Raw genomic sequence first — 72,089 nt, forward strand, 5'->3', positions numbered from 1 at the left:
TCAGTTTCACTCTCCCTTCAGCACTGACCACCACTCCCATGCCAATTTAGCAAAAATAAATGGTACAAATTAAATGCAAAAATGAGAATGCACATAACTTGCATAGTGAAAAAACAAATAACCTCAGGACCTCATATAGGGTATACCTCCCCTCCCCATCACAATTCTTTGGCTGCTGCCATATCTCCATGTCATGTCATGTCTGATCTTACTATCTTACGCTTCAGGGCAGCGACCTTTTTATTTTCTTTATTAAGAACTATGCACAACAACAGCATGGTAGAAATAAAAAAGATACAAAATGAGGATCAGATTCTGATTCTCTTACTCATACTGAATATCACCTGATGCCACAAGTAGTTCCATTGAAGTTAATAGCATTTTTTTTTTTTGCAGGGGGTAGGAGTAATAGCTATTCAAGGTGAGCAAGGTTACTAAACTCTGGCCCTAAAATGATAATAAAAAAAAAATAATAATGCTGAAGCCAGCAACAGTCTAACTGGAAATAAAATGCAAATTTTTTACTGCGGGTAACCAACTATTGTGACAGAATACCAACAGATCTGGTAAATTCTCCTTCATTTGGAGTCCTTAAGTCAAAGCCTGGTCTACACCTACAACTTAGGTCAACCTAGCTACATTGCTCAGGGCTGTGAAAAATGTATCTGCCAGCATGCCACAGTTAGGTCGATCTAAACCCCATTGTAGATGCAGCTAGGGCAGTGTTTTTCAAATGCAACCACTGTGGCTATATGTGGCCACCAGGGGATTTTCCTGTGGCCACGACAGGCTCCTGGGAAGAGATGGGGGAGGGTCCATGCAGCGGCCCCTCCCCCTATCCGGTTTCGGTCATAGGACTCCAGGGCAGCACGGCTTCAGTTTGGCTGACCTTGCCAGGTCAAGAGTCAAGGAGCGAGGTGAGCCTGGGGTGCGAGGCTGTTGAAGGGAGCTCTGGGCAATGGGGGGAAGCAGCAGAGCTCAGGTGGTGCTGAAGGGCCTGGGGAGGCAGTGGGGGCCAGTGGGATTGAGTAGGGTGCTGGGGGAGGCAGTGGGGGCTGGAGCACCTGAATACAACTGTACATTGTTTTTATTGAGTCTGCAAAAAAAAAAACGCAAAAAAAAAAAAAAAAAAAAAAATTACAGACCCTATCATATAGCGCATTTAACTCAAGCAAGGAGATTACTGAAAACCTCATCAAAAGCAGTCAACATCCTACTCATCCCTCATCCCAAAGCCAAAGTCAAAACAGGTAGAATGGAAACAGAGAAATGCCAAAGATTTTCATGTATGCAGTGTAGTTGTAGCCATGTTGGTCCCAGGATATTGGGGACGCAAGATTGGTGAGGTAATATCTTTTATTGGACCTACCTCTGTTGGTGAGAGAGACACGTTTCTGAGCAACACAGAGCTCTTCTTGAGGTCTGACCCAAAAGAATAGCTTGGTGTGGCTGGAAAGCTTCTCTTTCTCACCCACAGAAGTTAGTTCAATAAAAGATATTACTTCAACCACCTTGTCTCTCTAAAAATTTCCGTGTTCAGTGAGTGCTTTCTGAGCAAAGAAAAAACCCAATAACTGGTATTAAAAACACAACTAATATCTTATTTTATGTTGGATATTGTTTGTGTAGTAGATGTTCCACTAGGATTTGGGGGTGTGAGGCACTATTTTAAATCTTTACTATTTACAGAATATTTTAAAATAAATGGTTGGATTGTACACATATGAGGGCAAAGGCAATTAGACACACCATACTCTAGGTAAATATTAGGTAACATTAAATATGTGACATCTATCATTCTATTCTATATAGGTTTTTATACAGAGCTCATCACCATAGCATTTGAGTACCTTCCAGTAGTGCATTAAGCAACATGACTGTACATCTATCATGTGTTTGTCCTCTCATCCTGTGTGCAGTTTTGTTTTATTAGGGTATGTCTTTTTTAAAAATATATAAATCTATCTGTTGCTATGTATGTATGTTAAAGAAAACAAGGTAACTTGCACTTCGAATGGAAAGCTGTGAAGTTTGTGATGATCCTTAGTTCCTGGGGGAGTTCTTTTCATAGTTTTGGACCATCCCTGGAGAAAGTTCTGTATCCTGGACAGAAGAGCCTTATTCTTATTGTAAAGTCATAGCAAAGCAGTAACTAATATGCCACTTGGTTGTAAGCATAGGGCATTTTGGCTAGGATTTTCAGAAGCACTCATCATTGTCTGAAATCAGTGGGAACACAGAGTGCTTTTGAAAATTGACTTCAGTGAGCATAGAGTGAAACTGACAATAAGTGCTTGGAAAATATCATCTTTTGTGTATGCTGACACAAGACTTTTCAAGTCAGATGGCATAATACTAGATGACTATCCTCTATTCTGTAGCTTTCACTGAGGGTAGTTCTACACTGCCAGCAAAATTTGGCGACAGTTGACAGGAGTTATGCAAGCTACTCTGCATAGCTTGCATAACTCTCAATGACTTTGTAACTTTCCTTTAGTGCGCTGTCTCCACTGTACTGCACCGATGGGAAATGCATTCCCGTCAATGCAGTGCTATGTTTTCTGAGGACGTGGTTTTATTACATCGACTTCCAGATCGATTGAGTGAGTCTTCACTGCTGCTCAAGCGAACTGGAAAAATTGATCCGCTGTCGTCAGTGTGTATGTAGCCTGAGACGATTAGTTTAAATTCTGACCATTCATTCCAATACAGAGGATTTTTCCTAATTCCCTAGTTCATGTGTTCATTTTGATCTATATAAAAATCTTCATACAAGTACAAACTAAAATATAAACACATAGCTAGCCAATCCAAAGAGATATATGGCATCAGAAGAGTAATCTATTTAACATACAATATATCTGAAATCAAAACAGACAAAAATTGGAAAGTGAGAACTTTAACATAGGTTCCACAGCATTCTATATCATTTATCACAATCCTCTGATATCCTAGATCTGCTATTACAAGAACTATGAATTATTATTTGTATTGCAGAAACGCCTAGTGGCCGTAGCCAAGATGGGTCCCCATTGTGCTACATGCTGTACATACACAGTGCGACACAGTCCCTGCCCCAAAATCTTATCATCCAAGAAGACCAGATAGTACAAGTTCCTTTTCCCCATTCTTTGGCTATTCCCATTTTACAGGCACAGAGAGATAAAAGGTATATCTATACTGCAAAATGATTGCATGTAGAGGTACCAGAGCTAGTTTTAATCTAGCTAGCTCAGGTACCACAGCAATGAAGCATGGCAAGCTTATGCGCAGGATATACAAATCCTCCTGGAACCATGGATTCCCGATGCAGATTCAGATGGCTAGCTTGCACTGAAGCCTATGCTGCTGCAGCTTCACTGCTCCAGACCTCAAGCTAGCTAGATTCAGGAATGTCTAGACAAGCTGCAATTACACCTTTTGACTACAGTATAGACATTTCCTAAGTGATTTGCGGACGATCACACAATTATTATGTATTATCTGTGTTGAGGTTTTGCCTAGGAGCGCTCAGGAGTACAATCATCGACCAGGATGCCATTGTTCTTGGCACTGTACACAAAGACACCAACAAGATGGTCTCTGCCCCCAAAGAGTTTACAATTTAGGTCAATACACAAGAAATCTATGTTAAAGCTGGAAATGGAACCCAGATATCCTGAGTGCCACTCCAGTACCTTGCCTTAACCATAAGGCCATCCTTCCTCTCATATTGCAATATTTATAAAGAATTATGCTTTTTTTTTAAATTTTGTAACTGTTAGAACTAGATCAAGAACCCGCAAGATACTAGAGCCATTAGTTAGCTCAAGAGATTAGATTTTCATTGTATACATCTTCTGCGAATCAGGTTGCACATTCTGTCCCTTGAGCCGTATGAATGGGAATAATAATTGCCACCTCATGACAATACATTCTCATGAGTTGCACAGTTAAAACATCATACAGAGAGCATTGGTCTCAAGTAATTTTTTTACACTTCATGATTCAAACTAAGAAACAGCCACACCTCATTTATACATTACAAGGATGTTTACAAGAGAATCAGTTGTAGTTGCAAACAATGAAGGAATTTTAAGAAAAAGAAGCTTGCAAAAATTATTGCACCTACAGAATAACAAGCTGCACCTTTCCATTTGCCATTGATATAAAAAAGTACAGCATTATGTTTAAGCATTATGACTACTAAATCCATACTGGGTGGGAGGGCTAAGAAGGAAGGAAGCTATTCCTCCTCATGCTTATAGGTAGAGAAGATCCTGTCATAACGCACAGAGGTGTACCAGGAGCTGTGCCTGGAGATCATGCCAAGTACAGCTCTGATTAAAATAAAACAAGTCTTACTAGCTTTTTAAAATTATGTGTCTCAAATATATGTATTATCCTTCCAAGTGACTACGTAATCTCATTGGCCTTACTTTCATCCTACCTTTTTCCTATCCTGTCTCTGTGTTGTTTCCACCTGTTCCTAACTTTGGGTCATACAGCACCTAGCACAATGGACCAATGGTCCATGACTGGGACTGCAAGATGCTACCACAGTACAAATAACATTTACTACCGGGCCTTGCGCTCACTACAATAAGCAGTCCCAGCCAAGTTACAGAGATTGCCTTCTACAATGAGTAGCTACAATGCAGTCAATGACACTCTTCACAATAGTAACACCACACCCTGTTAGAGTGTTTATAGTACCTGGCATTTAAATTATAAGCTGCTCGGAGCAGGGAATCTGCTTTATGTGTTCTGTTTAGCATTGTGCATGACTACGGTGCTATCTAAATTGTTAAGTGAATACTGAAAAAAAAGGGTTCTCTAAAATAATATTTATTCACAACTGTAAATGCATTTTCTTCCGTTGTATTTGCTCCCCTTTCATGTTTGTTTCATTGATATATTAAATATTCTGGAAACAAATTTATGGCAGGCATCTTCTCCAAAACAGCACATTTTAAGTAAGTGATTACTGCAGAGTATGTGTGGAAAGCAATTTTCAGATGCATAATTACAAGTATTCACACCACAAGCCTGATTCTAAGTGTTATGTTCATCTGATCAGGAAACAGAAACTTAGCATCCCACTTAAAACATGGGTCCAATCAAAGGAACTTCAGTAACAAACAGCTTCTTATAAATGACCAATTCTTGAAGATCAATCACAGCAACTACTCCAAAAAGACTTCTTTATTATAAATACATAAGAGACAATTATTTGTGTTTGGGGACAATCTGTAAACAGAGAGACAAAAATAACCAAATAAAATATTTATTACACATCATTTGCCCAGCTCTTATGCTGGGACATACATGGATTGCCAAAAGGTCATGGATCTGTGACTTATCATCCTAAATGGTTCTAGGGTGCCCTATAGACCTGTCATTAGACCGGGTGATTTTTTTGGTCAGAAGCTCCCCCCCCCACGTAAAACAAATGCAGAATTGGCAGCTCCAAAATGTTTCACAAATTTGTTTCAATTTCAATAAATTGTTCATTTAAAATAAAGCAAAAACTTCACCATAGGTAGAAATGTTGTGTTTTGATGTTTTCTAAATGAAACAATGTTTTCAATTTGAAATGATTTTTTTGCTTAAAAATTTCCTTCAATATTATATAATAATGTAAAAAACAGAAAAACCCACTGAACTGAAATTAAGCATTTTGTTGTGCATCAGATAAAATACTTTGTGTAACCCACAACAATTTTTTAAAATGTTTTGGTTCACCTAAAAATTTTGAAAAAAAATGGGGTAAACTGGAAATAATTTATTATTATTTTGTGATTTTTCAGAAGTATCAAGGAACAGAAAAAACAATTATTCACCCAGTTCTACTCATGGCACATTTTTGCATTATTTGCATGGGGATCCACTGACATTTCCAGTGCAAGGGGCAAATACAATGTATCCCCTTGCAACCTTGCAGCTTTAAAGGGAAGAGAAGAGAAAAGAATGTGGCCAGTCAGTTGATTGCCCAGGATTCTATAGTTGACAGTCAGTGGAAAGTCTAATTCAAGAGCTAAGTCATGCTGTTCATTCTAAATGTGACCAGGTTTGAGTTTAAGATATTTGGAGGTAGCAAAGGCCTCCTGACTTCTGTCTCCCAAGAACTTTCCTGTGAGACAGTTAACTGAAGCAGTAGGGAATGCACAATTTAGGAGGCATATCTGGACCTTAGGCCAGCTGGAATATACTTTTGTATCAGCAGCACACTAACACAGCCCACATACAGACTGCTTCCAAAGCAAAAGAGCAGAAATACTTTTCAACTTCTTGCAACAGCTCCCCTAAACCATTATTCCTAGCAAAGATAGATGCCCCATGTATGGAATGCATGTCTGGCAACATGCCACTATTCCCCTCCACTTCTGATAGATGACTCAGATAGTCTTTAAGCAGACAAACAACAAATATGGCATACACCTTACCTCACTGGGGAGCAACAAAATAGGCCCTGAATTACAATTTAATATACCACTGGCTTTTGCTGTCTAGGAATGCTGGGCAACAGAAGGTGGTTGTAGCTCAGATACATTATGCTTCTGCAGCATGGCAGTTGCTTTGAGGTTCATTTGCAGTTTCCCCCCTGCCCCAGTAACCAGTCTCCTCTCAGCTAGGCAGTGTGAATGGAAGGGACACACATCTAAAAATCAACAAAACCTCAAACTCCTTGAGTTTCTCCCATTCCTGACTTGAATATTGTTTTCTTTCTTTGACATATTGGTATGATTTAAAGGGACAGTCAACTTGAAATAATTTCTTTAACTACAGTACCAATAACAGTTACTCAGGTAAAACAGAGATCAACGGCATATAAGTACGTAGATGGATGCAGTGTTATGAGCCTAGAAAGATGATTGATGACTAATGTCACTGTTTTCAGAAAATGAAATGTCTGTTACATTAAGAAATTCAAGGTGTAGATACACACACGCCTTGAATTTCTTAACATAACAAACATCATTATTCTCTTAACTATTATGCCCATGTAAGACATTTAAAATACACATCTAACTGGGAAAAAAACAGACTTATTAATTTGATAGAAAAGGAAGAGGACAGTGGAAAATTTGTACATGTGAGAGGGAGAATGGATCTGTCTTCTAGATTGTGTCATTCTTCCAGGTCAGAGTGACAACAAGTTAGCTATAAACCCTGGTTTAAACAATGCTCAGTTTAAATTTCGGATGCTAATTTTGTGACCGAAATCTACATTAGCACCCACAAAATATAGTTTCTTTCCAAAGACTTTACTGGATTTTTGTGGAAAAAATCCATCCTTGCCTAAGGGCTACCTAATGTGCCAAAAATATGTGTGCCTATGTAATTATGACATTTTTGTGCATCTCTCATGAAATCCATGACTTAATTCTCCTGTTTAAAAGGAAAGAACTAAAAAGTCCTGATCACAGAAAGAATTTTTGTTATTAAGATCATTTGTCCCATATAAATATTGCAACACGGAATATGGCAGCATACCTGTTGCTTTATTTCTGAAAGGAAAAAAGTTCTTAAATTTCAGAGACAAGAGAACATGCTAATATTTTTGTAAGGAACGTTTTCAGAAGAAGGAACTGTTTTTGAAAGAAACAATAGCGTCTAATTAAGTTCTGACCAAAACCCAAATAGAACATTCACTGAGGAATTTACTAATTTACCTGTCCTCTTGAAAAATATGTGCATCTCCTTAAAAAAAAAAAAGTTTTGCAACGGTAGTTTCAATCTTGTCAGCTAATGGTAGGAAACTCTGTCTGGCATTTCATTAATTTATTTAAGATGAGTGTACAGTCATATTATGGACATTACAAATCTCTTCTCTAGAGACAGATGATTACTTTAAAATGTAGATGTACCATCCCATAAAACTTAATATTGAGTGAGTACAACATATGCATGATGGAAAACAATAGAATCTAAGTATTAAGAGAAAATTGAAAACAGTTCTCCATTGCAGACTTATTCAAGAGAATACATTTAAAAACTGATCATTTGATATTCTACTCTTATAACAAGCTTTTCCTACTACAGATACTTTCTCGCATTGTCATTCTACTAATGTCACCTTCTTATAATCCCTGGGGAGCATTTTCCTCTCTCTTGAAAACATTTTGGGGTTTAAAAAAAAACAAAAACGGTTGACTGTTTCACTGGATTGAACCTCAAAAGCTTCTTTTGACACAAATGTTATTTTGACCACGTGAACATGCTTTCAATTTAAAAAAAACTAGATTAAAACATGCATGAACAAACTGCCCATTGAACTTGAATGTTTCTTTGTTGCTTTGATGGTTTGCAGATTTCTGCTTCACAGATTGCCTCCTCCCCATACATTCTAAAAGTGAAATGATACATTGTAATTTGAATGATAAATTTGTTTTGATGATTTAATTGATAACAGATACAGGGATAAAATCCCAGCTTTTTTTCTGCACTGCAGATGATATAGCTACATTTTTTTGGCAAACATCTGTATAGAATTAAGGGATGTTGCATTAAAACTGTATTTCCTTTACCTTCACCCAGGGTTTTCTTGAGGAACTGTAGGATAATCCTGGTTCAGGAAAAGAGAAGCTTCCTCTGTCATTCAGAGATTTTTTTATCCTTACTTTTCGTGGGCTAGGTGACAATTAAAAGACGTTATCTGCCCCTATTAATTTTATTGACGTCAATGATAATCCTTCCACACAGCCTCAGTATTGTATCAAAGACCAAAAAAGAAATCAGCAGGATTGCTTCTAACCTAATTGCTTTATTTTGCAGCAATATTACATGTTAAAGGAGTTGCACATCTTTGCATAGACATGTAAATCAAAAGCAAACCAAGGACTGTTGAAACCTGCTCCACCTATGCTGCACACAAGCAGTTATTCATTCAGTTTGTGAGACATAAAAATAATTGCATTACACTCCAGACAGACTCAGATCTTAAGAATTTTTAATATGAAAATGCTCTGATAAAAAGGAATTATGGCTTTCTACAATAATATTTCCAAATACTGCAAAAATCACAATTCTAATTTATAGTGTGTACATAATAGAACATTGTAAAGAATTACTATAGGATACTGCGTAGGTTTTTTTTTCCAAGGGTATGTTATGATTTTGTCTTTCTTCCGTCCCACAAAGTTTGGATAACTTGCCATCCATCAACCCCATTCCCAATAGCAGAGAAAAGAGCTAGTTGAAATTCTTCAAATTTCAAAATGTTGATGAAATTTTGAGTTTAGATGTGTTAAAAAGAGAAAAAAGTCAATAGTTTCAGGACTTTCCTGTCAAAAATGTGTCCAACAAAATTTTTATTCTGTTGCTTCAAGGCACATGGCTGAGTATGAAATAAGTATCATATTAATACCACATTTTAAAGGATATCTTCTGATATTGTTTCCTGAAAAAAAATTCGGTTTAAAATTTTTCTGTAGTGACTATGCCTGCAGTGTCTAAGTTTCCTATAAACTGCTGGGTCACATATATTAGAATTTTTGTGCTGAAAAGCAAAAGTCATTAGAACACAGAATTACATATGATTCTTAAGAAAAGAGTCTGGTTGTCAATGCCCATCATAGGGTCTGTTGCACAAATCCCATATATTTCATCTCAGGTTGATAACACTGTCTGTGTCTGCTCAGAAAAGGCCTCACCACTTAACACTGTTATCCCTTCACTCTGAATGTGCAATTACTGACAGATCTGCACTGTGCCGACTTATCACCATGTCTAACTTATGAATAAACAGAGGACTTCAGTTTCCAGCACTGACCGTCCCTTATTCCTTGTAAAGCGCATTTATTCATCACCTCATTAAACTAAAGAAAATGAACAAAATAAACAGGTCAGGGGTTAAGATACTACAAAGGTGGTCTGCTATTTTAACATACAGCAAGTACCGGGGAGGAAGACTGACTCAATGATACTGTAGGTGAAAATCACTGGTCATTCTGATTTACCTCTTTATTATTATTAATTAATTTAATTATTATCATCAGAGCTTATAAATTGTGGAGTTGACTTTAGCTACACATATTTCTTTAGTTTCATTATAATCATAGGGCTGGAAGGGACCTTGAGAGGCAGGACTAAGTAATATCTAGACCATCCCTGACAGGTGTTTGTCTCCAATGATGGAGATTCCACAACCTCTCTAGGCAATTTATTCCAGTGCTTAACTATCCTGATGGTTAGGAAGTTTTTTCCTAATGTTTAATGTAAACCTCCCTTGCTGCAGTTTAAGCCCATTACTTCTTGTCCAGTCCTCAGAGGTTAACAAGAACAATTTTTCTCCCTCCTCCTTACGACAACCTTTTATGTACTTGAAAGTTGTTATCATGTCCCCTCTCAGTCTTCTCTTCTCCAGACTAAGCAAACCCAGTTCTTTCAGTCTTGCCTCATAGGTCATGTTTTCTAGACTTTTAATCATTTTTGTTGCTCTTCTCTGGACTTTCTCCAATTTGCCCACATCTTTCCTGAAATGTGGTGCCCAGAAATGGACACAATACTCCAGTTGAGGCCAAATCAGCGCTGAGTAGAGCAGAATTACTACTTGTGTATTACTTATAACACTCCTGCTAATACATCACAGAATCATGTTCAATTTTTTTTGCAACAGTGTTACGTTGACTTATATTTAGCTTGTGATCCACTATGACCCCCAGATCCCTTTCCTCAGTACTTCTTCCTAGACAGTCATTTCCCATTTTGTATGTGTGCAACTGATTGTTCCTTCCTAAGAGGAGTTCTTTGCATTTATCCTTATTGAATTTCATCCTATTTACCTCAGACCAATTCTCCAGTTTGTCCAGATCATTCTGAATTATAATCCTATCCTCCAAAGCACTTGCAACCCCTCCCAGCTTGGTATCATCCACAAATTTAAGTTTACTCTCTATGCCATTATCTAAATCACTGATGAAAATATTGAACAGATCCAGACCCAGAACTGATCCCTGTGGAACCCTATTCATTATGCCATTTCAGCATGACTGTGAACCATTGATAACTACTCTCTGGGAATGGTTTTCCAACCAGTTTTGCACCCACCTTATAGTAGCTCCATCAAGGTTGTATTTTCCTAGTTTAAGAGAAGGTCATGTGCAACAGTATCAAAAGCCTTACTAAAGTCAAGATATACCTCATCTATCGCCTTCCCCCTGTCCACAAGTCTTGTTACCCTGTCAAAGAAAACTATCAGGTTGGTTTGACATGATCTGTTCTTGACAAATTCATGCTGACTGTTACTTATTACCTTATCATCTTCTTGATGTTTGAAATCTGATTGCTTAATTATGTGCTCCATTATCTTTCCGGGTACAGAAGTTAAGCTGACTGGTCTGTAATTCCCTGGGTTGTCCTTATTTCCCTTTTTGCAGATGGGCACTATATTTGCCCCTTTTCCGGTCTTCTGGAATCTCTGTCTTCCAAGACTTTTCAATGATAATTGTTAATGGATCAGATATCTCCTCAGTCAGCTCCTTGAGTATTCTAGGATGCATTTCATCAGACCCTGGTGACTTCAAAACATCTAACTTGTTTAAGTAATTTTTAACTTGTTCTTTCTCTATTTTAGCTTCTGATCCTTCCTCATTTTCACTGGCATTCACTATGTTAGAGGTCCAATTGCCATCAACCTTCTTGGTGAAAACCAAAACAAAGAAGTCATTTAGCACCCCTGCCATTTCTGCATTTTCTGTTATTGTTTTCCCCCCCTCCCCTTCATTGAGTAACGGGCCTACCCCATCCTTGGTCTTCCTCGTGCTTCTAATGTATTTGTAGAATATTTTCTCTTACCCTTTATCTCTCTAGCTAGTTTAATCTTGTTTTGTGCCTTGGCCTTTCTAATTTTGTCCCTTCATACTTGTGTTATTTGTTTATTTTATTCATCCTTTGTAATTTGACCTAGTTTCCACTTTTTGTATGACTCTTTTTTGACTTTTAGATCACTTAATATCTCCTGATTAAGCCAGGGTGGTCTCTTGCCATACTTATCTTTCTTATGCAATGGAATAGTTTACTATTATGTCCTTAATAATGTCTCTTTGAAAAACTGCCAACTGTCTTCAATGTTTTTCCTCTTAGACTTGCTTCCCATGGGATCTCACCTACCAACTCCCTGAGTTAGCTAAAGTCAGCCTTCTTGAAATCCATTGTCTTTATTTTGCTGTTCTCCCTTCCACATAAATAATCTTTCACATAATTAAAAAAAAAGTGGGTAGTCACCACCATGTGAACCGAATTACACTACGTATTGCATGGCACTTAAATAATGATAAAACATTTTATAGGTTATAAGAGATCATTTAGTGACACCATGATTTTTTCATTTGGCGTGCATAGATGATAGACTCTTTAAGGGTGTATTTGGATAAATTATACTCCAATCCACAGGGCGCGTCACAGCTTCTTGAAATACTGCTTTTGGTAGAGTACCTTTTGATGATCTTTATCTGAGTCAATTGATTCTATTTCCAAGCCAGTCTAAAGAAAAGCAGGTTTGTTAATGCAGCTAATGTTAATGGAGGCCAAAATGGATGTCCCAAACACCTCTTCCAACGCCAGACTAATATGTAATTATGAAGTAGTAGTAGCAACTCCACAGGTAATGCCAAAACTAGCCTGATTTTCAATCCCCACATGCTTCCTCAAAACGAAATCAATATCCCTGAAATTTCACATGCCAAATCTCATTCTATATATAGTAATTTTTGGGGAAGTCTGGGCTGGAGGGCAAACAGAAAAGGAAGTGATGCTGTTTAAGAAAAAAAGTCCCTGTCATTCACTTTTTGAAAAATGTGCTAAATCCTCAAAAATGACATGTTCTATGTACTCCACATTTGTGTGGGTGAAAAATGTATTGCAAGAAAACTAAAAAAGAAGAATGAGTATTGTATTTAGTTCTGAAAGTGAAGAGGCCTGTCTCTTACAACAAGTTTTGTAGTCAAGATCCAGTTCCAAGTGAGATTTCTGTCTCCTGAACTCACAAATCTGTCCTTCCTGACTGGCAGTTTCATTGTTCCAGGGACGGAGTTATGAAGGGAGAGATGATATTTCAGGTAGCATAGCTAGTCAAAATCTCCATGAGGTTTTCCCTATCAGGACAAAGACGTGAACCGAAGTGGAGAACTAGTGCAGAGAGCAGAGCACTAGGTAATATGCTCTGGAGGATCTCTGTTTATTAAGCAGATGGGTAGTTGCATTTTGCGCCATTTGACATTTGTTCAGAATATACAGCTTCATTCCTAGACATCAATTGCAATAACCAGGACTGGAAGTAACAAATTGTGGTTCACTGTAGTCACATCATTTTCCCATAGGATAAGTAGCAATCTTCCGGCCAGTCACAGATGGATGAGGGAATTTTCATGTTATTTCAGTATCCAGTAGCACTCAGGAGTTCAAAAGAACCCCATGACTGTGGGTAGATGCTTTTGATAGCGGGGTGGTACCAAAGAAACAAAAACAATCTCTTTGAAGCACATCTGTATTCCTATCTATATAACTTCAGTCTTGTATTTCAAATGTAGTCTGCTGTTCATAAATACAGCTAGTTGAAAAAACAGTTTAAAAAATTCACAACAAAATAAAAAAATATTTCAGCAGCTCTATTTCTGGTCAATAAAAATATACTTTACAAAAATTTTCAGGATATTTTGTCAATATTCAATTTTGTGTGTGTTGAGTTTAATGAAAAAATTAAATTCAGAATATTTTGGCCAGTTATACTTTTTATTAAGGTGTTGATTTTAGCTTAATGTTGTTTACATCTGACAAAGGAAATGCAGAATTGGGTTTGTTCTGCATACTGCTGGCACTCCAGCAGGTCTTCATACATATAAATGTTGAATAATATAGGGAGATGACTCAACCATGTGAGAGAGATGAGTGCTTTAGAGGTTGGAAGATCAATTGCCCAAAATGACACTCTGTCCTTTAAGGGGGAGGACCTATTTCAAGGTGTTTCCATTCACTCTTCTACAACTTCTTGTAGGTGGGGCAATACTTTGTGATCAGCTACATCAAATGCCAGAGAGAGAGGTCCAGGTGGATGATTATGGCAAGTGATGCTGATTGGGTCATTATGATGTTTTGCAGATCCTGTCCTTCCATCCCCTCCATAATAGGAGACAGACTACTAGAGCACATTGATAACTAATGACCCTAAAGGAACCATGATATCATGTTTGGGGGGATAGTAGGGAATAATACAGAGGTCAGCACTCAACGCAGATGCTCTGAGAGGAAAAAGAAATACCAGACAAAGTAACAAATAAGGAGTGAGAAGTTAATGATGACTGAAGAACTGCTGAAATACAGGACTTCTTTTCTAAACCTGCCTTCAACAAGAATTAATTAATTAATTAATTTTAGACAGCTAGGAAGCAAGGATGATACTTTAAAAATAGTTAATGAAAAATCTTAAATATGGCAAGTATATTGTTGCCCCTTCTGACCTCAGAGGTTAGCCACATCTGGGGTCTTGCAAGTTGTTTCTGTTAGGAGGAGAAACTGGTGATGGAGTCACATATTTCTTTGATGCAATCCTGTTTAATTACTAAGAATGTATACAATATCCTGCTTCCCTGAACACAGTAGGAATGAAACATCAAGAGAGAGTTTCTTTGCTCACAATCCCAAGCCTCTTTCAACCAGCATCTTACCCAAAAGCTCTCTCTCTCGCTCAGCTTCTCAAGGTCCTGCTACAGAGGACCATCAGTATATAGTGCATCTCTGTCTGTGTCTTGGGTTCCTTGTTGGCTTTTCTGTCTGCTTCTATAGTTTTTCTGCTGCTTCCCCGCCAAAGACACACTGCTGAAATCAAATCAATCCCCCACCCATGAGTTTGTTATCAAACCCCCAGGACCACATGGCCCTTGGGTGATGTTTTTTATTTGTTCCAGCCATCACTAAATAAAGGAGCATTTAATTGTTCCCTGGTTTAGCCTGAATAGAAGGCAACTGCTGTGCCCAACAACTTCATCAGTATGGTATTATTACTCAATCTTTAGCATAACAATATTATTCAGAATGACATAAGTCCTGGGCAGTGCTGTTGTTCTTAATGTTTAACTTGAGCATTTGACTGTTTTTTAGGATACAGTGGCCCTCAAAGGATAATTATGAGAAGTAAAACCAGAGTTGACTTGGAACAAGAATATTAAGTTATCTGTAAACAAAAAGAGCTACGTATCTACAACTTTAGTGTAATTTCTCAGACATACAGACCTTTGATGAAGATTGATTAGCTTCAGTGGACAATACGACCTTCTCCCTTGGGAAGGAAATGTTATTCCCTGCTAAGGCTAACCATGAAGCAGTCAACTGTAAGACTATTCTACCTACTCATCTTTTGGTTTTATTATTCTTAATATTAATAACTACTGTTTGTAGAAATTTTTGCCATTTCAAAGCACATCCCAACAACAGAAATGAGAGATAGAAATTTGCTCACCTAGATTGCTCCCTGGGAATACAGCCCTCTCAAGTCTAGTTCTAAATGTCCCAAGCAAAGATGTTTCCACCACTTACCTTGGGAGACTATTGCACAGGCTAATGGATATCACTGTCAAGAAATTTAGCCTGCTATTTAGCCTCTCTTAATTTTACACCCTTATGCCTACTTAGGGTTATTATATGTCCGGGTTCTCCCAGATACAGCCTCTTTTTTTAAACCTTTTGCCATCGGGGCAGATTTTTCAAACAGGAAACACAGAGCAGACAAGCTGCCGCTCAGAAAGAGCCCCAGTTGGTCTGCTTCCTGATGGGTCCCTCCCCTGCATCTGCAGCTGCCAGATCCGCCTACCCAGGCACTGGCTTTCAGCCCTGGGGAGGAGGTCCCACGGGGAGGTGCTGAGTGATGACTGTCGCTGCATCCTGGGCTTGCGCCAGCCACCCTGTCACTGTGACAGGGACCAACACTGCCCCCACTTCCAGTGAGTACCCATGCTGCAAGAACCCTCTCTAGCCCCCCCAACTGTACCTCCCTTTTCTTTTCCTCACCTCCCTGCCCAAGCTCTCCTCCTCTTTGGCAGCGTCCACTTTTTTGGGAACCTGAAATATGGTATCTCTACTTCTAGTTTTACTCCTTGTAGTACCTTAAATATTTCCTTGGTGTTTATACCATTCAGATACCTTTAGATCATTGCCATTTCATCTATATGCAGTAATCTGACTCCATCTGCAGTAGAAGTGGTAGCTTAACTTCTCTTTTCGAAATATTGATCTGTGCTTTTGAGATAGTGCAGCAAATACTTGTATTACAATCCATTTTCTGAGTGTTACCATGTACTGAAAGGGCGGAGTTTAATATTTGATAACTATATATTTTAAACACTAAATCATAAATAATATCTGGACATACACAACATCCTCCACTTCTCTGAAACAATACCAGGACACAGTGATCACAATATGGGCCGCCACTTCTGTTTCTATAAGTTTCTGCTCAGCATTTACAATAATTTCCCCCAAAAGAGTAAATGATTAATACAACAACTTTTCACCAACGCTCAGTTTTTGAGTTCTCTAGATGAGAGATGGATCAGAACAGCAGAACTGCATCCAGATCCAGTTCTGGATTGCAAATTCCCCAAAATTCAGGAGTATTTGGATTTGGTTTAGTTCAGATGTTCCCAAACTAGGATATAAAGTATCATTAGTGGGATGTAAGCTTGATGGAAATAGTACACCAAAAACTCAAAAAAGAAATCTTTCCGTTTCAAAACAGTCATTACACATACTGCTAGAAAATGCCAGAGAAACAAAATGCACTCTTCTGGCTACCTTCAGCAAGAGGACTATCAGGTGAATAACTAATTGACCAATTTGGAATAGTAGTTATATTTAGTGGTGAGTTGTGCACGGTGGCTATGTTGATGGGTGCTGTACACTCTGGTGGCACACAGATGGCTGGCTTTCCGCTAGGCCTAGCCTTCGGCTTGCACTGAGCTGCACAACTTAAGATACCGAAGCAAACCCGTGAAGTTTCATGTCACACCCTGAGAGCCCCTCATCCAGAAAGACACCCACACTGGGCTCAATTAAGCTGTCATTGGGCCATAGGCAAACATGTACTTCTGGGCCCCTGCCTTCTCATAAACAAACAGCCATATAGGACACTGACTCTCACCTTGGCCAGGCCGGCCAGGCTATGGATCTGCCAGGACCAGGTGTTCATCCTGCCATTTTGCAGAGCTGGAGCTCCCTCTGTGCACTCCGTACTGCAAAGGCTGCATCTGGATCCTTGTGGGGCTGGGAAGCAGGGGGAAATGTGGAATTGCCTTCTGTCCCCTTAGGGAATTTGGGGAGTGGGAATGATCAGTCAGGTCTGCTGGATAAAAGTCTTGCTGTAGAACTGAAAGGAAAAGCAGCCTGACTCTTTAGTCAGAGCAGTTGGCTGGCATCAATTTGAGCCTCCTGCCAGTAGAGGCATGCCCTACATGAAATTTTCCCAACATTACAGGCATTTAGGAGCCTGGATTGGGAGAGGTAGAGTTGCTGAGTGGCAAGAGGCCTCCTGGAGCTGCCTGATGCCCTAACAAAGTGCCTCACATCCAGCCCAGATGCCGCAGGTTGCTACCCCAGCCTGCTGGTTCCCCGCCCTTTTACACGCACACCACAAGAGCCCCGTGCATTCTAGCCAGAACCTCTACACTCCAACCACATGTCCTCTAACCCTCCCAGCCAGACTCATCAGCCAAGCTCTTTTTGCATTTAATTTCCCCCAGTCATACCAGACATTCTGGTACTTTTGGGAATGGCTTTGGCTGGCAAGCAAAGTCACGTTGGCAGGGGCAGAGTGGTGCGCCATTCAAAAATGGCATCCCCCATCTGATACCAGATTACACTGTGTCTGATTTTGTCTTAGTACTGGACGGAGGAACAAACCACCAAAAAAAGAGGGAAGTGTCCAGTTTAAAACCAGATGAACGGCCTGCCTAGGCAGTAGTGTGAATTAAGACCTGAGTGAAATTCCGTGGGATTCCATTGGATTCCTGTTACAAATAAACCACCACCCAAGATTGTTAGATAGTATGAGCACAACTACTTATCATTTGGATTTACTCTGAGTGGTGAAGAAAGTGAATCGGTGCCTCAATGGATAACAGTTCACAGCAATTGTTCAATGAAACCTTCCCTATTTCAACTCACAGATTCAGACTTTAAGGCCAGAAGGGACCATCATGATCATCTTCAACATAACCTTAATACAGAGCACAGCACTTTAAAAGACAAACTTCTCAATTTTTTAAGCGAAACCATATTGATTTGAAAGACAGACAAAAACAATAACATCTCACTGGCATTAATATGAAGACTCCCAGAAGTGTGTTATCGTGTAAGCTTGAGAATTGTTCAAACTGGGAAACCTCACACAATTGATGAGACTCCTGTGTTACCTTCAGCAAAACACATTGCCTCATTGGTTCTTGTGGATAAACCTGTAAAATAGCTTGACATCATTTATCTATCTAACAGCAGCACGTCAACAAGGTAAATAGTCTTATCTAATGCATCCAGTTAAGTAAATGATTAGTAATCACAAAATTATCAGTATACCTTTAACATGGCACCTGAAAGACAGCCCCTGTTGTAGTATGATATGCCATCTGAATGTGTTCAACTGTCAGAGTAACTGCAATGCTAGGAAGGTGACAAATTGGGATTACTGCTAATGATTAACACATATAAATGTGTCATCAGCTAAATTATGCTAAAATATTCTGTTATTAGAGCTGATGAAGAAAATTATTTTTCTCTGTGAAAAGTTTCAGGAAATTTTGAGGGATTTTATTGAGAAACTGAAAACTAAAAACATTTTGTGTTTTGGTTTAGGTTGCCAAAATAAAATAAATGTGGCAAGGTAGGCCTGTTTGGCCCCGTGGGTCTATGCTCCCTTTGGCTATGCCGGTGGTGTGGCTGGGTGGAAGCAGGGGGAGGGGGCCCAGTCCCACCCTCTACCCCAGGTCCCAACCCAGGGACCCTGAAAGGAGTAGCCTCAAACAGCTTAGTCCATGGTCTACTACCTTCCCTGGGTCTCTCATCTACAGCCCCCCTGCTTGTTGTCCTCCTTCAGGCTTTTGGGGCCAGAGTCCCCCGACCTTGCTCAGACAAGCTTCTCCTTAACTCCTGTGGCTGTCACAACACCCACTCTAGCTCCAAGCCTTGTAGCAGCTCAACTCCACTCAACTCCCTCTCAGCTACCCCTGCCTACTTGAAACAGAGGCTTTTACCTGCTGTGGCAAGGTCCTTAATTGGGTTCAGGTGGCCCAATTAACCTGGAGTAACCCTGGCTGTGTTACCCAGGGAACAGGTATTTGGTAAGCCTGGGGCTGATATATATGCCTTCCATCACCCTCCTATAGCCTTCAGGGCTGGCCCCGTCACATAAAATAAAATAAAATAAAAGGTTTCATTCCCCAAAATACAAAAATGTTCCATTTTCAGTTTTTTAACAAAACCTCCCAAAAATTTCCATTAAAATTTCCATTTTGGTGAAAAAGCCATTTTCCCTCAGAAAAACATTTTGACAGAAACTCTTGCATTGGCTCTGCCTATTATTGTTACCTTGTCCTTCCTCTCCATACTTTCCTGCTCGTTCATTTATTCATCTACCTCTTTGCTTTTACTACAGATTATAAACTCTTTGGGACAGGGTCTGCCATTTACTGGTCATTACTACCTAGTAGTTTTAAAAGAACTCAGTGGTATAGTTAATTAGTGTGATAACACTATAAATGATGCCTATAAAAGCTGAATTGTTATATGCATAAATAGGTTGTAAGCTCCTTAGGACAAGGACTATATCCTTGTTTACAGATAGGGTTGAGTACTGTATAAAAAATAACAATAACAATATTTAATGGTAACTAACATGAAATAAGGTCTCAGGGTTGTATATGAAATTCAAGTGAATATCCATTTCCTTTCTTTTTCTGTTTTCAGTTGTAGAGCAGGAAAAAAAGAAAACACAGTAGATATAATCTGACACAGAAAGTTCAGTTTCATGGTGTCAGTGACAATCATGTTAACCTATATGAAAAGTCTATATCCACTAGTATCCCTGGGGAAATGGCAATGCATCATGTAGTGTCCAAAAGAAAAGTCACAGCATCAGTTAACAGAAGTATCTTTCCAAGGAGCTGCCTGAGGCCTGACAGACTTTCTTCTAATAAGAGACTACCTATAAATCACTTCCACACAGGTTGACTAGACAAGCATTCACATTGACGAAACTGTTCTGAAAGTTAATTTCTTTCTAGATTATATTCTTTTGCCCAAATGGAAAAATGGTGTCTGGTCAGGGGGAAAAAGCAGAATGAGAATATTCAAATAAAATTAACAATATAACACTACAATGAGCAATACAGTATGACAAACATTCAATTTATATTGGATAATAGCAATTCTTTTTAACTTGCTAGCTGTTTGTGAATGTTCATACTCCTGGAGCTATGATAAATCATGAGAGAGTCATATGGGGGCTCCCTAGCATGAATTCTGCTTTGTTAAAAAGCTATATTAACCAAGTGCACGTTAAGTGGCATTACCTTCTAAGGTGCTAAATAGACCTGATGAGAAAGTTTTCACACAGGACAGCTTTCCATTGGAGAATGTCGTTGCCTTGAAATCAAAAGATTTTGTGAAATGAGTTGATTTTGACAAACTTTTTTTTTAAAACAGAAATTTTGAAAGGATTTGAATCAAAATGAAGTATTTTGTTTCGACTTTCTTGGTTCATTTAGACTTTTAACATAACCCCCCCCCCTCAAACTTTTAATTAATGTTATTATATATTATGATATATTTCATATTTGATATTGTAATGTTTCACATTATCAAAACTAAATGTTTCAAAAAGATCATTGCAGTGTTTCCAAAATGAAATGTCAAAATTTGCATTCCTCGGTAAATTTTGAAATGCTGACCATTTGTCCCTGTTCAGGACGAAAGGGAAGTTTGAAATGTTGGAAACTCCCACAGAATGCAAATTCTATTTTCCGAATAGCTCTAGATGAAAACTGTCAGCTCCCTTTGACCTCACGGGGAGCTGAGGTGAGACACTGCCTTGCACAAGTAGTGTAGATTATCATGGGATGAGGGCCTTAATCTTCAATTGCAGATTTATGTTGACATTTTAAAAAGGAAAAAGATGTTGCAAAACCTGAACACAGCCAAAGGATGCAAGTTGTTCAAAGGAAATTGTAAGAAGAAACTGCATCTCTTTCCTATCAGTATTATTTATTATAATGTATTATTATCTATTTCCAGTAGTATCCATAATGGGCCAGTGGTGTTTTCCTAATTTAGAAAATATGATTGCTTCCCTGAGCAGTTTGCAGTCTGAAGACAGACATAGGAACAGATGGAGAGTGAGGAGAAGGAAGTGGCACAACAAATATAAGAAGGAAATAACATCCAATACTTTCTAATGAAGTTTGTGATAACAAATGGGGCTGTGCTGAGACCTGGTAGTATCCAGGTGGATTGAACTAAATTTCCAAACTTGTGCACCTAAACTCTGGTACCATGAACAGATTTAGGTACCTACATGCTGTTCCAAGTGCAAAGGTTTTAAGGTAACAAGTATCCAGACCATCTGGTTGACCTGTTTACACATTTGTTAGTTCAAAAATATTGATTATGATAACAGGCAGGCATAGAAAGTATTGATATGGCAACTGAGACGTAGTTCCTGGTGTAGATATACATTCCCCACTGGCCTTGTGGAAGGTTCCAGAAATTTGTAATAGGAAAGAAATTAGTGGCACATCTGGCACTCTTCACAATCAGTGGGACTTAAAAACAAATCTTCCTCTGAAAGGCACATTAATCACAGATTTGATTTGATTATCACAGAAAATGAAATTGTACATGGTCAACTTCTCTTCCAGAGAAAAAGCTTCTGGCTCAGCCTTTTTTTCAAATTGGTCAGTTATCTGAAATGCCAATCATTGTAAGGAAAACGTACTTTTCAAAAGTTTTAAAAGCCTCATTTTTCTAGATAAAATATTCTGTTAATCAATATATGAAATGTCCCAGATTAGGGTTCTAAAACTAGTTCATGGTGGCAGATACCTAGAGTGAATTCCCAGGGAATCTGTGGCAACCCTTACGTGTCCTCAAAATTAAATTTTTGTGTATAGGTAACCTTCCCCCTCTTTTATAATCTATCCCTGTCTGTGGTAACTAATCGACCTTCCCTGCCAATGTTGTCTTTTATCCCTATTATTAGATAACTGAATAACTTTTCAGAAGTATCTATTTATTTGTTTTTGGAATGCACCAGACTACTCCAACTGGAAGGTTTCAAAATTAAATTCCTAGGAACAGATTCCCCCAGGTTCCTCCTACCCAGGATTTACTTTCCTCTCTATTAATTAATATTTCACTTGATTAGATTCATAGATTCCCGGGCCAAAAGATTCTGTTGCAATCATCTACTCTGACCTCCTGTTTAACACAAGCCATAGAATTTTCCTGAATTAATTCCTCTTTGAATTAGAGCACATCTTTGAGAAAACATCCACTCTTCATTCAAAAATTACCAGTGACGGGAATCCACTAGGAGCTTAGGAAAGTGGCTCCAATGGTTAATTACCCTCTGTTAAAAATATGCTTTTTTTCTAGCCTGAATTTGTCTAGCTTCAACTTCCAGCCATTGGATCTTGTTACTCCTTTATCTGCTAGATTGCAGAGCCCTCTATTAGCAAAGAATTATAGCAAAAAATTGTGGTCCTATTGAAATTAATGGCAAAACTCCTTTTCACTTTAATGTGGCCCAAGATTTCAACGCCAGAGTCTGTGCACTGCCTTGTTTTGAGACAACTGACTGCTGATGTTCCAGTATAAAAACTTAAAACACAAAGGACTAACCAAATCTTGGGTCAAATTCTGTTCTCACTTACTCAAGTGCAACTCAGATTGACAATGTATTGTATTATTTCACTGTTCTCAAAGGGGTACGCCACTCTCCCCCATTTAGCATCATCTGTGGCTCTGATACTTTCACTTCTAGTTCATTAATGAAGACACTAAAGACCACCAGATCTAACACAATCCCTACAGGGTTCTTCTAGATTCTTCCCTCCAACTTGCCATTTTTTTTTACCCTTTGTTTAAGATGATACTTCTTTTAAAATTTTCACCTTGGTCATCCACATACTCATGGTCCATGGTCTTAGAATTCTAGGCCAGGTTGGCTTGAATTCTCTTAGTTAATATTGTAAGATTTCATTTGAAACAGCATAATTTCATTCTAGCAGGAATTTGCTATGGAATTCTTCAGGATCAGGAAAATCAATATTTGCCTTCTTTCCATTTTCTTCTTATAGGTTCTCAGATGTATTAGGAGGCTGGCTATGAATTTTCATTTCTGTATATTGATCTTTGTATTATCCCGAGCTGTTCTCATTATACAGACTTCTAATTGGGCAACACATTATATTGTTTTTATATAACATTTTGTTCCTTGCCACTGAATGTTCAAGGCAGGGTTTAAATTCTCAGAGTATTTCCCAGAGCACAGGATTCAGGGCACTGGAACTCAGGGCCCCTGCCCTGCGGGTTTGAAAATATCTATTGGAGCTCTGCTCCAGACTGCTCCAGCTGAATTTAAGTTCTGAGTCAAGGGTTTTACACAACCTTATTTATCAAACTTCCCTGTCACCTCTGCTCCTGCCAAGTCTCCTAGAGTCGCTCTATTTATCCCAAAGTCATTTTTGTTCTGCGGTTAACTTATCATTTCTATATGATGCTCCTTCCACCTAGAACTCCCTACCCTTTGAACCAAGTGAAAGTCCCTTGCCAAATATTTTTTAAATGACTTAAGACTCTCCTCTTTAAATATCATTTTTTAGCCAAATTTGTGTATAATCCTTTTCAAATTTTGTGGTGCCCAGGAATGTTTGCACTTTAAAGTGCTTCAGAAATGAGATTGCAAATACTAGAATTCAAATTAGGTACAGACTCATCTTTGGAAATGCCAATTCCTCATAGAATTATTCAGTAGTGACTGGTGAAGGTAGAAGATACAGGGACAAACAAAAATTCATGATGTCCTCCTAATACTCAAATTATGTTTTCTTTTATTTAAACAAATCTGATCCCAAAGCAAATCTGGGAGGCCAACTTGGTTCCTCTGGGATACCTGGGATCAGCCAGGTGCACATATACATATTTTCTTCTTTATTTAATCTAGAGAAAGTCCTGGGATAGATCTGAATCACAAATATGTTTAATAGCATGATGCTGCTAGAACTGGCAATCTTCTGCGAGGTAGAAGAGATAAAAGGGGCAAGATATAAGTTTCTATTTTATTGTCCATCCCTGTACTTTCTAAGTACAAAACTCAAGGGGGCCATTTACCTGAGTAAATACTAGTTAACATAAGTAAGTGTTGTAAAATTAGACCCCATAGGAATAATGCTGAATTTTAATTACCTTCCCATCCCAAGGTACTATGAGGTATAATACATACCTTTAATAGGCAATCAGAATAAGAAGTGATGTTAAATACCAATTCTGCCCCCCTATAAATCTAAGTATTATGGTTCCCTGGAGAATTTGCCTGCTTCTCATGTTTGTTACTTCTACACAGTTCTGAACTCAGATCTGCTCTATACTGTTTTTGTACTGATATAACTATATTCATCTTGAAACTGATGGAAGTAAATCAATGCATTCCCCTAGTGCAGACATAGTAATAACAGTATAAGGTGCTTATATTCACATAACTTATTCCTGTAAATTTATGAAAATAAGCTATACCAGTATCAGCATTTTTTTTTATCAGTATAACTGCCTCCACATTAGGTGTTGCACTGATTTAACTTTATCGGTTTCTGATTAGTTACATCAGTAAAAATATTGTATGTAGGCCAGACCTTAGTATTTATTATAATTACTTTTGTTATGAGGTGCTAACTACACAGTGGTGGAGACATTACCCTAATAACTGCCTTACCTTCAGTGTGTTTTTCCTTGTGCTATTTTTCTAGTAGGACAGTTTACTCAGCTGATCTAACTCTTATCACTTTATAAACATACCAAAATCTTAAAGACAAAGTTCTGTCTAGTCAATATTACTGTATCATAAAACAAAGCCAGCATTGTCAAAAAAAAAGTTTGATGGTTTCATTTTTATCAGCCTCAGTGGGGAAAGTTTTTAATACCTTTGATCTCCAGTGGCTGTAAAGTTCTGAGCGAAGTTCAATTATTTTAATGACATCACATCGGCATGACCTTTCCCTGTCATGTCTGATTCAAAAAGGGATTCAATATTTATATGGATATCAGGAATATGCAAAGTTGTAATTTATTATGATATCAAAACATTTGGAAGGGGTATTAAACTTTGTGCTTCCTATCTTAAGCAATCTGACTATTAGAGATCAGGATGAGACCTATATATCCTACATCTGCCTACTGCAGGGGTTCTTACACCTTCTTACGCATCAGGTACTGGCCACTGTCAGCGATGGGCTACTGAACTGGATGGTCCTAAAGTCTTATCCAATATGGCATGTCTCAGGTTCCTGATAAGGATAGTGGTAACTAGTAATTGAGGTTCCATCTTCTGGAAAATGTATTTAATCACCTCCTGCAGTGTTCTCCAAAGTTACATATCAGCCCTTTAAAGAAAAAAAAGCTCAAATTGTCTTGGTGTGTTTTGCAAAGTAGGAAGCATCTATAAAATAATGTGGTATTACAATATATTGTTGTGCATGAGAGCTAGTTATGCAAGATGTCTGATTTTTCAGAGCCCAAAAAGACTTTTGGCCATAAAGCCAGCATTTTGGAGATTTAGCAAGAAAGGTGCTGGGTAATAAAGGCCAAGATTTCGCTCTTTGTCTAGGGCTTTAATCATTACTGCGAATTCCTTGAAAAGTGTCACAAAGCAGATGGAAACACTTAGAGCTAAAGAAAGCATAGTGAAACCTAAGCGTCTGATTCTCCTCTCACATACACTGGAGTAAATCAGGCCATGTCTACACGACAGAGTTAAGTTGACTCAAGTTATGCCAATGATCATAAACCGCTATAATTACATCGTTTGTGCAGGTTCATGCAACACTTCTTGTGTTGGTGGAACTTGTCCACAGTTGGTTCTCTAGCATCAACAGAGAAAGCTGTGAACTGTGGGTAGCTATCCTCCTGTGCAACTTGTGGGAATTGATCACAGTGCATCATGAGTGCAAGCTCACCGTCCCATGATGCAGTTTTCTCTGTCCCATCATTCCAGGAGCTTCTGACTACATTTCGTGCCATATTTCAACAGCCTCTGTAAATTGTGCGCCCACCATCTTTGCCTGAAAGTCTGGATCCTGCACCGCTCTCCAGTCTCGTGATAAGTGTTATGAACACAAGACAGCTGATCATGCAGTCTTTAAAGAGCTGTGACTCTAAACATGAATCCATGGTGCCTGCCCTGCTGTGTGCGATGGAAAGAAACAATTCCAGATTGCTTTTGGCATTCACGGAGTAGCTGCATACAGTGGACCATTGGTATTGGGCTTGGGAAACAAGCACTGAGTGGTGAGATTGCATCGTTATGCAGGTCTGGGATGATGAGCACTGGCTGCAGGACTTTTAGATGTGCAAAGCCACATTCATGGAAGTATGTGCGGAGCTCACCTCTGCCCTGCAGCATAAGGACACCAAAATAAGAGCTGCCCTCTCAGTGGAGAAGCATGTGGCAATTACTGTGTGGAAGCTGGTAACTCCAGACTGCTATGGGTTGGCTGTGAATCAGTTTGGAGCTGGGAAGTCCATCACAGCATTGTGACCACGAAAGTGTGCGGGGCCATTAATGGAATTGTGCTACAAAGGACTGACACTGGACAATGTGCGTGAAATATAGTGGAAGGCTTTGCGACAATGGGATTCCTTAACTCTGATGGGGTAAGAGATAGCACGCATATCCAAATTTTATCCTCAGACTATGTTGCAACAGAGTACATAATAGAAAGGCCTACTTTTCTATCGTATTGCAGGCATTGGTGGATCACTGTGGGTGTTTCACTGTTAGCAGCATGGGGAGGTCAGGAAGGTGCATGACACACTCATCTTCATGAACACTGGCCTGTATAGAAAGCTACAAGTAGACACTTTCTGTCCAGACCAGAAGATTGTGATGGGAGATGTTGAAATGCACATAGTGATCCTGGGAGACCCAGCCTCCCGTAGCTCATGAAACCTTATGCCAAAAATCTTGACAGCAGCAAGGAGCACTTGAACAAACAGGCTTAGCAGATGCCAAATAACCATTGAATGTGCGTTTTGCAGATTAACAGGTAGTTGGTGCTGCCTTTTTGGAAGATTAGACTTAAATGAGGACAATATTCCCATGGTAATAGCAGCCTGCTGTGCTCTGCCTAATATTTGTGAAGCTAAGGGGAAAAGCTTTCATAGGGTGGAGTGTTGAAGTGGATCGCCTGGCAGCTGATTTTGAGCAGCCAGATATTAGGGCTATTATAGGGTCTCAACAGGGGGGGAGGGGTTATTTGAATTGGGGAAGCTTTGAAGCAAAATTTTGACAATGAGCGCCAATAATGTGTCTTTCTGTAATGCATTCAGCTAGGCTTGTTTACGTGCTGCCTGGAAAGACCCTTGTAATGTTTGCTACCTGAATAGGAATTTTTCAGAGGGGTAGCCTTCTGGTTCGCCTCCTTATCTGATGGAGGTGCTCTGCTGGTGTGTAGGGGGCTCTTCTCAAGGGCACATCTGCAGAAGCACAAGAAACAATAAACAGACAGTATTGTGAGTGCACTTACAGCATTGAAACATAGTTAAATACACCTTTTTCTCACTCTTCCTTGGCAAGCACACAGCTCAGCGAGCACCCAAGATATGGTGAGTTCAGCCCAGGGTGGGGGGGAAGGGCAAGATGAGACAAAGGGTCTGGGTGGTTTCCAAAGGGAATCAGTACAAGTGCCTAGGGACACTACTGTAAATTCTGGCACCATTTTCCACAAGCGAGAGGGATGGAAGCTGATATCTCACTCCTGAGAGTAAGCAGGAATGCTAGGGTGTATCTTCTGCATGTGTGCAGTTTCAGACCGGATCCGTATGCTGTTTGCCTGTGTGCAGCTTTGGTTCCTGCAGAAGTAATTGCTGATTTGCACGAGAAAGTTTCCTGCAGAGGGGGAAGAAAGAAAGCAGTTTTGCCAAGGAACCTTTGGCAGAGGTTTGGCAAGTACCTCCAGAAAAGTTTCGTAGAGATCTCTCTGAAGGATTCCTGTGAAATCTCAGTGTGCATTAATAAACTTTTTCTACTAAACTACTACCCAGTTTGTAGCTGCATAGGGGAATGGGAAGCAGACACAAACAGTGCTAGTCTTGTAAATTTCTATCCCTTAACTCAGTTCTAACATATAACAAAACAAAAGGTCTTGTAAACTGTGCAGTATCAAATAAAAATGAGCACTTACTGGAGCTCCCCTCTCCTGTATCATGTGTACCAGAGCAGGAGTGCTGGGACTGGCTTGAATTCCTGGAGTCAAGAAGAGGTCCTGGCTCACCATGCTACCGGATGACCCTGTCGCCTGTCCCACATCCTCCAACTCCACTTCCTCATCCACCGCTGTGTCCTTAGGGTTGAGTCCACTGGCCAATGTCTCCAGCCCCCACGAAGTATCCACCCATGAAGGCTCTTGGGGGTGGAGGTGGGGTCGCAGCTGAGGATGGTGTCCAGCTTCTTGTAGAAGTGGTAGGTCTTCAGCACAGTGCCAGAGCAACGGTTTGCCTCCCTTGCCTTCTGGTATGCCTGCCTCAGATCCTTGATATTCTCACAGCACTGACATGTCCTGTTTGTGGGCTTTCTCCAACATACCACAAGCAATCTGCCCGTAGGTATCGAAGTTCCTATGGCTGGAGCAGAGCTGAGATTGCACAGCTTCCTCTCCCCACAGACCCAGCAGATCCAACAACTCTGGAATATTCCACATGGGAGCGCGTTTGCTGTGGGGAGCTGGCATGGACTGCCGGGAAAATGCGATGTGAGCTCTCCATACTGAGCAAACAGGAAGTGGAATTTCAAAAATTCCCAGGCCATTAAAAGGGAAGGGGTGGATGTCTGTGTGTGTGGCTGCAGGGCAGTGGTGTTCAGACTGCTGACCAGAGCAGTCAGGATGGGCATTGTGGAAGGAGGCCATTCATGGTGACATAAGCAAGTGCAACGTCTACACTGACACTACATCAATCTAACTGTTGCAAAAAGCTCTATGCCTCTCCTGGAAGTGGTTTTATTTTGTTGGCATAGCAGGAGAGCTAAATTGGTGGGAGGAGCATTGTAGTGTGTGTATCTCTGTTTTTTTTAGGAAAGCTGACTTTTGTGGGCAAAACTGTAGTGTAGACAAGGCCTTAGAAGTAACTCTGTCTAAGTCACTAGTGAATTGTCAGAGGAGAATCAAGTCCAAGGACTTTAAGCAGAAGTAAGTTGCTATCTAAAGCAGAATCTAAATACATGAAAATGAATTTTTAGGGCTATTTGTGTAAATACTCAGAGTAACTTCTTTTTACTGAAGATACATCATCTTCAGCAGTGAAAAATAATCTCTGCTGCCATTGTGACTACAACTGATTCTGAATTGCTTATTTTGTCAGTTTCAGTAGCTCCTTTCACTTTCAGATGCTCCTTACATTGAATCTTCTTCCTGATCAAGGAGAGGCTTGTGCCCTCTCACATTTCTCCAGAGAGATGCTTGCCGTGAAGCCTATCAGAATCAATATCATGTGACAGACCTGGGAGGCAAACTCCACAGCAGCAACTTACACAGCCAGCCAGGAGTCAAGGGCTGACAGCATAACAACTCGTTTTAGCAGCTAGATATTGTAATTGTTACCTAGAAAGGAAAGTTTAACAGGGAAATACCCTACATATTTGGGGGAGAAGTAAAAAGAAAGGCAAGATTATGTTGCTGAGTATACATACATGTTTAATGCTGAAACTATTCTGTGAACCATATATTTAGCATCCACAAATGATATGAAGTTAGGAGACTAGATACTGCTCTTTCAAACACGTGTAAATCCAAAAGAGCTTTGTTTAAGCCAGTGGGCTCAGTTTAGCCCTGCATATTCCTGTGCAATATGGGGTGCTGTGGCTGAGGGGGGCAGAATTATAGCCTCTTACAGAGAGGGTTATGGCTGTGGTATATGGTGCTATGCCCTAGCTTTTCATATACATGAAAAAGTACATTTTCTCATCATAAATATTCTGCTCTATGGTTAAACTGCAAACATCTGTGCCAGGAAACCTGGGTTCAGGTCTTATCTTAGCCATTGGCCATCTACATGAAATCTACATCTTTGTATTTTAGAGCCCAAAGGCAATTAAATCTGCAGCTAGAAACAAAAATACCCGTTTATTTCACTTGCTACATTTGGGAAACATCCAGTACAATCTATTTTATTCTCTCTAATTTTCTTAGAGAAGCATGAAAAAGCACTTGCAACAAATATAATGGGTTCTTCCAGCAATAAGAGTGTCCAAGTCACTTTTGTTGGAAAAGGTATTACTCTGTTTTCCCAATATCAGCTCATACTCTATGAAGTATCCAGAAAAACAGAATTTTCCTATAATAGATACTGTGGAGATTTCGTTAGTAAACAACCCCTATAATAATTAGATTAGGTGGAGACAACATCGTCCACTTTTTTATTCTATGTACTTCTACATCTATCATTTTAACAGATTTCTCTCCCAGTCATCTCAATCCCATGTCAGTTCAAAGCTTGGCTTGATAACATCCCCAGAAAATTCAAATAAGTGTCAAGATTTATGCCACAGCGCTGCACAATCGCTGGTTTATCAATTTAAACAATGGACTCCCTTATGCATGGAGGGAAACACTCAGTCCCAGCTAATCCAAACTAACAGATGTGTCTGTTATGGATGTACTATGGATATTACTAAGGGAATGTGCCTTCAGGAGGGACTCCAACTATCTTCAACTGTGTCAAAGAAGATTATGGAACCAGGATCATGTCATGATTATTATCAAATGATCATTATCAAGTGATCATGATGATTATGGAGCCATTATTAGGGCTGTCCAGAGGATAACAATTCTATTGAACAACAATAAAACCTTTCAAATGTTTTGGTGAAAATGGAATTATTGTGAAATGTCTGGTTTTTGGACCAAAACCTGAACTTTTAGATTAGGGAAGGATTTTGGGGGTTCAAGGCTCTCAGGTAAGAAAGATTCAGAGATGTTACATAACCTGGTGGCCTGAGATGTGGCAGACCCAATACTGAAGTCTCTGCTTTGCCTGATTCATAGCTATCTGGGATGAAAAATCTCTGCTCTGATTTAGGCAGAGAAAGTACTTGAATGTTAGGTCTTCCACATCCAAGACCAGTGCCCTAGCTACCAGGCAATGGAGAGTCAGTCTCTCACAGCTCACTAGAGTCCATAATTCATATATGTTGATTAAGAAAACTGATGTGGCCTGAAACTGCTAGATTGACTATGGAGGAAAAATATCTCTGCAGTTTGAAGAAAATTGATCAAACTGTTTTTGGGTTACAGGTGATTAAAAAATTACCTGGACTGTAAATTGTGACTAGCATCTAACATTTTAGGGTTTCTACAGCTCAGATCCAGCTTGATATTTTCCATAGAATTAAATTATTTTGTAAACTCATGTACTTGAGGAAATTAAGTTGTAAATAAGCCAAGCTATTTATGATTGCTGTAGCTACTCATACTGTTTATAGTATGCAAGACAAACAACTTGTCAGCTTTTAGAACATTGTGTAGAGGTGCAAAGTTATTCTACTGCCTCATCCTGACAAATTGATTGGATCTCATTATTGCCAGCTCAGAAAGAGAAAAACCTGAGTAGTTCTCTGTGGTGAAGTAACTAGAGGGGAAAAGATAGGAAGTCCTGTGGAAAACCTAGGAGTAAGCCAACTTGAGAGAAAGCTCAAGCAGTAAGTTCTGCTACAAGGCTTTGTTACAGAATAATGGCACCCATAAAGGGTGAGGTGGATTCCAGTTAGGAGTTCCATGTGTGGGGAAAGAGCTTGGACACCCCACCCAGGGATCATGAGGACAATGCCTTCAAATAGCTGGTTGCAGTTTAAAGAGCGTAAGGGTCTTTCCATAGATGGCGTATAACAAAGATTCCTTCTCTCAAATGGAAAAGAGCTGCAGTTTGTAGCTGTAAGATGAAGGGGAGAGTTTGGGGGCTGGAGATGTGTGCAATTCACTTAGTGATGATGTATGCCCATTTATTGCAGTGGATTTGTGTCAGGAGGGGAAGGCCCTAGAGCTTGGGCTACAGCCGAGCCTGAACATCTACACTGCAATTTTACAGCCCCGCAACCGAGTCCTGGGAGTCAGCTGACATGGGCCAACAGCAGGTGTTTAATTGCAATGTAGACATACCCATGCACGTCCATGTGAAGAAAAGCCCGCTTCAATCCCTGCTAAGGACTCGTGTGTTTAAATCTATGCAGCCACAGTTCATTACAAACTAGCACCGCTGTGGTAGGTATTATACAAACATCCTAACGGCTCATACAATCTTAAATCTCCCCACCAAAAAACAAACAAGCAAAAAACCCCCAAACTGAGTATAAATATTGTTTAAGCTTATTTCCTCACAAAAGCACAAACTCCAAAAGAGCCACAATCAAAATAACACCTAAAATATTATTTGCACTACAGTAGTACTTAGAGCACAGACCAGGCCGACGTCCCACTGTGGTAGGTATTATACAGACACAGTCTCCAAGCACGAGCCCCCTTTCATATGACTATTAGGCAATGCAATACAGAATAACACCCTTGTCAATGCACACTAACTTTCACTTCAATAATGCTATCACACTCGAAGTACATATTTAAGGACTGGAAAAAAAAATCACACATGGTTATAGCTAACAGTACCAATGAATCAAAAACTTAGACACTGCTAAACTTTACAAGGAACCTATTCCATAGATTTTACTAAAACCATATGTGTGTTCAAATCTCAGATTTGCTAGATGGTTATCAAAAAGTGTTAGACTCACCAAAAACAATTGTTAAGGGGCCACATGGAAACCATTAACTCAAACTAATTAACAGATTTACTAAAATTGATTTTAAGCTCAAAGATGAAATGCTGTAGGTTTGGAAAGGCGCACAATACATTATAAGCTGGGCTGATAGCACCGTTTATTAAGGTTGCCTGATATTTCCCATTATAAGCCATGTTTTCAGTTACTTATAACTTTTTCAAACTTTAACCTGCTGGGTGGAAGATATCCTTGTCTGGGTGTTTGCTTCAGGCTGAATTTTTTGGAAAATTTCAGCTAACACCTTTCAGCTATTTCCAAGAACTAGGTTAAGGGGAGGAAATATTATTTTGTCCATTAAAAAAATTCTGGAGATCTTTACTGTCAAAAGCTTAGCATCCCTATGCTTTGGAGTAGGGCCTTAAAATTTGGCAAGGAAAGAGGGTGAGAGGATCGCCTTTGTGTCAAGAATGTGACTTTTACTGTCCCCATGAAAATCTTCCTAAACGTGGCTACCTTATATGCCTTTTTTTAAAATTGCAGTTCACACATACCCAGTAGAGACTTTTATATTTTAACAGCTAAATTCTGCAAAGATTCCATCCACACTGGGAATGCTCTAGCCCAGGGCTGAACAAGAGACGTTCCCTGCAATTCAAATCTGACTGGGTCTGAGCACTGAAAATGAAAAAAAGACATAATGGACCCAGGCAGAGAAGGGCAAGAGTCAGACTGGAGAGATGGGGTGGGGTGAGGGGGGACATGGGGAGTAGAGACAAAGATCCTGAGGCTGGCAGTGGTGGTGAAGAGGGAAACTGGGACTGGGAAATGAAAGGGAGGAGGCAGACTGGCTGGGCAAGAAGGCCAAGGAGAGGAACAGGGAGAGGGGGAAAAAGGGGTTGGGAAAAGAGTGGGGATGGGGAATGCGGGTGGGAGGAGATAACTGAAGGGAGGCTAGGATGGCCCGGGGATGAGAGAAATGGCCCGGGGATGAGAGGTGGCCCGGAGATGGCCCGGGGATGAGAGGAATGAAGAAGAACTAGCACTGGGATGGGGATTCCAGAGGGAAGAGACTAGGACTTGCCGGGAAAGGAGTTTGTGACTGGAATGAGAAGCCAGAGAAGAGAAGACTGGGACTGGACAGGTAAAGAGAACAGGACTGGGATGAGGAGACAAGGAGGAGCGGGGGAATAGAAAGGCCTGGGACAGGACAGATTGGAGGGGATGGGGAAGATGAGTCTGTGCCCACTAGGAATCCCATTCAAAGCCAGAATAAAGTTTTCTGAGCTCACTATTCCTCTGTTGTCAGCAAAGAGATGAGAAACCCACTAGCAACATCACCCCCATCTGCCTATGTTCTGGTCCACATAGAGGACAACAACCTACTTCTGCTAACATTTATTTTATTAGCTCAAGTGGCAGAGGTATGTACAGTAGATCTAAAGGTTCCAACCCTGCTGATGACCCATGTGGATGTCATTATAGTGCCACATGATGGAATCTGTTTGCTTTTTTAAAAAATGCTTAGGTGTGTAGTAAACAAGGCAGGGGATTGCAGGAATCAAAAATATGATTTCATGGTTAAGGAAGCTGCTCTGGAGAATTAGATTCCTTCCCTGCCTCTGCCACAGGAGTTCTTATGGGATGCTGGGCAATCCACTTAAACCAAACTTTTCATACGTGGTCATTAATAGCCTATCCTTCATTTTCTGGGTGGCTGACTTGAGACCATATCGTCTGACTTGCAGAAGTGCTGAGCACTCACAGGAACTGATCTTTGAACATATAAAGTGCTCTAAAATGCCAAGTAATCTGAAAAATTAGGTCCTAGGCATCTCAAATTGGGCTCCCTAAATCAGTGGACACTTTCGACCTTAATCTCTCCATACCTCAGTTCCCCATTTGTAAAATGGGTGGGTATATCCACTCTCCTCACAAGGGTGAGGTGAAAAATAATCAATCATACATTTGTGAAGCACTCAGGATCGTGATGGGTGCCACAGAATAGCTTATGAGGAAATTCATAATTCTGTCTTCAGAGCTGGGTTTGAATAGTGTGCACTGTCAACCATATGGCATTTCCTAAGTTTAGTTTTAAGGCTGTAATTATAAAAAAGAAAGAGTTTGGACCCAGGCTTTAAGTGCAAATCTCAGTGCTACTTTAACTGTGGAGCCCTTATGATTGCCCTAATGTACATATGGAAAATATTGCAGTACATGCTTCAAAAATAACCTTAACCGTTCCTACCTACCACTACTATATCCATCCACTATCCATAGAACAAGAATATGCTTTTATCATAACTACAGAACAATTATAAGTCACTGGCTGAAAGAGAAAATCTTTTCATATGTCTTTTGCTCTCTTCCTTGGTTAACAGTGTACCAGCTTACTTGGACAAACAACATGTTGAGCTTTGCATCTTTTAAATCTACATGGATTGGGTAAAGGCAGATTTTTGGTCCAGAAAGTGGGTTCTCTGGCTCACACACTGGCATCAGAAATAGGGGACAGGAAGTGTGATTATTTTTCCTATCAGGTAAGTGGCTTTTCTCGGTGTGTCATGGAGAAAGCAGTCCCTATACTTGGTAGGTCACAAAGACTGCAGCTATACATCCTTTGTCTGCCAAGCCGGGCACAGCCTATCTGTATACTTGTAACAGGTAGAAGGGGTCAGGAATTTTTCAACAACATTTTTTTGTCACAAAATGATAAATTTGTGGAATCCTTGGGAAAGGGTTGGTCTTGATGTCAGGAATTGGTTTCTAAGGCCCAGTGTGCAATTTCTGGTCAAAATGAGAGCGAGAGATACAGACACAGACACACTCTAAAGGAGCCGATAGCTTGCTCTGCCTGAGTCTCTCTCAATATCTCCTCTTGAAGCCGCTCCCTTTTGTATAAATAAATATTCACTCAAGAAGGACTTAAGCTGGACTATACAGTCTGTCTGTCTGTCTGTCTCTCTCTCTCTGGCCCAATGAAGAGAAAGAGACAGGCTGATGCTAGGGCCTAGTGGCTAGGGGACACCACTGATTTGGAGCAGTGAGTTGTACTCGGGTCTCCCACATTCCAGGTGAGTGCCGTAACCAACAGGCTATTGGATATTCTGTGGTGGGTCTGTCTCCCTCTCTCTTCCCCTCCCTCCATAACAGTTTTCAAAAGGTCTTGGTTTTGTCCCAAAGCGGAGTGGGAATTTTTCTGAAATCTTGACGTTTTCTGCAGGATGGGTAAACCATTTCCCATCCATCTCTACTAACATGTCCAACAATGAGCTAGGATTTTGGTTACTCAGGTGTCTAATGGGAAACTGTTATTGAAGCGAACACCCAAGAAGATCAGCTCTTGAGATGGAACCAGGGAGGTTGAATGATGACCCAACCATGCTCCGCCAAGCCATCGTGGCTCTCATAGATTACACCCTTGGGCTCCGAGAGTGGCTGAATTAGACATTTGTCCAAATATCCAGCCAGAGAAATGTAATAACTCTGAATGTTTACTTTTCCTGTTCATGTCAGGGCATTGTTCTAATGATAGAAGACTTGGGTCAATCCTGAGCATTCCTTTTCTAGTGGAACTAAAGCTCTACAATACTCATCCTGCACTTCTTGGGGAAGGAGTTGGTGGGGGTGGGGGAAAGAGAAGGGAAGGAAAGGAGGGAGGGAGAAGAGAGAAAGATCAAGCATTCTGGTTTTTCTGGCAACTTAAGAGTATTTTGCTGCTATCCTAAAGGCTCCTGTGTATTTCAATTCCAGTGTATTTCTAGATTCAATTCACAGTGCTAACACAGCTATGAATTTAATAGTAAATTATATTTAAATTAAAATGATTCTCTTTCAGTCCAGCTTGCTTGTAGTTTAGCTTCTTGATTCAATCACCCCAGTAACACAGATTGCCTAGAGCTCTTGATGAAACTGCTTTAATTCCTTTTTTAAAGGTCATGTAAACATGTGTGCTTAGTGAATTAGATGCAAATTCAATTCCCTATGCACAATGCTTCCTAGTTAAGTTCCCTTCCTATTCTTCACATGCAAGCCTGCATTTGACAGCAGAATATTGACTTTTGTGCTATGGTCAAAGTCATGATTAAACAAAGAAAACAATTGGTATCTGCATTGTAAAGCATATTGGTGCAGAGAACTGGAACTGTATTTTTCCAAATGGTGCTCATTGTGTAAATTAACCAAAATATTTTCCAACAGGGCTATTCAGTGGTTTTCTTTTAATATAATTTTATTATGTACCGTGTTTTATGTTACTTTGACCTGAAGAACAAGCAACTGAAATACAACTATGCATGTATGGTTTTTATTGAAAGGATACAGAATCTAAGCATTGAATGCCCTTGTTAGCAAACAGGATAATGTAAGAAAACAAAAGATGGAATTAATTAATATCGGTTTTAAAATGAATTTGATCAAAAAGACTGATTTAACCTGAATCACAACCATTAAATAGTTCTGCCATTCACAGTGTCAACAAATACCCAAATGCATAATGATTTGTTTTATTATTAGCAAACATATGTACAGATAAAAAGCTCAATTCCGAAACTTTCACTCCCACAAATAGTTCTATTGACTTCAGTGGAACTGCTCAGGTAAATGTCATGCTGCTTATTTAAGAATGGGAAAAATCAAACTCACAGACAAATAAATGTGATAGTTTTATGGCATTTCTTTTCTCATTTTACTATTAGTAATTGTGTGTAATTCCCTTAATCCACTTGTTATCCATAGTAGCTTTTCCGAGCATTCAAAAATAGTGAAAAAGGCCCCAGAATATCATGAGATGGTCTTAAAAATAATGAGATTTTAAAAGTAATAAAGTCTGGATTGTTTGTTTTTACCTTCCGTGTTAGAACCTTTAGAATTCAGTTTCCAAGCTTTTCTCTGCAAACCTGAGGGCTAAAAAGTTTACTTTTCCTTAATGAAAACAGATTTTTTTAGGTAATAATTTGGGTTTTAAGAAAAAACACCAAATATCAAAAGAGCTGGCAGCACTGGTACTGTAGAGGCCCATAGGAGGTGAAATTAACAATAATTATTTCTACCAGCCATATCACTGTAGCTAAAACTCTTGCTTTGGAAACATCCATGATTCTAGTTTGAGTCTTGGACACTTCTGACTTGTCTCAAGATTTTACACTTTACTTCTAGTTAGTGCACACTGGGAAGGAAAAGGAAAATTTCCTTCTGGAATATGATTTCTTAAATGTTACGACTGACCACGTGTGAAAAAGGCACAGAAATGATGGACAAACAGCAATTTACCAGCAATAATACCAGCAATGGAAAAGGTACATAATGAACTGAAACATACAGACACATTAGAGCTGAATCTAGCCCACTGCATTTAACTCTGAGCAATTCATTTTTGAGAGGACAGATGTTATACCCCTCTTCAAGCAAAGATTATCTTAAAACACACTTCTGCTATGGTTGTTTAACACATAATGCTAAACCACCTAGTCAGACACTGTCATAGTTATGAGGCCAGCAGCACCTCTCCCTCTTTTCTGGTCTCACTGAGTGCACCCTTTTAATTGTTTATGCTCTTGCACTTACCTGTCTTGGGGTGGCATCTCATTATTTTCCCACTCTTACAACAAGACCAAAGTACTAAGACTCTGTGTACCAATCACTTACCACTGTGTAGATCTGACTCACTTTTGGGCATCTATGTTTCCTCCCTTTGGGAATGTGTGACCAGAGACCAACAGCTTCTTAAAAAAAAAAACCAAAAAAAACCAAAACCCACCAGTGTTTTTATTCAGCAGTTGGAACAAAGCATTGGGGGTGGGGGGAGAGGAATTTTAAAACAACAAGCCTACATGGATCTTAAGTCTCATCTAATGTAATGCCTCACTACAAGTTTGGCTTTCTTCTTCAGTTACGGAACAGAAAAGAACACGTTTATATTCTCACAAAGCCCAGATCTTCCTGTGTGTCTGAGGGTCTTGGTCTGGTTCTCTCTCTCTGACCCACCTCGTTCACATTTGTTTTGGTTCTTCCCAAGAAGAGAGGGCTAGGGCAATTAAGAGCATCCCCACAAGCCCCACATTTCCTTGTACTAATTAACCACACACACACACACACAATGTAGCAACACTTCCCCCTTTGGCTAGGCAAATAATTTGAGTCACTATTGTTTTTAATATCCACTTAGGTTGCAAGTTCTATAGGGCATGAACTGTGGCTTTGTCCAGTACTTGGCTCAATGTCAATACTTAAGAAATAAAATTATTACTACTGTATCAGTTTGAAGTTGCACTGCACATACATTCTTCTGAGAGTGAATATTTTATAAAATGTCAAAGTAAAGATGCCCAAACCAAAACCCCAGATCAGAACACCTCCACATTTTGGGGTGTTTAAAAATCTAAATTTAAATGATAATTTTACAACTTGCCACTATCTTTATAATAGGCTAGACTAAGCCAAAATTCTCCATGAAAATCCCAAACTTTGAATTTCAAAAATCCATATCAAGATCTAAGTTTTCTGGCTTGAGTCCATTGCTAATTAAAATGAAACTGAATCCATCAAAAGTTCACATGTCAATTGATGGGGATTATTTGTGTATATCTCATTATTATTTTTCTTTTAAAGAGAGATGTGATTCGTATATATCAAAAGTAAGAGTAAGCAATATACAAGAGGAAATTAGGAAAGTGAATGATTTCACATATATTTTAATTTTATGAATGGTGAGTTTATTCTGCTCAAAGCCTTCACTTGAGACACTTCTTTTTGCATAAGAAATCACCTAAGCCTAAGTAAAATATATTTCTAGTTGACAAGAAGTTTAGCTTGTTTACTGGGAATTGGATTCAACTGCATTGTTTAAGAAGCTAGGCATTATGGAACCATTTCAATCATATTTTTATTCCAAATTTGCCACTGGTTTACTAAACTAAGCTCCCCTGTTCTTCAGAGAAAGAAACCCTCATTTTATAAAAGATTACATACATAGTAACCCACATGATTTGAGATGCTATATTGAAACTTGTCTAGAAATTCTGCATATTTTATTCAGCACTTTGCTCACAGCTGAGTACATGAAAAGCACAGCAGTAATATAAAGGCAGAGATTACTAAAGATGTCTAGACTTGGAGAAACTATGACCTCAATTCGAACAATCCAGTATTTACTTTTCCTTTTTAAAGAGAAGTATATAGTACCTCATGATCTCAGTAAGCGAGGCAGTAGAGAACCAACAACAATGGATTCTGAGCAGGGCAACAAAAATCTAAGTAGACCCGGGGCTGGGAGCCCTCAGAATGTGGAGAGGATTTGAATGGAAAACATCCCAGCTAAACCCCTTCTGAAACATGCCAAGGATGCAGATTCTCCTCCTATTCTAATCACACACAATATAGTACCTATTACATAAAAAACCCACTATATTAAAACATTCAGGTTGTAAAGTCAAACACTCAGAAGTTAGGAAATGCCAGAATTAAGGCTACCTTCGGTCCTCTTGTACATGATTACCTATTATTTTTTCCACAGGACCTTTCTTGCATTCAGTGCTCGCTGAATGGGTAACTAGTCAATATTTCCTTTTATTCCCATTCATTTTTGGGCCATACATTATTTACCACATACCATTTAAGCCCTGCTCTGAATACAGAGTTATTAATGTCCTTGGGTTTTTTTAGTGGTGCTCATCAACATAACATCTGAGTGCTGCAAATTATGAATATATCTTCACAACAACTTTGTAAGGTAAAGTGGTATTATCCCTATTTTACTAATGCACAGAGAGCTTAAGGATAAAATTTCCAAAGGTGTTCACCTTGAGATGGCTAGGGCCTGATTTTTCAGAGTACATAGCGTTTTGTAAGTTGCAAGTCCAAATCTGATTGACTTCAGATGCAGATGTAAATGCTTGGCACATCTGAACAATCAAGTCACAGGTGTCTCAGATTGAGTGCCTAGGAAGAGAGGAACACAAAGTTAGGTACCATGTGTGCAAGTTTAATTTAAGTGACTAAGCCAGCACCACATAGCAATTCTGTGGCAGAGGCAAAAAGAACTCAGTTCTCCTGAGTGGCATTTAACTGCCTTATTCATAAGATCATCCTCTTCCTTCCTGTGGGCCCCATCTCATTCACTATACACCTCCAAGTTCCACAAAAAATGAGGCAGGGATGCTACAGAACCTCATTCACTATTCACTGAAAGAGAGGCAGGGGTCCTGTGGAAATAGTAGTATATGGTCATGTAATTAAGGATTGTATCATACATATGCATAAGAGGGCCAAATTATAGTTAATGTTCTTTTAATGTAGTTTGTCAAATGTAATTCCAGGTTTTGTGGGATGTGGAGGGGGAGAAGGGTGAAGGGGGCTAATATAAAAAAAAAAAAAAAGGAGAACAATCAGAAATTCCACCATGTGGACCATACTGGCACCTCATAGGTCTTCAGCAAGTATGGAATGTTTAGACTGTCCACACAGGCGTTTACTACTTGAACTAATAGTATAGGCCAGCCATTAGAGGGGGAATGAGACAAGCACTTTGCCAGTGGGTTTCACAGATATTTGCTGACAGCAGATGAATGTTGGGATTCAAGAATCCTGGATTCAACTCCATGTTTCTAAAGGGTGCGTTCAGTGGTAGTTACAGACCCCTACTGGAACCCCTTTGCATGTTCTTCCTAACTTGTCCTCTGTCTCTGTCCTCCTTTCTTCTATCCCCTCCCACCAACCTGTCCCACTCCTCTTTCGCCGCTTTCCCTGTTCCCCTTGTCCTAACCCCAGCCTCGTATCTGCTCTCACCATGCTCCTCACCCTCAGCACCAGAGCAAGGCTGCACCCTCCTCCAGGCTGCCAGAACACCTCTACAGGAACATTGAGAGCACGAGAGAGTCAGTTTCCCTGCTCTCGGTTCTGCAGCAAATGGTGCCACAGTGGACCCCAGAAGATAGGAGTAGTAATTACAAAAAAACCCTGCTCAGCCCTATGCTGGAGAGTGCTCCGTTAGCTCTGTGTGGGTGGAACATGTTCAGTACAGATGGAACGTTTAGAGAATTTTGCTTCCAGTCTCTAGCAAATTTCTGAGCATGTACAAATGATGATTTTCATATGCTTATAACTTGGCCAAGTTTGGATTTTCACAGGGACTGCAAACCTGACCCTCACTCAAACCCACTACCAAATTATAAATTCCTACTATAAATTCCAGTGCTAGAGCTTCTTAACTAAATGGCTATTTATCATCATGCCATCACATTTTTCCTGACAATGATCTCAGAAATGGCTGAGCAATTTTTGTTGACATTTTCTAGAAGAAGTCAGCTGGAAGCAGACACCCAGCATGGAAAACTTCAGTCCAAACAGCCTTCGCAAAGTTATGAATAACCGAAAACAAGGTCTTATAATGGATTGTGTCTGAAAATTAGCCATAGGCATCACTGCCAGTGCCACCTATAGTGTAAGTCTATATAAACCAAATGTTTGTCTAAGAAAATAGGACTCATGATTACATCAGCGTAGGTGAAGCACACAATTCTCAATATACACATAAAACTTAGGAGCAAATACTTTTTTCCCTGCACATGCATAATTCTCTCTAATGTTAATGGGAGTTACATGCAGGCACCAAGAGTATAATCTTAAGGGACTGAGTGCTAAGACTTCTCTGCTTTCTTTTTTAGGTCTACAAATACAGGCAGCTACAATTTTGCAGGCTATGTAACCCATGATGCACATAAGGATAAATGGGCATTCAATTATCTGATCTGCAAGCCTGTTCAGATATTTAGACATCTACCATGTCCACATTTGTACTCACAATTATTCCCAGATGCAAACTATGGGCACAGAAAGGGCTGCATTTTAAAAAGATAATTCCCTAAAACTACAGCATATTTTTATTCCAAAACCATTTAGGATGTGATTGTCAAAAGTTAGGCATGCCTGGGGCCTCTGCTCCTAACTCACTTATTTGCTTGGGGGTGAGGAAATCACATCTTACAGCATATTTTTTCTTTTTAAAAATCTGCATATAAATCCTGTGTATCAAGTTGACTTTTTTTTGGATCAGCTAGATTTGTCCTGTGCCTTTCTAGACACATGAAGGTTTTCAGACATCTCACCCAGTTCTTACAGATTGTATTACTTTGCACCACTTGGATCTCTTCTCTCTGATCACAGCTGTGCTCTTCTTGCTTCATGACACATAAGGCTGTGCCGGAAGCACCGAGCAAACAGACTGGAGCTGACTGAACGCCTCCTTTCCTGTCCAAGAAGGAAAGGAGAGAAAGAAGAGAAATTCATTTATTCCCCCATCCGAAGAGGTTTGTAATGGACTTGCGGGAGGGATGTGGAAAGAAAACAGGGAGAAAAGAAAAATTCTAAACCTACAATTTCTCCCTGCAGTCGGGAAATGGAGAAAGGAAGATACTGGGCTGAGCTAAGAGCAATAAAAATATATATGATGCTATTTATTGATGTTGCAATGTTTATGGCATGGTGGTGATGGTGAGTCAATACATGAATACATCATGACTCTAAACAATGCCAGGACATCACCCAGTGTTTATTTTATGACTCTCTGCAACTCCATTCAGCTACTTAGCTTCACTTACTCTCCCTATGATTTTCCCCCTTTTCTATGGTAGCATGGCCACTGGTGCCCTGTGTGCACCCTGTCTTTATCTCTGATCCTTCAATCAAACATATTATAATATAATAAATTAATAATAATAATGTGCTCATACAGTACTTTTCAAAGCGCTTTACAAAAGAGGTCAATATCATTATTTCCATTTCAAAGACTGGGAAATTGAGGCATAGACAGGTAAAGCAACTGGTCCAAGGTCACCCAGGAGGCTAGTGGCAGGGCCAGGAATAGCAGCCAGGTTTTCTGAGTCCCAATCCAGTGCTTTACATATTAGGCTACATTGCCCCTCAATAAAGGGGCCTCCCAACTTTGCTCTTCAGAGGGCTACATTGACAGCTGGCTGTTTACTTGAGGTCTACAGCTAATTTGCAAACACTGCAGCCTCCCTCAATTGGTTTTGTCTTCAATATGGAGCTGCAGCCCACAGGGATTATAGGGCTAGTGGAGCAGGGCTGGACTTTGAAAGGGAAAACTTACTGGAAGCTCAGGTATGAAGACAAAGGCATCCTTTGCAGGTCGGGTTTTATTGCAAGAATTCTTTTAAAGCCAATAGATGCCAGTTTGGCAAAAATCTGTAGCTTTTCCTTCTGTAATAATAAACTCAGAAATACAGCACAAAAGAAATACAAACCACGCAAATTAGCTTCTATGGTTTTCCCCAGAACATTTTGCCTGGTTTCTGGTCAGCACAACCTGGTGATCTCTCCCTCTTCTTTAAGAATGTTAAAAGTACCTGGACATGAGCTGCATTTAGTTAGCTCCCAGCTCATACTGCCTCCTTGAGCTGCCACTCAACACAGGCTGGGAATCAGGCTCCACAACCGCAGGCCACTGATTGACTTGGCAGGGCCTTCTGGCAAGGACACCATGGGGGCAGGCTGCAGCAAGTCTTCACTGTCAACTCAGAAGACACCAAAAGCCCTGCATACTTCATCACTTAACTCCCCTCAGAGCAGGGCAGAGAACCTGGCTTCTTTTGGGATTGGACACTTGAAGAGGATCACATTTGACGGAGAATGATATGCAATATCTAAGAACGCTGATCTCAGGGATGCATATATGGACCTATGTTCAGGTCACAAGATTTTCCCTTTGCTGTGCAGGCTGGCAGGAGCTGTAAATGCTGCAGAAACAACACATTGCCTCAGTCTTCAGTGTCTACCTAGCACTCTGCCAGTCAATGCTTGGAACAGTGTGGGCAGGTTCTTAGGGGTTTTAGTTATCCTTGAACAGCAGGATAGTTTCCTTGATGTGAGGCATCTGTAGGGATGGGGTCAAAGGGAAAAACTGGGGATTCTTGAAGGACCCCTATCACTCCAAATACAGTACTTAAATATACAGTGACAGAACGAAATATGGGCCCAGAACATTCACCACAACCTTCACATGCATAGTGGGTGAAATCCTCTGAGATGCTGTGGCCCCTTTTCTCCAGGGAAAAGGGTCAGAGTGACATAAAGGGGCCCCAAAAGCCTAGATCCTACTGGGAGAAAATTCCTCAGAATAGGAATTGAGGAAGACAGCAGATGCATATTTTGAAAAAGCCCTACCGAAACCAAAACACTACACTGTACACACAGTTCTCCTCTGGGAAAGAAGATGAGGAGATGTTAGTCAAATTGCTTAATTCACCACTGGAAGGAACTCTGAGTGACAACAGTGATACAGGAACCTATATAAAATAGAATTCTATGGAGAGTGTCACCCCGCATAGAGCTGGGCAAAAAATGCATATTCGGCAAATACCAAAAGGTATCGCAAATTTGGGTCAGTCTCACTGAATTGTTTTGATTCTTTCTGATTTTTTTATTTTATGTATTTTTCAGCCAAAAACTTACTGCAAGAAGTTGCAATTACCACTGTAGCATGGTGTTGCAAGGGTCTCTGTCTCTAGAATCTCCTGTTGACCACTTATTTGGCCCTGTAATTCCCTGTTTCTGTCTATGTCTTCAGTGGCCTAGGTCACAGCTTTCCAGTTCTACTCCCTTCTAGAGAAAAAAAGCCACCCAAGTAAGGAATCCACACCAACATCTGAACAGAAGATCCTTCTGCCTCTCTCAGGCTATACTGGAGCTCCCTAAACTTCATCACTACTTCCAGGACTATGGAGTTTCTCCTTTGTTCCTCTAGCTGAGTACTGCTTCCGAGGCCTTTTTCCTTGGAGGCGCTTCTTCCTAGTGGTTTCCGCATTGCCTCCCTCCTTAGGAAATCCAACAGCTTCGCCCAAGGACCACCCTGCTCCTAATCTGCTCCATGTGGTTCTCTCTACTCTATCTTCACCAGGCCTTTCCCAAAGAGAGGAGACTTCCCCTTACTCCTCTGTCCTGGGTTTCCCCTTCTAACTGAGTTCTCTTCTCTCCTTATATAGTCTTCCCTGACCCTTTCATAGCTGGGACCATTAGTGGTAACTAAATTATCACATCAGAATCAGCTGGGAAATAACTAATACATCACAAGCAAGGCTGAGCAGAACTCCCATTAAAGGGCCAGCCAGCCTGTGACCCTGACATTTTGCCATTTTTCAGTTTGAAGTGGCTTTTTGTTTCAAAATTTCCTTTAGTTTTATTTTCTTAAATAAAAAATGTTAAATGCTCAAAACAACCAAAAATATTTAATTTTGTATTGAACAAATTATTATTATTTTTTTTTTTAATTGGCTTTGAACTGAAAAATTCATTATCTGCTCAGCTCTAATCCTGGATGCTTATATATCTAACATCCCTCATGTGTAATCCATTAGTACCTTTTATCATTGTACTTAGCTACTTCACAGGTGTGTTGTGAAGCTAAACATATGTGACCGTTTATAAATTGTTTTGTGATCCTCAGAGAGAAGTTGCTATAAAACCGCAAAGTACATAGATTTTAAGGCCAGAAGGGACCATTAGATCATTTGTCTGACTCCAGTATCACGCACACAATGACCAGTCTTGCATACTAACATGAAAACTGGGAACACTAAACAACCCCTGCTGGCAACATTGTTTCTAGCTTGGTACAGTACAGTACAGTTGTGATTGACTTTCTTTAATCTTGCCCTGTTTTTCCTTCTAGCTTTATGGTTGATTCCTAGCACTGGACCTTTTCACATGTTTTTACCTGGACTAATGATGATCTCAAAAGGTTTCAAACTCCAATTTAGTGTAGAGGACTCCCTCCCTCACAAAAGGTCTGATGCTGGTCCAAATTACTAGAACAGGTTGAAGTTTTACATATTTTGATTTTGTCAGTTGTGTCAACATTTTGACAAAAAGGGATTTTTCTGAACTTTTTTTTTTGCATTTTAGAAGATCAAGGTCTTCTCTGTCCTTCTCCTTCCCCAGATCCATTCCAACTTTTTCTCTCATCTCAATCCAGATATATCTTTGTCCCTTCTTCTTACCCTCCCCTACCCCATTTCCCTTTCATGATCCCTATCCACACAGCTCTCTCTTCCTCAACAAAATTCGCCCTTTGGAAGATTCCTCATGCTAAATCCATTTAATTACTCCTGATCTTTGCTCTTCTGTAAGTTCTACCATGACCACATGGCTCCTAGCTAGGCTCTCAGACCCTTCCAAACAAACAGAAACACCTCTCTCTCCCCCCTCTCTCCACCTTTCTCTCCTCTTTCAGCGTCCTCCAAGTCCATTGCAGGGTCTCAGGAGATCTGGTTGCTTCTGTCTAGGTTCTTATGCCATGTCCATCACCATGATCTGAGCATCTTTTGACTTTTTAGGCTAGATCTTCACTGTAAAAAGAGTGTATTTTTAAATTGAGATAGCCATCTCATTGCAACATACCAGTGAAGGCAAGGTACAGGTAGTTTTTTACCTCAATGTACCTAGTCAAGGTGAATCCCAGGTTGGGGGATGTAAAGTTGACCTTGTTTAGATATAGCAAAGTAAAAACTACTTATTGTTTTGTCTTCACTAGAGTTTTACATTGATAGCTATCTCTGGTTAGCAATCTCGATGTAAAACAAACACACACCTTTATTTTTTTGCCATGAACATAAAGCCTTCATTTCTGTTGACCTTTAGTGAGTAGAAAGATACTAACGCATTTGGTTCAGCAGAAATTGCCAGAATTGCTGAAATTCTATTATGCATTTGGCAGGACATCAGCAATGATGGAGTGTTGGTCAGTGGAGGTAAAACAGATTAAAGATTGAGTTGAGACTGAAAATTCTCTGTACTGATCCAAACCTTCAAATAGGTTCTTGTTCTGTTTGGGCTCAGGTTCAGGACTTCATTTTTCCCCAGATCAATTTGTCCTTCCGAGCTTTAGATATTGCACTATTGGGCATCTGAATTTTTATACACAAATCCCTAGACGTTTATACTAGCCAAGAACTACTTAGATCTCTTTCATGTGGCAGCAAGTAAGCTTCTATTTGACATTTATGTCAAATTCTAGCTCCTTGTAGTAAAATTTGCTGACAAGATAGTGCATTACAGTCAAGCTGCCACATATGACTTTTTGTTAGGCGTTATAACCTGCAATTTTAAAGGGAAATAGCCTGGAAACTATAATAAATTGAAAAATTTAAATTTCATCTCCCTTGAAAATTGTGTCAATAGACTTCAGCTATGTATAGCATTATATGCCCTATAATTTATTCCTTAAATGTATTGTAGCAAAATTTCTATGTTCTTTCTTCTTACTCACCTACTCAATCTCTTTGTCATTCTATACCTAGAATTTATCTTTTATCATTTCCCCCCCTATTCTTGCAAATACAATCAAATTGTGAAGGATAACAAGTGTGATTATTCAAAATGGAAACCAATAGTTCCTAAAAATCTTTAACTGGTAGACTACTCCTGGAAAGCTGCTTCCTCTTGGATTTTTAACAAGAGTGAAATGTTTTATTTGAAACCTAGCTCCAGATAAGAAATAAGATTTGGTAAATGGGAATGAATTGTATTTAGTGTATCTTCTTTTTTTAAGATTTCCATTTTCATGAATTCTTGTGACCAACACCCTAATTTTCAGAGGTCCTGAGTACTCGCAAGAAGTTGGAAATGGAGATGAACAAATAACTGAATTTTCAGTTTGCTGGCAGTTCCCAAAACTTGAAAAGCAACAAAATCATTCAGCTTGAACGAAAACGGATTTTTTTTTTTTGAATTTTCAGTGAAATGAAAAAGAAAAAAAAAATAGTTTGGGATGCAATTAAGCATTTCATTCAGTTTCCAAGCATTTTAAAACCATTTTTCATAGAAGAGAAACAGGTAGTGCATCCCTTATACTTATAGCCCAGTGTGTAGAACACTCACCCGGCATGTGGGAGACACTAGTTCAAATCCCTGATCGGGACCATGAAGTAGAACCCCTTGCTGCTGAGTATTCTAACCACCAGGCTATTCTGAGGTGAATCTCTCTCCATCTGACCTGTTGAAGCAGTTACACTTTGTATACAATACTTTAATACTTACTGGGCCAGAGAGAGACAGAATGAGAATGATTCCAGTGATTATGATTCTAGAGAATAGGCTGGGGGCATGGCACCATCTCCTCCTACAGTTTTGTGACTCTCTTGAAATTTTTTGTTGTTGCCTGAATTTAAGTTGAGTTTGCAAATAGTGCATTCACTGAAAAACTTAGACAGAAACTATTAGTCCAAAAAATTTCAACAAGCTCTACTCAGAAGTCAGTTGGACAGAGAGTACCCAATATCCATGTAAGTCGGGCCTTGGGTCTCTACTCTGATGATTCCTACAATCCATTATTGATAAAAATGTGCTAAATTCATTACCAACATGTCAGAGCATCCTGCCCCTAAGATCTTGTAGTCTAAATGGACAAGCACTAAAGGATACGGGGGAAGATTGCTCACTGGTAATTGGGTTTGGTCCTAGCCTCTCCTGTCCTTGATGGAGATCATCACAAATGGCCTCTTTATAAAGGAAATTGCCAATTGTCACTTTCAGGCAGTGAGCAGCCTCAAACCTCGAGCGGTGAGGTCTTAGAAGTAGCTTGTTAGCATACGCTGGCCTGAGTACCACAACACTCAGGTGTCTGAAGGGGTCTAAGGGCACCACAAAGAAATACAGACAAGTCACAACAGAGATAGCTGTTGGGATGGTGGCTGGGCTAGCAGGCATGGAACAGAGGAAGAATCCTTCATGGACAGTGGGTAAGAGGACTGTCTTTAAATGGAAGATGAGGGTGAAATCCCTTCTCTAGGAGCTGCAGAAATAAGAGGAGGAGCCCACAGAGAAACCTGACCCAGAGCGAGAATTCTGAGGCAGCAAATCCCTCTTAGGTTGTGGAAAGCTCTTCATTAGCCTTGTACAAAATCTCCTCAAAGAGTTCCCTCCTCTTCAAGGGGAGAAGTTCCCATCATTGGTCTTCACTGTGTGCCTTAGTATGTCAGTCAGTGAACCATATGCGCCAGTAGCCCACCAGAAAGAAGATCTCAAAACTGGCAGCTATTCTGGTACTGTTGGAGGCTGCATTACACAGAACAGAGGCCACCGCAGGAGAGGAAACCCAGACCAGATTCCAGAAGAAGCAGGTACTGAGGCAGGAGAGCAGCTGAGATGACACTCATCAACAATCATGGGAAGGAGATTCATAATTGCAGCGGGATGGTAGAGGGGGAGGGGAAGAGAAGGCAAAAGCTCTTTTGGACATGGGATCCAGCGGTGCCTGCAAACTCTGGTGACATGTGCAGAGAGACCTTATTTGGTGTCCCCTGTCTCTGGAGCTGGGGGAAACCATTGTGCTGTGGCCAAATGAAGTACGTGAGTGTGATGAAAAGGCCCCAATCTGAAAGGTTCTGCAGAGTTAGTCATCTGAGCAGGAGAAAAGTCCCCAAGAGCACCTATCTCCTCAGAGAACAAGAGTAATGGATAGATAAATTATAGAGTCACCTCTGGAACTCAGGAAAACTGGCAGAGAGAAGAGGATTTGCTTTCCTTACTACTGCCTGTCTTGCCCCTCTAGGCACCATATCATTTTTCTACCTTTCCTTCGCTCTCCTTCATTCGCTCATCTGTCTTGTTGCTAGAAGAAGGGGGAAAAAAAGGAAACAGTAGAGCAAGAGTACTTAGATAACTGAAAGGTTGAGCAATTTGCAGACATACTGTTTATAGCACAGCTAAGAATAAAACTCTAATCTCTGAAGTGCCAGACCTATGCCTTTTCCACTTGGAAAGAATGCTACATGCAGATTATGTACAAAGATTTGATGCAATAAGAGCACAGATTAATAATGCTTACCCACTTTTGAGATCTATAGGTGAAAAACCATTATGTATATGCAAAACATTATTAGCAAGCACATTTTTACAGATGGGGACAAAGGTAGAGTGATTAAGCTGAGAGGCATTGTGACCTAATGAGTCAGCTATTAAGTATAGTAGCACACAACTTGGGTCTGAGAGTCAATATTTTTTTAAAGAACCAATATTTGGAGTGAAGGTGTTGAACAGCACATATATGCATGACTAATTTACCTACCTAAGCATCAGTCCAGCCCTTAAACATGTGCTTCTAATACTTAAGCACATGCTAAAGTGTTTTGCATATCAGGGCCTAATGAGCATGCATGTTTTGTCAGTTGCAGACTGAATGAAGCAGAAATCCAAAGAATTATAGGTCTCAGTCAATGCCCATTTTGAAAGAACTACTAAGGCATATGTGGGAATTAGCAATCTCCATATTATGAAGTCATTGTTTTCTTTCCTCCTCTGCCCCGTCCACTTCCAAAAAAATCCCAGAAAAAATTTTAAGAGCACATGAAGGCTGCACAATAAAGCATGCAAAAGTCAGAAAACGTTAAAGTTAAGGTTATACAAACATTCAAAATATATAATAAAAAATGATATACAATTGACAGATTGATCAACTTCAAATGCAAGTCTACATGCATACATAATTTTACTGTACATCAATAAAATTCCTGTACCATATTCTCAAGCAACAGTAATTATCACACTATGAAATTATGGCCAATTAATAAATATAACTGATCATTTTGACCCTAGAATATCACCATATAGAAAATATTTAAATATCAAAATCATGCACCAGAGTTAAAATTGTGTTGTGATGACATATGTATTTCCATTCTGCTTCCAAGCAGAGGCATTTTAGCTGATGAAACTACCTAGGTTTAATTCCCTGCCATCAAAATTATTATAAAGTCAAGAAGGACCAGTATTTTGCTGTACGGAGTTAGGTTCAGAGTTTGGTGGAGGTGGAAGATTCATAAGAATGTGTTCTCAACTCTCTTACTGCTCTCAAATCAACTCTCAGGCCTCGTTTACACTTACCAAGAAATTCAGCCGCAGTTGACGGGAGTTACGCAAGCTACACAGAGTTGACTCCCGTTGACTTCGTAACTTCCCATTAGCACGCTATCTCCAGTGTGCTGCACTGACGGGAAGTTCATTCCTGTCGATACAGCGCTACACCTTTTAAGGAGGTGGTTTAATTGAACTGACTTCCGGATCAATTGAGTGGGTCGTCACTTCCGCTCATTCGATCTGAATAGATCGATCTGACGGTGGTGAATTTGCCACCGTCAGTGCATACATACCCTCAGAGTCATCCTGTATATCAGAGGAAATGCAGAGAAAGCTGTTACATTGTCCTAACTAGGTTGGTGCTGAATAAATGAATGGGGGTGTCAAAGCCAGACCCATGAACTTAGATGGCCTAACGTGCCCTATGAGACCACAGATTTCTCTTGAATAAGACCTCTACTGCTACACTTCTGTTTTACAATCTCAGCCTAGAGGTAAACCAAGCTATTTGAATGTAATTCAGAGGCTTCTGAATGGAGCTGGCTGACAAGATGAGCAGCAACAAAGACACTTTCCCCATTCTCTCTCCTTAAAGTGACCTCAAATCATTTACAAAAAAAATGCCTACACTCAGCTAGGATAAGAGAGCTAAAGAATGATTCAAGGACTCAAAGCAACATTTTGAAAGTATGCTTCCCACTTCGCAAACTTGTTACACTTAACCTCTTAGGGTATGTCTACATTGCACTCTAAGCCCAGGTCTGTGGGAGTTGGGCTTATGGACCTGGTGTTTGCATCTACACTGCATCATACATTTGGATTTACAATTACTGGACCCAGCTCTCACAGTCATGCTAATGCATCCATGCTGAATTACGTGGACCTTCTGACTTGGTTCTGTAGCTTTACCTGCGTCCACACTGCAAAATGACAGGGCTTGGAGCTGAGGCACAGCAGGACTTGGGTTCTGACCCATCAGGTTAGCAGGGTCTCAGAATCTAGCTACTGAGCGCTTGCTGACCCAAGTCAGACTGATTTGTGTGTGTAGATGGACGGGTGGCTTGGGATCCAACCTGAGCTAGAACCCATACTTAGCATGCAGTGTAGACATACCCTTTAAAGGCTGTGTTTGTTTCTTGAATTTTTCTATTTTATTTCTCCACTTTGCAAATCCATTGAAGAACGGACACATCCTGCTATTGTTTGTGAGGGAATCATTATATTTTATATGTAGACATCTCTCTATTTTAAGCCAGCTAGTAAACAGTAAAGCTATCCACCCATTGAACAACACTACGCAAATCAACACTCATTAATTCCAGATACTATGCTCATATAGGAATACATTATAACCGAATTCTGTGATTCATTAATTGACCCAGTTAAGCCATCCTTAATTTGATCCCTGATACTTCAAATATATTCAATGCAGGCAGACATTCCCTGCAAGATGCGTGAATAAACCTTCAATAAAGCTTGCTTCTGAGATTTGGCCTTTTATCTCCGAAAAGCGATAGAAGGTTTGCAGTGAAAAGAGAAAAAAAAAGTGTGGGAAACAAAGAAAGCCGATGACCTTTGATGCCATGTTAATTTCATGTACCCATGTGACCTAATCTAATTCTGAAACTAAACTGATTTTTTTTTTTGGACAGAAAAGCATGGATAGCAGAACTGTCTGGAATCGGGTGTGTGTGTGTGTGTGTGTGTGTGTGTGTAAGTAAGTTCTTAGCAAAAAAAAAAAAAAAGCGCCTTAATTCAGCTCTTTTTGAATGACTGCACTTTCAAGTGTCACAGCTTTATCTTGTATGCTAGGCAGAGTATCAGTCTGAGATACTGAGAAAAGGTCTTCACCTTGGGACAGAAAAGAAGTCCTAAGGATACTCAGCACCCATCAAAGAAGTCTTTTGAGAAGCCAAATTTCAGATTTTTTTTTTAAGTGATTCATTCTTAAAAAGCTTTTACAACATTCAGACCATTTTAGGGAGGAAGTGACTATGCAGTCAATGCCTGGCCTGCTCTACTATCAAAGGAAATAAGTAAGTGATAATATATTGTAGGATATTTAAGAGAAAGAAGCAGAGGAAAATGGCAATCTAGGACTACACAGCTGATCCCCAAAATAGACACCACAGCCAGTGCCAAACCAGCTGCCAAGAACAGTAGACTGTAAAATTTCCTAATACCTATGTCATGTTTACTTTATATTTACATTGAGAAGAGGGCTTCCCAATAGACAATATTTGATAGTCTTTTTGTTCACTGTCACTGTCATTATCCACCATCTGCTCTGCCAAATTTTCTTTCTGTTCTTTCCTGTGCATTCATCAGCGTAGGAGTAAGTAACTATCTTAATGACTGCAACATATTGCTTCTGGATTAGCACTAGATATTGTACTGGCTCATATACAGAGCTGTAAGAAAGACCTGGCGGGAGTTATATGCAAAATAGTTTCCCCTCTTCGAAAAGAAACAGTAAGTAGGAAAGTTTTATCCCAACTCACTGGTAGGGATGTGACGTATGGTTTGGTTAAAAGTACCTTCTCCTATGAAGTTCAGTGGAGTACCTCAAGCTGTAATGGAATGGCTAAAAAAATCTGACAAGAAGACTAAAAAGCTGTCAAAAAAACAAAACAAAAACTGCTTAGTTTGCTCAAAACAAGATAGAGAAACCACAGTTTTGAGAAAAGGGCAGCTTTTAAAAAAGGACACGTTTACTAACCGAACCTTGTGGGTTAATACATTGACCCACATGGAGAATGCCTTTTTGTCTTGCTTGCTCTGTTGGTAGATGCCAGCAGGGGGTATTCCAAGCCTGGCACATCTTTTACTTATTCTTTGCTTTGAGGCCTTCTAAAGTTAGTTCTCCAAAATTTATCTCAATGTTCCTTTTGTGCAAAGCAGACCTTTTTTTTTTTGCTGAGCTTAGTCATGTATTGAGAAACTAGCAGGGTTTTGATTTAAAAAAACCCACCCTTTTAACATCCTGCACTGAGGAAAAACAAAAGTAAATCAGGCTAAAGAAATGGGGGCGGAGGGAGGAAAAAATGACAAACAAAGAGCCAAAGGAAAATTGGACTGAAAAATTTCCTTGGGAGTTTACAGTATATAAGGCAATACAGTAGTGTGTATATGTATGCACAATTATAGATATATATTTTAAATATATTATGGAAAGTTTCCTACTAAGAACCTATTCAAAAACAAATTACTTCTGATCCCCAAAGAGAGGAAAAATGAAGTGATCTTAAGCTTCAGGGATCACAGGATGGAGCACAGCCAGGCTGTTTGAATGCATACACAGTTTATATGCAGCCCAGATAAGCTATGATGTTAAAGGGCTATAACCTGATCCTATTTCCATTCAACTCGGTATCAAAAAAATCACTCTGGATTCAACAGCAGCAGGCTGAATTTTGTGGAGAGCAACAGTGGCAGAAACCAGTGATGAGTATGGCAACTTTATGCATAAGTATCTGGGTGTGATGGTGATGAATGCATGCCTCTTGAATAATTGTCACAAGTTTTTGCTCATAAATAGGAAGGCCATTAGAACTAAATTGTCCAACTGTAGTATGAAATTCAGGCTTGTCTGTACATGACAAGTTACTGCACGTTAAGCCAGGGTATGAATCTACAACACACCAGCTTTCTGTATAGTAACATTCCATGTGGACGCTGCTGCACTCAAAGACCTGGAGCGTGGCTTGGTTACTACTGCTAGAATGTGTAATGTATCACAAACCAATTCCTGAACTGTATCAGCATTCTAAAGCTATGCCATCTTTACAATTTCCCATGGCTTTCACAGCAAAGCTGGCAACTGGGACTAATGCATAGAGCAACAAGTAGAGAAGGGAAAAATGGGAATGAACTTTTATTACAATAGAAAAGTGGCATTGCAATAATAGCAGCATAAGCTGCTCTGAGAAGCCACTACACATTTCTCTATTTTAATCATTGAATTAATATAAACTCAGGTACAGCCACATAGCAAGTGCTATAGTTTGAACACACGTGTTTAAAGCGTATTATACGTATATGGTAAACATGTAGGAAAGACAGTGTACACTAGTTTGCAATGTCCGCAGAGGGCTCTCATTCAGGTATGTCTATTCCGATTAAGCCATATGTTGTAAGCTGTGGTGGTGACAGTGTTAAGAGAATGTCATCAACAATTATAATTCCCAGTTCAACAGTTTTTTGGAAGCATTTCAAGTGTTTTTCCTTATTATATTTGATTGAAAACTAGACATTGCGAAGATATTTCCTTTCCCCACTGAGAGAGAGACATGAAGTATTGATAATTGTGTGGGTTGACATAGATTCCAACACTTTTGGTACCATATAATATTAAAGAATGATACAAATATTGGACCAAATTTCCCAAAGCAAATTCTGGGTACCTCAATTTTTTAGTTACCCTACTTGAGACACCTTGAAGTGGCCTGATTTTCAGAGTGTGGAAAATCCAGAAATAAGACTTCCCAAGGTAGGTAATCAAAAATGGAGATACCCAAAAATTATTTCACACTGGAAAATGTAGGCTAATAATTGTATTTACATAACACTGCTAAAGGGCTGTCTGTGTTAAAACTAGAGCTGGTCAAAACTCAGAATTTCTGTTCCATGGGAAATGCTGACATTTTGACATTTCCTTTTATCCCGAATCAGAATAAAAGTCAAAATTTCAAATGTTTTCACAAAACAAAATCAATTATTAAAGGTCAATTGAAACATTATGATGAAATTGAAAAGGTTTTTTCCATTTTAAATTTTTATATTTATTTTTATTTTATATTTATGTTATTTTATTGTAATTAATAATGTAATTTGAAATAAGAATGACATAAAATAGAATAAAATAACAAATCAAAATGTCTTATTCTGTTAAGGTATTTTCAAAGTTATGAAACTGAGGGTTTTCAAACTAAATTTTATTGATTTCAAAATATTTACAGAGTATTGCTGACAAAAACATTGTCAGAAAACTTGCAACTCCCCCTAATTAAAAAAAGATTCAAAATGCAGGACAATTAAAACAAGAGAGTAACATTAAAAACCTATATAGAAATGCCTCTATGGCACTTTAAAATGAAATATAATAAACCCCCTTAGTAATGTACTTATTCCAAAGGTGTACTTATTTTTATCACTGTCAGACACTTGGTACAGGTGGCCTCATCACAGTTTTAATGATGCTGCTTTTAATTTAGCTTCCTTTCTGGAAAAATCCTATAGAATTTAATAGGGATGAAGTGATTAGAGTTCTATAGAATTTCATCCTAAAAACATAACAGATCTAATAAAGAATGACCTCCTTTCTACATGTTTTCTGTACCAGCCTATAGAATTCTATAGCAAAAATAGAATTTCCTAGAGAGTTGTATGGGAGACTTAAAATTTATAGAATGAAGATCATACAGTATTAAATTTTGTATGCTTTAAGAATAAATTGTATAGACCCCTTAGTTTCATCCCATCCTTTTCCAGAAGGGTAGATAAATTAAAAGTGACAATTTAAAAAGTTGTAGAACACTCCTACAAAGTGGCTAACAGTGATAAAGAAAAACATACTTCTATTAAAAATGTTTTAGAGATTTTTATATTTTGTATTTTAATAGTTTCCATATAGGGAATTGTAAGGTAAACAGAGTACTTAGTTTTAACGATACTGCCATTGAACCCAGACAGACAGCAGCATTATTTACTATGGAAACAATGGAAAAATGCATGACAGTGACTGAAGCCACAAAGAATAAAGAGGGGAGGGATAAGAGACAATCTGGGGAGAGTGAATTCCATACCTCTAAAGGCCATCATAGCAAGAGATCAATCTCATAGTAAGGTGTGAGTCTAGATGTAGCAACTCAAAGCACATGATGTCAGTACACTCATGCACAAGGATGTGACTCAGGAAGGAAGTCTTGCATATCACCAGTCCCTCAGCATTAAGGGCTTTGAAAACCAGAAGGGACAACTTTAAATAAATCCTCTGCTTTATAGGCAACCAACGTCAAAGGCTGAAGAAGGTGTAATATGATCATGGCTGCTCGGTACTGCAAGCAAACATGATGCTACATTCTGTACTAGTTGTAGTTTTGACTGGTCTCTCAGAGCGAATAAATGAAGCAGAAATTTGGTATCTCCAGAGAGAGAAGAGGAAGGAGCCTTAGCAGCCTGGATATATTTTTGCACAGGACTGGCAAAAGAGGATTGATTTGAAAACTCCTAATGGAGTCATTTCCACAAAGGAAAAAAAAAAAAAAAGGTGCCTTTAGAAACATTGTCTTGGAGGTCTGGAGTAGCCAACTGGTGAGAAACCAAATGTCAGTACCTTTGTGGGCCAGGGCCTTGGAGTTTGTCAACGCAAATCATCTGTGTGAACTTCAGGAATAGTAGCCATCTTGACCCAGATTCACATGAGGGAAAACACACAAACTGGAAGATAGTCTCTTCTTTTTACTGCAATTGGCTTTTTGGATTTCACCAAGGCACAGATTGTCTCTATGAACTCTGGATGAAGGAAATCATTCTCAGAGTCCAGTGAGGTATACTTGCGTTCTAATAATATAACAACCCCTGGTGGCAACCAGGAAGGACACACATCTCCCCACAGAGAGAGGGACACAACACTTTATCATTATTTATTATGATAATTAGTCCTTAAGGTTAGATTTACAAAGGTACTTAAGTGCCTAAGATTGCAGATAGGTATCTAGTAGGATTTACGAAAATGCATAAATGAGTGAATCAGGTGCCTAACTCCCATTGACTTTCGTTCCTTTATTCCTGGGCCTTTTGAGAAGATGCTCTCTCACCACTGGAATTAGGACTGTGGAGAGGCTGAGGATTTCTGAGGAGCTCAGCTGCCACAAAGAATCTTCAGAAGAACCCACTATCTTGCAGAAGAACCCACTATCTTCTAAACTATCTTCCCCCAAAAGGGCACATTCCAGTTAGGGAGGCAATTGGAAAGCACTTCAATGTCAAGTCATATGGGGGGTGGACATTTGCATGAGAGAAGAGAGGAATGCTTGCTACTAGAAGTTTCTCTAACACTACTAGCTCTAATTAGTCAGGATGTGCAAGGACCAGGACTGCCTGTGGAGGGCCTCAGAAAACTCGGAAAACAATGGACATCCTCATCAGAAACCACGTCACACCCGATGGAGGCGAAATGCTGTTGTGAGCCCAAAGGTCTTACAAAATCTTGGAGATTCTCAGGTAACAGGGAGGTTCCATGAAGGTAAAATAGAAAAAATTTACACAGCAACTTTAAAGAATTACCAGTGAGTCATGGCACTCTGGATTAATCACACTTCAGTTAATCCAAAAGTGATAAAGATGCAAATTTCCTTAAAGTGTGTGGATGCTGAGATCGGTTTGCTTTGAGCCCATCTCAAAGTGACAGTCATCTACTGCAGATCAGTTCCCAAGTACTTAATAAACTATGCCAGCTAACTAAATGCATATATATCATTCTACCCACCATCACTGTTCAGCACTTGTTGCGTGAAACACGTCAACTCTTTAACAGCTCTCAGCAATGATACACAACCATTTAGGATAGAATCATAGAATCATAGAATATTAGAGTTGGAAGGGACCTCAGGAGGTCATCTAGTCCAACCCCCTGCTCAAAGCAGGACCAACCTCAGCTATATCATCCCAACCAGGGCTTTGTCAAGCCTCAGCTTAAAAACCTCCAAGGATGGAGATTCCACCACCTCCCTAGGTAACCCATTCCAGTGCTTCACCACCCTCCTAGTGAAAAACTTTTTCCTAATGTCCAACCTAGACCTCCTGCCCTGCAACTTGAGACTGTTGCTCCTTGTTCTGTCATGTGCCACCACCGAGAACAGCCTAGCCCCCTCCTCCCTGGAACCCCCTTTCAGGTAGTTAAAGGCCACTATCAAATCCCCCCTCATTCTTCTCTTTTGCAGACTAAACAAGCCCAGTTCCCTCAGTCTCTCCTCATAAGTCCTGTGCTCCAGCCCCCTAATCATTTTGGTTGCCCTCCGCTGCACTCTCTCTAACTTGTCCATATCCTTTTTGTAGTGGGGGGCCCAAAACTGGACACAATATTCTAAATGCGGCCTCACCAATGCCGAATAGAGAGGAATAATCACTTCCCGTGACCTGCTGGCAATGCCCCTCCTAATGCAGCCCAATATGCCATTAGCCTTCTTGACAACCAGGGCACACTGCTGACTCATATCCAGCTTTTTATCCACTGTTACCTCCAGGTCCTTTTCTGCAGAGCTGCTGCCCAGCTCATCGGTCCCCAGTCTATAGCTGTGCATGGGATTCTTCCTTCCTAAGTGGAGGACTCTGCACTTGTCCTTGTTGAACCTCATTAGATTTCTTTTGGTCCAATCCTCCAGTTTGTTTAGGTCACTCTGTATCCTATCCCTACCCTCCAGGGTATCTACCACTCCCCCCAGCTTAGTGTCGTCCGCATACTTGCTGAGGGTACAATCTACCCCATCCTCCAGATCATTAATAAAGATGTTGAACAAAACTGGCCCCAGGACCGACCCCTGGGGAACTCCGCTTGTGACCGGTTGCCAGCTAGACATGGAGCCATTGATCACTACTCGTTGAGCCCTATGCTCTAGCCAGTTCTCTATCCATTTTATAGTCCATTCATCCAACCCATACTTCTTTAACTTGCTGATAAGAATACTGTGTGAGACAGTATCAAAAGCTTTGCTAAAGTCAAGATATATCACATCCATCGCCTTCCCTACATCCACAGAGCCAGTCACCTCATCATAGAAAGCAATCAGGTTGGTCAGGCATGACTTTCCCTTAGTGAATCCGTGTTGACTGTTCCTGATCACCTTCCTCTCCTCCAAGTGCCTTAAAATGGATTCCTTAAGGACCTGCTCCATGATTTTTCCAGGGATTGAGGTGAGGCTGACAGGTCTGTAGTTCCCTGGATCCTCTTTCCTCCCTTTTTTGAAGATGGGCACTATATTTGCTTTTTTCCAGTCCTCAGGGACCTCCCCCTGTTGCCACGAACTTTCAAAGATAATAGCCAATGGCTCTGAAATCACCTCAGCCAACTCCCTCAGCACCCTCGGGTGAATTGCATCCGGCCCCATGGACTTGTGAATGTCCAATCCTTCTAAATAGTCTTGGACCCTTTCCTTCCACACTGCAGGATGTTCGCCTCCTTCCCATTCTGTGCCACCCAGTGCAGCAGTCTGAGAGCTGATCTTGTCTGTGAAGACAGAGGCAAAAAAGGCATTGAGTACCTCAGCTTTCTCCACATCCTCCATCACTAGGTCGCCTCCCTCATTCTCTAAGGGGCCCACACTTTCTCTAATCTTCCTCTTGTTGGCAACATGCCTGTAGAAACCCTTCTTGTTCCCCTTCACGTCCCTTGCTAGCTGCAACTCCAATTGTGCTTTGGCCTTCCTGATTTCATTCCTGCACGTTCGAGCAGTGTTTATATAATCCTCCCTAGTCATCTGACCAAGCTTCCACTTCTTGTAAGCTTCTTTTTTGTGTTTAAGTTCGCCAAGGACATCTTTGTTAAGTCAAGCTGGACGTCTACCATATTTGCTATTCTTTCTGCACATCGGGATGGTTTGCTCTTGTGCCCTCAATAAGGGAAGTGATGATGTTTATTATTAATAATCCTGAGTCAGGAACAGAAGAACTAATTTTGCCAAATGTAGATAGTCACTTGAAAATCATGGGTTCTAAAATTTAGAACAGAACTCAAAGAACTTAAGCCGAGTTTCATTTGCCTGGAGCAACTAAGAGTTCTGGGTTGCTCCTTTTTAAAAGTTTGTTCCCCTAAAAGCTGGGTAAGAATTAATTTCAAACTAGAATCTTTTTCTGTGTATATAGTACATGATTCCATTTCCTTTGCATCAATTAATATAGCTACTGATTTTCTTGATATGCATAACATACACACATCAAAGAACTACTTAAATCCTATTCTGTGCTTTCTCTTGCCATTTGATTTGTTACTGTTCAGTTCACATCTACTATCATAGGACATTTTATACTGTCAGGAATGGTATATACCAGTTATGGAAAAAATATTTTTGCTTGAAGTGGGGAAAAAAACCTGACCAGTATTTTACAATTTGGCTCTCTTTTCTCTTTAATCTTTATTGACCCATTGTATTATAGGGAAATTTATTCTGTATTCCTTAACTGTGCCACCCACCTGTAATATTTACCTACTATAGTATGACTAAACAACATCTTGTCAATGAACATTGCTAGCTTTTCCTTTTGACGTGGGACTAAGACAATATCTATAATGTACATGTTTTAAAAATAAATTTTTCACTGATTAGTTAATGCATAACAGGTAAAAATGTTTTGCAAAACTTCGAAAAAGGATTTAGAAATCAAATTTAAAATCTTAACGCACAAAACCTGTCTCCTTTTCCATCCTGTTATTATGTCTATGTTAGCAGTTTTGTGATGTAATAAGCAGTAGTTTGTAAACATGAAAAGCTACATATTTCACTAACTGCCTGATTTATAAAGTATGAGCACATTGACTTGAAAATGATATACAAGTTAAATCTGGTTCCATCTCTGATGACGAGAAAATCTTGTACAGAGGTGAGGCTGGATTTTCAAAGGAATTTGAGCTTAGGTACAGGGGGAGCGATCCCCCAAAAAATCTTTCCTGAACCCCTTTTTCTGGCCTTCAAACAATTCCATAGCCTATCCAAGCTCATCATCAGAAGTGAACTTTCCACAGACCAGGACACACCAACTCAAAGCAACACCAGACCCTGCCAGAATAACAAATGCAAAACCTGCAGACACATCAACACCCCCATAACACACCTTTCAAGATCCAAGTGTCCTACACATGCCTATCACAGCACAGGGTGTGCCTCATCCAGTGCACTAAATGCCCCAACAACAATATGGGTGAAACCAGACAACACTACATTCTCTGATGAGCTCACAGAGTAAAATGATAAAAGACAAAAACACCATATCTACTGTAGGTGAAAACTTTTCACTAAATTTCACTTTTCACTCTTCACTTTTCACTCTAGCTTACATATCAGTGCTCATCCTCAAAGGAAACTTGCACAACACTTTCCAAAGATGAGCCTGGGAGAGTTTAAATTCATAACTTTGCTAGACATTAAAAATCATAGTCTTAATAAAGACAATTGATTTATGGCTTATTATGACAACCTGTACCTCACTAAACCCTCTTTTGTGCTATGACTACAGGAGTGTTAACAGGCCACTTCACCTTGAACTGTCCTTTAGAAGATGTGCTACTACTTAACGCTTAACTATCTTTTCGATCTTGAATTTATCTGTGACACTCTGAGTACCTTTCCCAGACCCAAGGAAGAGCTCTGTGTTACTCAAAAGCTTGGCTTTTTCACCAACAGAAGTTGCTCTAATATCCTGGGACTGGCACAGCTACAACAACACTGCATACATCAAAAAGTTTGGAATGTTTTGACATTTTCAAAATGAAAAGCTTAATTTTTCTGATTCAAAATGACTTGGTTTTAAATTTTCAATTTATTTATACTAAAAGAAAGGTTTAAACATTTTTAAAGGTCAAAATAAAAAAAATTTCAAATTTTTTTGGGGGAAAAAAGGGTTCTGTTTGACCCCATCCAAAAAAAATAAAATAAAATAAAATAAAATAAAAATCTTAAAAATTCTTGAGGGATGGGAAAACTGTTTCCCATCTAACTCTAGAATTATTCAGTTTCTTTATTCTTTGGATGCATAAAAAGAGTAACCAAAGTAATATCTATTTGTTCTAAGAGCTTCTAACTTGTACTTGAAAATTAAATGAAATCAAAGATAGAAACATTGACCTCACAGAGTCTAATAGTACTAAAGAACTAGGTATTTCATATTCTCTTCATCCATTTGCCCAAGAAATGAAGGAATTGTGAGGTGCTGATGCAACCGTTTGCAGAGAAAACACGGAGAAGCAAATAAGAGAAAAACTGAAATTATTTTAAAAAAATGCATACTAGGAAAGAGGAGAGAGGGAATTTGAATATGATAACAGGAATGTAAAAATAGTCTAGAAAGATATATGAAGAAAAAACAGATGAAGAGCATTGGCAGATCTGAGAGGAGGCTGGAGTCAGTCACTTCATATTTCATCAGTTACAGAATTTAAGATTTCATTTAAAGAATGTAAAGGACCAGATTCAACCCTTGCACCCCAATATATATATATATATATGGCTTTTTACAGTATCCCTAGGTAATAAATACATCCTCTGTTCTTTTCCTCAGGGAATAATAGAACTTTGTGGATTCCTCAAAGCTACCAATCTTAAAACTGTAAATGATGAGGGGAATAGGAAGATAAGTCATGGCTCTGCACAGAGCATGTTGCATCCTTTCAAAGGGTAAAACTGTAGATATTCTGTCCCTGCAATTCTGGAGATATTTATGTGCAGTGAAAAATGTGTCTTGCCCATTATGGGTGCTCGTTCTGTATATTTCACACAGTGGTTAGGATGATTAGTGGTCTGATCTGGTCTTTAGCTTCAAGTGTAAGACAGGATTTCAAATTCCCTCCCAATGCAATTTACAAATGCAAAATAACAGGTTTGCAGAGTAGCTGTCAGCTGAGATAAAATGATCAGAGATCTAAATTGCAGCAGTTTCCAAAAGGTTAATTAAGCTGCTCTAGTACCCTGTGAATATGCAATGCACACCAGTGAAACAGCCTTTGTCTGCTCTTATGGATATCATATCCTCATGCTCTATGGAAATCAATTAGGTCGCACTAAACTGTCTCATTACAGGTCCTGAGTGAGCACCACTTTTTAGTACACAACAATTAAGGACAACAACATTCTTGCTAAGAAAAGGATTTCAAATTGCACCATTCTGGGGTGGCAGTGATGTAATTTAATTATAACTAAGGCTGAAATGCCATAAAAGCCTGTACATACCTTAAAAGTATATTTTGAACAATACTACATTTTACTGCAGGTCTTAGAGAGCACATCACCACCAATAATGAAGCTTCTGCAAGTTAAATACCCACTGACTGACATCTGGGCAAACCTACGCTCTTCAGCAGGTTTACACAGGTGTAGCTCACCGAAGTCAGCGGTGCATTCTGTTTAAGATGCACAAGAAGGAATATAATCCAGTTCTCTCTCAAGCAACACTGGCTTTGCAGAGGTAACAGAAGAAACAGCAGCAAAAACTACTCTTTAGTACTAAAATTAACAGAAAGTACTCAAAATACATCTGTCAAGTAAGAATAGTACATTTTCACACAGTCGTTTTTTGGAGCAGAACCACCTGTTAAGGAGTGTATGTAAGAACTGCTAATTATGGTTCTTCTATTGAAATCACTGGCTTCACTAGTCATAAGAAGCTATTTATTGCCTTTTAACGTACTAGTAAAGGGAAAACAATTTGTATGGGGTTTCAACCTGGCTAAAAAGGGAAGGTTACCTCTTGAGGAAAACAATAATGGATGTACAGGGCCATGACCTAGTACTGGAGCCACTAGATACTACTGCAATACAATAAATAATGAAATGAAAACAGAGAAACTACTGAGTATTGTGTGGGAGGTGTTAAGCCAAAGAAAAGTATTGAGAAAAGAAAATGCTCTTTTAAAAAGTATGGGAGTTAAATTTTCTTTGGATCCATTTTGCAGCAACTCCATAGGCTGACTAATGGGAGCCAATTGACTGTAATAGGAAACCTTTCTGCAAAACAGCTGTTAACTGGGCCCTTGAGCAGTAGATGGCAAAACAAGTGTAAGGAAGAACAAGAAAGAATTAAAAGCATGAATAAAATAAGAACACATTTTTTGTAGCAAAATTACTACTAACATGAGTTACCAAATCAGCAGAGATCTTTAGGTTCTCCCAAAACTGATTTTTTTCAATCAGCTGTTTGCTTCTATTCTAGTCAGGTTCTTATGCCACCTTCATCAGCATAGTATCCGAGTGCTTTCCAGAAGTGCAGTAAGTGATGCGAAAATATGTCACGTGATTTGCTCTCTTTTTTCTTTTTCTCACATTGGAAAATGTAAGATTTATTAATTTATTTCTTTTGTTTGGTGTGCTATGTATTTGTTATTGAAGGGTAGGTCAGAGAAGTTCATTTTACATTTGGAATGGAAGGGGTGATGTCGAAGGCAGTTATTCTATGTTGTGGACATTCATTCCCCAGCCCTTGCACCAGTCCCAAAGAAAGCTCTATCTGCCGCACACATATGAGCTTTACTCTTGCCATGGTCAGCTCCACTGTGCTTAACGAGCTGTAGATGTCTGAGCCTTTATTAAAGTGCTGTCGTATTCCAAAAGGGACTAACAATGACACTGTGAAGTGCTATGTTTATTGTGTCTCTGACTTCATATAGCTTTGACTCAGTTTACAAGTAAAAAGACTTTTTTCCCCAGTTGTCAGCCCAGCAAATTAAGCCTGGACTCTGAAAATCAGGCAGGTTTTTCCCCTCATAGGTCATCAGTGCTAACCAAAATAGTTCAGGAAAAATTCTGCCATCAGTTCCTTATGAGAACCCACTGAAGGCTAGTAGGCGGCACCTGTTTTGACTAATCCTAAAAGATCATGGATACTGATTTGTAACAGTGTGGCTTTGTCTAGAAAATCCATTTAAAATTCGTACATATTTTTCTCTTTCTGAAGCCTGTACTCTTGGTTTAAAGAGAGCCTGCTAAACATGCTTTATAAGCAATGGAATATGGAAAATAATGCCAACTAAGTGTTTAAAAATTCCCTAAGATATTTGTAAAATAGATAAGGGGCTGGATTCTAATGTGTTTTGTTTATGACACATTCATGACTATATGGTGGTATGAAGATTTTACTGACATATTCAGGATGATTTGCATAATTCACTCCCTGCTATGCCACTTAAGTAATGAGGCCATCCCAGAGACAGCTGAAATCTTTATATCAAACAATCATGCATTTTTTTCTCTTGCTACAACCTATTCCTAGTCAATGGGAAAGGTGGTTTCTCACTGAGTTACATGTCTTATAAACAGAGAACTCAATCATATGACTCGGTTAAATCTTTTGCACAACTATCTATTATAAAACAAAATTTCAGGATGCTGTAAAGAGTTTAAATGTATTTACAGGAACTTATTTTAAATCCCTCCACCTGTAGTCAAGTCCAAGTATACATGTCTTATAGGGAGCCATGGAACCTGTGAAAGTGACAACACACTATACTATACTAGTAATAAAAAGGTAAAGATCTGTAAATAAATCTATTCTTTTGGGTCCTTCTAGGGCTAGAAATGAGAGCTGGGACACGTTAGGAAGTAGGCTCTCCCATGGTAAGGAAGTTCCCATTTCCGTCTCTGCAGGGTCAGAAGATATCAAAAACTACGAGCAGTATGAGCATTTACTGGCACACGACTCATTGTCCATTAGAAAAATGGTTTTTTTCAGGAGAATTCCACATTTGAGAGTATGGGAAGGAAATGTTACTCTGGAGGGTGGCTTTCAGAGGAAAGGGAACTGTTTGAAACTTAGTAGGTATTTAGAACGAGTCCCAGGGAGAAACAAAGTAGTCAAAAGCAATTTATATCATATTTAGAACAAGTCTTGGAAACTTATGATATGAACGTATGTGTTTATCAGTCTAGGTTGGTAAATTTTTATTATAATTTTGCAGTGCTGTACTTATAAATTTGACCTAAACTTGAATTTTGGATCCAGTTTTGCATTCATCCCGTGTGCGGTTGGCATATATCATGTTTATTTGGATGATTTCATAGCATCAGGGCTTGATGTATACTATTATTAGGTGGGGAAAGCACCTCTCACTATTAATGAATACTCACATAGGAGCAAAACAGCTGCTTTTACAGGGAGGAGAAAATAGGGACTAGAAAGCAACAAAGTCCAAGGTATCCCAGATTTATTAAAAGGGAAATGGACCATGGTCACATTCTTGTTTCTCAAAATTTTTAAATGCTTTGCAAATATATATTTTATTATAATCAAAATGCTAGATGTAGAGGTGGGTGACTGATTTTTTGGTTCTCCAACTGTTCTGAAAAATTGGGGGGGGGGGAGGGGGAGAATCAGTTTTAGCTGAAGCTGAAAATTCTGAAAAGTTTTGGAGAACTGAAAAAGTAGACAAATGTTTTGTTTCCAGGCATTCTTTTCATTTATTTATTTTTTAACATCAAAGCAAAAGAAAAGAAGGGCTACATTCACAAGATGGCCACAGCAGGTGGTAATATCATTCCCCTTATTACTTATAGCCCAGGGTTTGGGCACTCCTCTAGGATGTAGGAGAGCCAGGTTCAAATCCCCAGTGTGCCCAAAGGGGAGAAAAAGATGTGAACTGGTGTCTCATACACTGAAGGAAAATACCCTAACCACTGGGCTACAGAGTAGCAAGATGCTGGGTTCTCAATCTCTTGCTATGAAGCTATTCCACTTCATATAAAATACTTGAATAGTTTTTTGGTCAGAGAGAGAAAAAGAAAGCCTATCCCCCTCTTTAAAGCACTGGATAAGTCTCTCAAATACAAGGTGGAAGACTCCATATAATCTTTTTACCAGTGCTTATTAATCATGCTCTCTCTTACTCTCTCTCTAGTGTCCAACGTGTGGGTGGCAATGATGCATCTATATCCCCACCCGCACCCTACTGACTTTTATGTAAATACTGCAATTCCTCTCAACAATAATTGGAAATAGCTATGCATGGAAAATTGGATTTGATTCCGACTGAAGTCCGTGGTAAAATTTCCAAGGTGGCATGGCTTTCTCTCTAAAATACAACATAGGCCCTATGCCAAGGACAACAAGGTAAGTAAGACTGCCTTAAATTAAGTCTTGCAGGGGCAGGTGGGGTTCAGTAACCTCAGCAGGTAGTTCACAAAGGAGAAGGGAAACTCATTTCAAACCACGGATGTCAGGCTTGGAGAAATGATCTGTAAAGCTTGTTGAATAGGTATGTTCATGTGAACTGATGTCCATGTCAACTGCATCTCAGGGGACTAGGGAAATCCCCACAGTATATATAAATGTTTGGCATATTTGACAAATCAAATTCCATACATGGGATACACCTATTGTGCATCACATTTTACACCAACACCCGCACTAAATAGCACTCACATTTTCCACTCTCAGAAGCTAACTTGTTTGCAAAGATGGAGTTTGCATGCCAAAAACTGAACTGGAGCCAAGAATAGACTCATGTAATGGTCTAAAGGGTTTATATTATTATTTTAAATACCTATATTCACACACACACACACACACACACACACACACACACACACACACACCCACCCCCGTGGGAACAGGCAGATCCTATCAAAACTTTTGACAGAAATCAGGCAGGCGGGCTCCCCAGCTCCTGGACCAGTTGCCCAGGATGGCCAAATGTTTTTGAAAAATGGGCATTGTTTCTCCAGAAATAGAATTAAAAAATCCCTTTACGTAGAAAAATTTAAATATTTGCTTTTGTTCCAATACTGAACAAATACAAATTTTGAATTAAAATTTTGCATAAACATTTCTTTTTTTTTTTTTTTTTAAATCAGCTCTAATAATTTACCATAATCAAAAATATGTGGCGGAGACATTGGTGCCTAGAGGAAAGGATTGGTAAAATGGCTTGAAGCCACGGTTGCACACTCCTGATTGTGAGCTACACTTGGGCAGCCCCCAGGATAGTGTAGATAGACAGCCCCACCTCTGCCCCAGGCTAAATTACAGCCACCTGTCCCCAAGCTGCCCATGCTGTGGCCACCACCCCTGACATAGCTCTCTTGCCCTCCTGGCACACCCTCTACACCAGGACTTTCAAGGAAGTCTTTACTGCTGTCTTCCTCATTGTTGTGCTGGGGGAATTCTCCCGTGGCTGGATCCGGGGTACTTATAAATCTTTTATGCCATTCTGGGCCTGTTATCTGCTGTGAAAGGGCTGAAGTTGGGGTGAGAGTCTCAGCCTTGATTTTTATTTTCATCATGAGAGGAATAAAAGTCTCTAGATCAAATTCTGCTCTGTTACAGTAATGTGAATCTAAACTGGTGGCTATGGGATTACTCCAGTTTTAAACCAGTGTAAATGAGAGGATATTTTACTTTTACCAGGGCTTCAAGTTTTGCCATTTTTGGGGGTGAGGTGTATATTATAGGAAAATATGTGGCAGTTCTGTGAGGAGGTCAGTTACCAGGACACTTCTCAAATCATAAAATTGTGTTTAGAAAAGTAAAGCTCAAGTTACTTTTAATTTCTTGTTTTTATTTAATGGGAATTTTTCTGACTATGTGAAAAAAGAAATGAGATTTTAAAGCACAATGCCATAACCTTCTAGAAAATCTTTAATGTCACGATTTCAGCAGCAGTAGCTGGTCAGAAATGCAAAACCAAGTGATTCTGATTGACCAACTGTAGGTACAAGTATTCAATAATTCTGTAGTGTTCATGATAAACAGGGCAGCCAGGTAAAGAATTGTGAAATCCATAAAATAAACATACTATGAGCTAACTATGTGAGTAATAAGTATAGTTTCAGATAGGATGAATCTGCAAACATGAATTATTTGTGTTTAAAAATCAGATTTAGTCAGACTCTTCTTTTTCCTCCCCCTGGCCTTCCCTGAATTGTTAGTTTGTTTGTTTTTGGTCAATACATAGCACATTATGAACACATAATTTGTTGGTACTCAATGGATGGTACAATTGAGGTGAAAATTGGCTAGCTGTTAATGATGGATAATGGACACTTATGATTTCAAAGCCAGAGAACCATCAGAAAATGGGTCTAAACATCTGCTCAAAGCTCCACCTTGGACTCACTGTTGGATGAAATACAAAAGCAGCTTGAAATTAGGCCCACGTCTACACCTGTTGCCAAATTCGGTGGCAGTCGACAGGAGCTATGCAAGCTACGTAGAGATACGCAAGTAGCTTGTGTATCTCCCGTTGACTTCCTAACTCCTACTTACCACGGTGACTTCAGTTTGCTGCGCTGATGGGAAATGCGCTCCTGTCGACGCAGCATTACTCCACCTGGCAGAGGTGGATTAATAGCGTCTATTTCCAGGTCGATTGAGCGGGTCTCCACTTCCGCTCAATCAATCCGGATAAATCAATCTGACTGTGGCAAATTTGCCGCAGTCAGTTCAGACATAGCCGTGGTATCGTTTTCCCACTTACTAGGCTATCAATCAGCTGTGCAACTGGTTTCTTGTTCTTAAAGATGAACAATGCTGTGAAAATGCAGCATCAGTGATGAAAAGTTGACTCACAGAAGCAAGACCGCTTTGAACTGAAGGCTTCTTAAAACCTTGTAATTCTGCTGTGTTCAATTTAGGCCTCACCTTGAAAGACAAAGCAGCACATTATATTACTATTAAAGGAAGCCAAATAATCAAACCAAGAGAAGAGACGGGAGGGATAGTTGGGGGGGGGGGGAGGGTGGAGTCAAGAATGAGGTTTTAAAAATTCTAATACTGACACAAAGTGGCACATAAGACACACTGAAGCATTTAAATAAAGATTAACTTTGCCAGTTAGTCACTGGCCCTGACAAGTGATGCGAGAGAGAGAGAATGAATGTTTTAAAACAACGATAAACCATGTTGGATCTCGAAACCTATACAAATATTGACATTACTTATTTGTTCCAGATAATGTTCCTATGCAGCCTTAAACTGTACCAATCAACCCAGAAATCAAGTCTCTAAAAGTAGGGAAATCACCAGGAGAAATAGAACTCTTTCTAGAAACTCCTGTTTCTAGAAATAGATTCCTTTGGATGTCTTTTTTAAAGCTATGCTTTAATTCAACCACAGGTTATTGAACTTGATAGTTTTCTGTTATAAAATAATAGATATGTAGTGCTGAAAGGGACCTTGAGAAGCATCAAATCCAGCACCCATGTGCAAATGCAAGACCAAGTAAACCAAGACCATCCCTGGCAGGTGTTTGTCCAACATGTTCTTAAAAACCTCCAATGATGTGGATTTCTCAACTTCTTTTGGAAGCCTATTTCAGAGCTTAACTATCCTTATAGTTAGAAAGATTTTCCTAATATCTAACATAAATCTCCTTAGCTGTATATTAAGTCTGTTACTTCTTGTCCTACCTTCAGTGGACATAGAAAAACAATTGATCAGCCCTTAACATTCAGTCCCCTTTCAGTCTTCTTTTCTCAAGCCTAAACATGTAATAAAGAAGAGTAATTCCTTACACTGTAGGAATTCTGAGGCA

The sequence above is a fragment of the Emydura macquarii genome, unplaced genomic scaffold, assembly GCF_026122565.2.
Source record: "Emydura macquarii macquarii isolate MOO-44397 ecotype Brisbane River unplaced genomic scaffold, CSIRO-AGI_Emac_v2 contig_369, whole genome shotgun sequence".
NCBI lineage: Eukaryota > Metazoa > Chordata > Testudines > Chelidae > Emydura > Emydura macquarii.